Raw genomic sequence first — 60,948 nt, forward strand, 5'->3', positions numbered from 1 at the left:
ATATGATCTTCTCAATAGATGCAGAGAAAGCATTAGACAAAATACAGCCTCCTTTCTTGATAAAAACCCTCAAGAAAGTAAAGATAGATCACAAAAACCATATATCAAAGACGAACCACTAATATCATCCTCAGTGGGGAAAAACTCAGAGTTTTCTCCCTAAGGTCAGCAATATGACAGGGATGCTCACTCTCACCACTGTTATTCATCATAGTATTGGAAGTTCTAGCCTCAGCAATCACACAACACAAAGGAGTAAAAGGCATCCAAGTAGACAAGGAGGAAGTCAAACGTTTACTCTTCACAGACATGATACTCTATATGGAAAACCCAAAAGATTCCACCAAAAAACTGCTACAAGTGATCCATGAATTCAGCGGTCACAGGATATAAAATCAATGCACAGAAATCGGTTGCATTTCTATACCAATAATGAAGCAACAGAAAGAGAAATCAAGGAATCTATCCCATTTACAATTGCGCCAAAACCCATAAAATACCTAAGAATAAAAGTAACCAAAAAGGTGAAAAATCTATACAGTGAAAACTATAGAAGGCTTTATGAAAGAAATTGAAGAAGACACAAAAAAAAATGGAAAAATATTCCATGCTCATGGGATTGGAAGAACAAGTATTGTTAAAATGTCAATAGACCCAAAGCAATCTACATATTCAATGCAATTCCTATCAAAATAACACCAACATTCTTCAAAGAGCTAGAACAAACAATCCTAAAATTTGTATGGAGCCAGAAAAGACCCTGTATAGCCAGAGCAATCCTAAAAGAAAACCAAAGCTGGAGGCATCACAATCCTGGACTTCAAGATGTATTACAAAGCTGTAATCATCAAGACAGTACAGTACTGGCACAAAAACAGACACTTAGATCCATGCTACAGAAAAGAGAACCCAGAAATGGACCCACCAACATATGGCCAACTAGTCTTCGACAAGGCAGGAAAGAATATCCAATGGAATAAAGACATTCTCTTCAGCAAATGGTGTTGGGTGGACAGTGACATGCAGAAGAATGAACCTGGACCACTTTCTTACACCATACACAAAAATAAACTCAAAATGGATGAAAGACCTAAACACAAGACAGGAAGCCATCAGAATCCTCAAGGAGAAAGCAGGCAGAAACCTCTTTGACCTTGGCCACAGTAACTTCTTGCTCAACATGTCTCTGGGGGCAAGGGAAACAAAAGCAAAAATGAACTATTGGGATTTCATCAAGATAAAAACCTTCTGTACAGTGAAGGAAACAATCAGCAAAACTAAAAGGCAACCAACGGAATGGGAGAAGATATTTGCAAATGACATATCAGATAAAGGATTAGTATCCAAAATCTATAAAGAACTTACCAAACTCAACACCCAACAAACAAATAATCCAGTGAAGAAACGGGCAAAAGACATGAATAGACACTTCTCCAAAGAAGGCATCCAGATGGCTAACAGACACATGAAAATATGCTCAACATCACTCATCATCAGGGAAATACAACTCAAAACCACAATGAGATATCACCTCACACCAGTCAGAATGGCCAAAATTAACAACTCAGGCAACAACAGATATTGGTGAGGATGTGGAGAAAAGAAGATCTCTTTTGCACTGCTTGTGGGAATGCAAACTGGTGCAGCCACCCTGGAAAACAGTATGGATGTTCCTCAAAAAATTAAAAATAGAACTACCTTAAACCTAGCAATTGCACTACTAGGATTTATCCAAAGGATATAGGTATGCTGAAGAGGCATGTGCACCCCAATGTTTATAGCAATACTATCAACAATGGCCAAAGTATGGAAAGAGCCCAAATGTCCATTGACAGATGAAGGGATAAAGAAGATATGGTGTGTATATATATATATATATATATATATACACACATACCATGGTATATATGGTGTGTATATATATATATACACACACACACACATATATATAATGGGGTATTATTCAGCAATAAAAAAGAATGAAATCTTTCCATTTGCAACAACGTGGATGGAACCAGAGGGTATTATGCTAAGGGAAATTAGTCAGAGAAAGACAAATATAGTATGACTTCAATCATATGAGGACTTTAAGAGACAAAACAGATGAACATAAGGGAAGGGAAACAAAAATAATATAAAAACAGGGAGGAGGACAAAACATAAGAGACTCTTAAATATAGAGAACAAACTGAGGGTTGCTGGAGGCGTTGTGTGTGGGGGATGGGCTAAACGGGTAAGGGGCATTAAGAAAGACACTTGTTGGGAGGAGCACTGAATGTTATACATACGGATGAATCACTAGAATCTACTCCTGCTAACTACCTTGGATATAAATAAATAAATAAATAAATAGTTACCATGTAACCCACAATTCCACTAGGTATATACCCAAGAAAATTGAAAATGTATGCACATATATAAACTTGTACACAAATGTTCATAGCACCATTATTCATAGTAGCCAAAAAGTTGAAACAACCCAAGTGTTCATCAACTGATGAACTGATAATTAAAATGCGATCTATCCACACACTAGAATACTATTCAACAATAAAAAGGAAACAAGTGCTACAACATGGATGAACCTTGAAAACATTATCCTAGGTGAGAAATAACAAAAAATCACGTATTATATGATTCCGGTTATATTAAAAGTCCAGAACAGGCAAATCCATGGAGACAGAAAGTAAATTAGTGGCTGCCTGGGGGATGTGAAATGAGGAGTGACTGCTGATGGGTACAGGACTCCTCCTAGGGGGTGATGAAATGTTCTAAAATTATTCTTAAAATTTATGATGGCAATGGTTGCACAACTCTGTGAGTACACTAAAAACAATCTGAATGTAAACTTCAAACAGGAGAATTGTACAGTATGTGAATTAACAAGCCATTATAAAAACATATCAATATCAGCAAAACAAAAAGATGCACATACAAGGATATACATTTTTATAAGTTATTTATAAGATTTTAAAAGTCAAAAATACCTAAATACAAAGCAAAAGGGGTCATAAAATAAATTATGTTTGGGCATAATGAATAAGTATTAAGTAACAACTGTAAATCACCTTTTGAATACTTATTAACACAAGGAAATCTCATGTTCTAATCTTGAGAAAGAGGAATAGAAAATCTGCATTTAGACATATACATGTGCACGTGCACACACATACACACACACATACACATACAGAAAATTTATTTTAAAAATCCACAATCAGTGAACAATGGTTAATATTGGGTGGTGGGGTAAATGGTGATTTTTGTTTTCTTCTCTTTCTTCTATAGTTTCTATATTTCCTACACTACAAAAATGTTTATAATCAGGAATTTGTTTTTTAAAGATTGAGAAAGAAAAATTGTTTCCAAAACTGTCTTAAAATGTATAAACTATAAGAGCTGAATTATAGAACATGTGGCCAAGCCTTCTAATTTTACTGATGACATAACCAGAGCCCCAAGAGGCTCATTGTCAGCTATTTGTGTATGAACCTGAAATAGTCCTTTTCTCTTCTCTGGTCCTTTTCTTTCTCTCTTCATGAACCCCTACTCACCTACACACACACACACACACAAAGACAGCACAAAAAAAATTGAGAGATAAACCTTAAGGGCATTATGTTAAGACAAATAAGTCAAACAGAGAAAGACAAATACCATATGATCTCACCCATACATAAGATCTAAAAAAAAAAAGAAAGAAAAAAAGAAAAAAAAAACACCTGTGCTCATAGATACAGAGAACAGGGAGTGGGCAATATGCGTGAAAGTGGTCAAAAGTACAAATTTCCAGTTAGAAAATAAATAAGTCCTGAGGATGTAATATACAGCATGGTAACTGTAGTTAATGATACCATATCGCACATTTGAAAGTTGCTAAGAGAGTAGATCTTACTACAAGAAAAAAAAATTGTAAATATGTGTGATGATGGATGTTAACTAGATTTATTGTGATCATTTTGTAATATATACATATATCCAACCGTTATGCTGTACACCTGAAACTAATACAATGTTACATGTTAATTATATTTCAATTTTTTAAAAAACTAACAACAACAACAAAAAGATTTGAGGGATTTCTTTTCTCAAACTGGATCCTGTTCTAAAATTCCTACAGGATTAGATAGAAAGACCCAACAGTCTCCCTCCCACCCCATTAGAGGGCAGTAGCAAGTCAGGCCAGGCTAAGACCTCAGCACAGTGGATAAATGACAGAGAGAATAAACATCATTTCTTGGCATCAGAAGCAGACAAACTTGATTAAAATCATGCTGACCCTGGAATGACCGTCTTCAACTTTCTTTGGCAAGCGTTAGCTTAAGGAGTCTTTTTGAAGTGGGGCATTCTGGTTCCTATCCCACACAAGCAAGAAATGGATGATGCCCCAGGGAACTGCTCCAGTCACAGCTCCCAAGTTTTTTCAGAGCAGCAGCCCATAATCACCTCATTTTCCTGCTCCAAGTGTTGTCAGAGGGATTCTCCAGGCTTTGGCATCTTGGGAGGTAGCACAGATGGAAGGCTGGAAGAACACAGAGTGAATCCTTCCATCTAAATGACCAGCTGCCGATGCTGTTCTTTGGAGTTCCAAGCCCTCCAAACAAAAAGAAGAGAATCGGGCAAGAGACAAGAGCCTGGTACTGTTCAGCAGAAACAAAAGTTCAGAAAATTTGGCAAGCCTCCCTCTTCCCAAATGATTCCCAGGCAATGGTAAATTTGGAAAGTGGTCAGTGTTGAAATTGAGGCACATGGGCTTGGGTGCAAAGGCTGATGGCTCCTCTCTCTCCACAACGTGTGAAAGGAAAAACACATTGTTGGAGGGAATAGTGTCCACCCCTTGCTCTTAAGCTCAATTAAAGAACCTTATCCCAGGCAGGTAGGACTCTACTATAGTCTGGAAGATGACCCACATTCAAATCCCAGCCCTGCCACTCACTGGTCAGGTAAACCTGTGGGCATTTCTCAACTTTTTTGTTTCTTCATTTCCCCACGTGTAAAAGGAAAGTAATATTGATAGAAGATTATATTAATAGTTCCTACTTCCTAAGTATAAAGAGGATTTACATAGTCCTTGACTCATTATTAGTACTCAACAAATGACAGCTAGTTTCTAGTGTTAGTGGTTACAGGGATAAAATATAGAGCTTTTTCACTCCCATTTCAATCCAACATACTGAGGCCTCTGCTATGAAGAAATCTTCTCTTAAAGGCCCACAAAAAGCTTGTGAGACAATCAGTCATTCAAACCAACTCAGCACTAATACATTGGATAAACCCACATATTATAAAGCTAAAAACTATATCTAAAATCTGCCTCAGGTTGTATATACTGAAGTGCGTTTCTTTTCTCTCCTAAGCTGCCAGTTGTGGAAGTTCCTCCCCAAAGGCAAATTTGCTAGGATTTGATGTGAAGGCTTAGAAACAATGTCTACACTTTTAGAAGTTGCTGCATCAGTAGTTGAAATGCCAAGTAACTCCCCATCATTGATACATGCTAGGACAAACACTTACTGTAAGATTGATTAGTAAGGCTCATTGTATTTTCTAAAATGGTGACAACAATAGTTCCTGTTACACATGGTACTTCTCCCATCGGGAGGTAGGTTTGTGTTCCCTCCCACTGAATCTGGAAAGCGTTGGAATAATGTCATGTGACTCCAAGGCTAAGTCATATAAGACAGTATGGCTTTCTCTTAGTTTTCTTTTGAATGCTCATTCTTGGAGCCCAGTCACCATGCTGTGAGTAAAACCAAGCAGAACATAGAGGAGACACGTGTAGGTTTCCATCTAGCCGCCCAGCTGTGGTCCCAGATAATAACTCCCATCAATTGCCAGACAAACAAGTAAGCAACCATTCAGATGTTTCCAGCTTCAGAGGCTGACTCATTTCCAGCCTTTGAGTCTTCCCAGCTGAGCTCCTAGATATCATGGAGCAAACCAAACTATCCCATTGTGCCCTTTCTGACCCATGAAATCTGTGGCACAAGAAAATGGTGGTCATCTTATGCCACTAGGTTGGGGGATCACTTGTTATATAGCAATAATACCTAGAATAGCTAACAAGCATGGTTGTCTCACATTTAAGCAAGTGAGACTTTAATGTCTGTAAGATATCACCTACTTGGCTGAAATCTTGAATTCCACAATGAGATATTTATTCTTTGAGCTTAAAGTATTACCCCTTTTGAAACATAGAGTATAGGCAGTAGCCCCAATTCAGGAGCCACCAACTATTAATGGTATGACTTTGAGAAAATCACTTAATATGTGGGTCTTATGTTGCATCTCTTTCCTCCAAATCTAATCTCTGTTCTTCCCCCAACCCCTGATCTGGTGTCCCAGGAGATTAACCTCACAAAATACATCAGTGAACTAGCTTCCAGTTAGATGTGACCAATAGCAGGCACCAGCAGGAGACCCAGAGAACAGCAGGGAAGTGAAGTTGAGGTACTTATTCTTGCAAAGGAAAAACACTCCTGTTTCTCCTCTCAACACTCTACTCCCAGCAATTCTGGTCACCAAATATGTGGAGAGGTTCCCACCCCAAGCAATTCTCAGACACCCACTCGGTGTCCTGTAATTTAACTCAATTCTGACACTCTTTACCTGAAGAGAACATCAGATCCCATGGGTTAAAGGCTGTCCTATTACATTGCCCCCATTTTAGATGCCAATTGCAAATCCAGGTTATCACCTAAGCTTCTGACCAATTTAGTGGCTATAAAATGAAAGTGCCCATGACCCCTCCTCAGGTTCACTCATTTGCTGGAATGGCTCACAGAACTGAGGAAAGTAGTTTACTTACTAGATTGCCAGTTTATTATAAAAGAACACAACTCAGGAACAGCTGGATATAAGAGATACAGAGGGCAAGGTATATGGGAAAAGGCATGGAGCTTCCCTGCCCTCTCCAGGCATGCCACCTTCTTAGCACCTCCACATGTTCACCAACCTTAGAAGCTCTCCAAAACCCATAGTTTATAGAGCCTTCATTATGTAGGCACGATTGATTAAATCATTGGTCATTAGTGATTGAACTCAACCTCCACCCTCTCTCCCCTCCCCAAAGATTGTGGAGTAGGAATGAAAGTTCCAAGCTTCTAATCACATGGTCAGTTCCTCTGGCAACGAGCTCCATCCTTAGGGGCTTTCCAAAAGTCACCTCATTAATATAAACTCAAGCATGTTTGAAAAGCGGCTTGTTACGAATATAAATGGCACACTTATTGCTCTTATCACCTGGGAAATTCCAAGGAATGGAGATGAAGATAACATATATTTATTATTAGAAATCACAATATCACAATCCTCTCTCTCTCTCTATGGGGTGGCCACAACTTGGCAGCTTCTCTCAGCCGAGGGTCACAGCTCCTCTGAGACAGCGATCCTTACACTGTTCTTTCTCCAGCCCTCTCCTTCTTCCTCTCCCTTCCTCTGACCACCAGCCTCCTCTCTCTGTCTCTCTCATTGGGTCTGTAATTGCTCCCTTCCCAGCCCATTCAGGCTTTGGGGTAATAAAAGCACCACTCTACTAACTCCAATGACTTCTCTATGCCCTCCCCACACATTTGCAAATAATTCCTCAAATTGATCAATCATGCCTTCAGTTTCAGAACTCTGAGTTTCTGATTCTTCATTGTCAAAAAAAGATTCAACCCACTCAGCTTCCTAGATCAGTCAAGATAATCAACTGAAAGTCTCAGCCAGGGCCAATAACAAAAAGAGAAAGCACACTGAGCTTTCTCCCTCAAACAGAAGGGATTGAGTAGAAGGAATTGGTAACACTAAGTTCAGAAGGCTGAAAGGGCAAAAAGAGGATACTAGGTAACTCAGCTATTAGTGGCTGCAGGACTGGTAGAACCAGTGGAGGAGGTGGTGTTTCTAGGAACTGAGTGCTCCAAGGGGGAACCGTTGTCTGGTCAATGCCCAAAGGGGGCATTGTGAAGGGTGGTAGTACATCCTTGCAGGCTGCTTCCTGGTTGGTGTTGAGTGTGGCTAACACTGTCCCCTCTGCAGAAGGATGGTAATAAGAGTGTGAATAGGAAGGAGTTTCCCTGGCCCTCCTACCTCCTTTTCTCTCCCAAATTGGCCTCCCATGGGCAGAATCTAAATGCAAAACCAGCTGGCATAAGTGTCTTAAGACCAGAGTCTGAAACTTCCTAGCCCAGCATCATAGATCAGAGTATGAAAGGTGGGGCTTAGGACGGAAGACAACAAGTAAATAACCAATACATATGGGCACTGTAAAAACATTCTGTACTGTAGTTATTGTTACCCATAATTGAGAAAATTTAAGTAGATATCCACACCTCAGAATGAATAACTTTTCCCAGTCTTTTCCACAGAGCAGTCTTAATAAAAGCTATGATATTACAGCCCATGATTTCCAACCTTACCAAGGTTTTAAATGTTCTATCTACCCTGTGCTTCCCCCAGAATATCAAAATGTCCCATAAATTCCAACCAAATCTCCCAGACTCCTTTTATAAATAGAGCAGCAGTACATAAATTCTTTTTTCACACTACTAATGCCAATGATGGTCTCAGAAAAGATGAGTGCCACCAAGCGTCGGCAGCACCTACAGCACGGTGATGTCATGGGGGAAACACTCTTGACCAAGGCCAGCCAAAACAGGGTTGCCTGCTGCTGTGCTCCTCCTCCAACTCCCTCAAGAGCTGACGGCTAATAGTTCCCCAAAACACCATCCCCATGTGTTGACAAGTAAAGCCCTCAGCCCAGCACCCTTAAAGCTGGAGACTTACAAAAATTTCATTTCTGCAGGTATCAACTCCTACATTAGAGTAATGGTTTTTAAACTATTTTTATCAACATATGCTTTTCTGTTTTATCTTTGTGAGCACAGCCTGACATAGAACCCCAAATATAAATAAAATAGATAAAGCTGGTTATGCATTAGTTGAAATGGGAGGGTCCCAGAAACTGGCCTGATGCAGCTGTTGCCTGCACAACCTTCCCCTAGAGTTTTCTGGGTCTCTAAAGGGCTCAGGTTGAGTGCTCTAGGACTAGAGCAGTCTTGGTAAAGTTTAGTAACTTCAGACATTCTTTTTTTCCCCTAAGTTTATTTAATTTGAGAGAGACAGAGAGAGTATGAGCAAAGGAGGGATGGGGGGGAGGGGGAATCCAAGCAGACTCCACATGGTCAGTGCACAGAAGCTGACTTGGGGCTCAAACTCATAAAACTAAGAGATCATGACCCGAGCAGAAATCAAGAGTGGGACGTTTAACTGTCTGAGCCACCAAGGTGTCCCCTTCAGATTTTCTTTAACATAGCTATAAAGTAGCTTATAGGTATAATTGTTCTGAATATGCCAAGTATCAAAGGCTTTCTTCTCACCACATTTATGTTATAATCCCATGTAGAAATTCCTCTAGTTTCTCCTATAGACACTCCCATCTTCTCACACAGAAAGCCACAAAACCCCATTGCACAACACATTTTTACACTATAGCTTTCCCAAAGATCTCCAGACTCAAGTAAAATGGAAAAAAAAAAGTTGTATTTTCAGTACTGTATTCGTGACACAGCATCTCCAGCTTCAGAGGAGTGGCAGGTGCTGGTCTGCTCATAAGTTTTCTGCAGCCAACACGGAACTTGGAGAACAATGCTGGATGGAGCATCAGCCCACTTGGACTATATGGTGTTGGTATTGTGCTTGAGGTAGTCCATGTATTTCTTCTGGAATGTGCTGCTGTACAAAACCCAGGATGGGATCAGGTTCAGGAAGCTCCGCTTAAATAGACAAAAACATGAGTGTTTGGGGGGAAAAAAGAAGAGCAAACAAGTTACAACTAAACATCTCAGTTTATAGTCATTATCTTTAAAAATATTTTTCTTTTTTTTAAGTTTATTTATTTTGAGAGACAGAAAGCATGAGCAGGGAAGGGGTAGAGAGAGGGAGAGAGAGGATCCCAAGCAGGATCCAAGCAATCAGCATGGAGCCCGACACAGCACTCAAACTCACAAATCATGAGATTATGATCTGAGCCAAAATCAAGAGTCAGATACTTAACTGATTGGACCACCCAGGCACCCCTAAAAATATCTTTCTGACTACTGAACTTAAGTCTCAAAATCTTTTAAGCATTTGCTAAAATTTAAAAATTTTGTAGCACTTTCTCAGCAAGCAAGATTTTCTCAGAAACCAAAACAGTCACTTGTACAATCAGCCCAGAAGAAATTCTAAATTAAGAGAACTCTGTTCAGAACTCACCCCCACCCCTTTCTCCTTCTCTTAGTAAGCACTTCCTCTTCCTGGTGCCCAATCTCCCCAGTGTCTTCAGGTTCTTTTTACCAAGGTTCTACTAAAATGAGATGCCAGAAAACAGTCAGAAATGCTCTTATTACCTTACACAATGCCTGAGGCATAATAGGTGCTAAGCAAATACACAAATGCATAGATGAATTCACGAACAAAAGTCTGACACAGCTAGGTATAAATTACTAACACAGAGCATTTTCTTGGAAAAGGAGGAGGGTGCTTCAAGCCAAGGCATGAATGCTTAGTTGGCTGCATGTCAGGCATAGGCACAGGCATTGGAAGGCTTCTTGCCCTCAAATCATACCCATGTCCTATAAAACTGGTCCAGACCCCCAGAAGAAATCATTTTGTCTACATTGTAATCTTGGGCATCCAACATTCCTGCTCCCCACTAAACAACAGGCTTTCAACCAGAGGAAGATGTGAGCTTTTCAGGGAGTGTTCATATTCTTCAGACAGCTCAGATTCTCAGACCATTGCATTAATTGAGATATTTCTAAGCAGGGGACCAAAGACAGCTTCTGGGAACCAAAGTAGAACTCTTCTTCCACCAACCAAGTCAATGAGTGAACGCAACTTCCTCCTCAAGGACTTCATTTTTCTCCCCTTTAGAGCTTTTTAATCTTACAGCAAAATCAAGCCCTTTCATTAGCTCTGCCTTAAACTAAATATTTTGGCTTAGTGAAGTCATCCATAAAGAAAATAAATGATTCCAGGTCCCTAGAAAATGTTCTAAAAGGTCCCTTCTTCCATCTCCATTGCTGTCTACCCCATACCAACCTAGAAGGATGGTATAGATGAAACCAGGAAAAGCATGACATTGAGCTAAAGTGGACTTAAACCCTAGCTTCACCATTACCAGTCAAGTGGCCTTGGGCATCTGATCTAGCTCTGAACTTCAGTTTCTTAAACTGTAAAACAAGATCCAAATGACCTACCTTACTAAATGTTTAGGAGGATTAAGTGAGGTATCCTCAAGTACCACACAGACTACCTTAGAGATTTCATTCTAATGTCAGTTCCTGCCCTAAAACTCCTTGGGAGTAAAGAGCATGTTGTCTTTGCCTTGCCTTTTTGTAATGGAACGGTTTTTTGTTTACCAGTCGATTCTACTTGATTACTCATAACTTTAGATTCAACAATCTTTCCAAGTCCCGGCAAACACTAAATTGGCTTTAATGATTTGTGTGTTCTCCTTTGCTTTCTCTTTTGCTTTGACAGGCACAAGGACTCTTTTGCCGAGTCTGTACTTGGCATCTGTTTGCCAGAAGAGATCTGATCTGTTACATAAGAAATCAAAAGAGAGGAGCTCCTGTGTGGCTTAGGTAAACATCCAACTCTTGATGTCAGCTCAGGTCATGATCTCAGTTTGTGAGATCAAGCCCTTCATTGAGCTCTATGCTGAGAGTGCAGAGCCTGCTTGAGATTCTCTCTCTACCTCTCTCTCTCTCTCTCTCTCTCATCTCAAAACAAACAAACAAACAAGCAAACATTACCAAAAAAAGAAATCAAAAAAGAAAAGCCAAACATTTTTTTCAAGTTTTGACATCTAGAATTGCATTATATAGCAAAACAACATCCCTGCAAGCCAGGCTATTGGCTCAAGAAAACATTTTCTAAATGCTGATGGATTCCATTAAAGACATCAACATCCCAGAGGATGTGTGTCCTTTGATATGTGTGTCCTCTGGGCTTAGGCTAGGTAGAGGGCTGGGGAACCAGGGGATTCAGATAAAGAATATGAAACTGTGTTAAATAAGTAAGGGTGGCACTGAAGGCAAAGGGGGGATACGGAACATTATCTCAGCATGGTGAGGGAGGTGCTGACATTCGTTTATCCAGCATGAGTCAAGTCCATGTTGATGGTGATGTGGAAGTGAGAGCCAGAGCAGTTTATGAACAAAAGCTGCAGAAGGACTGCAGGGCTATGGCTAGATGATGGAAGTAGCAGAGATTCAGAGGTCTGCAGTTATCAGCTGGCAGTTTACTGGCCAAGCCAAATGGACAGAAAGGGTCATCAAGCACCAGGTAGATGTGGGACATCAGCCACACACACTTAAGGACCAGCAGGAAATAGTGGAGATTTTTCTTCCCAATATCATCTCAGTGAGAGAGTCAGGAGAAAGGGATGCTCCCAGAAAGACTGAAAACTTTAAATAATAGACAAAAGCACATTTTCTAGATATGTAGTTTAAATTAACAGATCAAACTAAATTTAAACTCATTGTACATTTGTTTATCGACCACACAGCAAGTGGTAATCTGGAGAAAGACCAGATCAGCAATAGGCAAAATAAATATCTAACGGTCTTTCTGCATGTCCACTTTGTAAAAATGTGTGTTAAATTGGTGATTCTGCACACTGTTGGGGTTCTACAGTAAAAGTAGCAAGTAGTTCTCTAAGTCAATTCAGTATCTCTTGTAGAGTCTCTGTAAGTCCCAAGAGGTAATTGAATGCTTTGGGAAGATTTAGTGTATTCACCCATGAATCCTTCTAGCACCTGAGAGAGAAAGAGACAGTGGGGAGAAACCGATTTCCCATGGTAGAAAAGCACATGAGGCAGAGGAGAAAGTTGAAATATGAAGGGAAAGTAAAGATCTGTCTAAAAAGTGTTGGTGATACCGGAAACAGAACTGCCCTGACACTGTGTGTGTTTGTTTTCAGTATCAGCATGCAACAGTCAAATCTACCTGTGTTTCATGTTTGTGGTTGCTCCTAAAAGCAGCCTAGGGACAGTAGGAACTCCTCATACCGTATGCCACTGAATTTTATTCCCACATTTGGTGGAGTCCATGCTGTGCAAGAGCCAGCTTGTTCTTGCCCAAAAGACCCAATCATGCACACTCTTAAATTCAACACATGACAACACAATGGTAGCTATAAACTCAGCCATGGGGGAGTTCTTAAACCATGGAAATCAGCAAACACTATAAATCAAAGGTTTTGGGTTTTTTTTTCCTGGAAAGCCAGTTAGCTAAACATTTCCTAACACAGGGGGCCAGAGAAGACATTAGCAACCCCTTTCACCCCCACCCAGGGAAGCTCCCTGTGTCTTGGTCTGCCCTTCCCAAGCACTCAGGAAGCCACCTTACTTTTTGAGGAAAGAAGTGAGGCAGCCAAGGGTGATATTTGCCAATTTTGGGATTATCTATGGTCTGAGCACCCAGGCCTCCAGCTTCTCCTCTTTGCCACATATGTTCTTTAACTGGCTATATTACTACTTAGTAGCATACCCTCTGGCAGCACTAGAGGAAACGGTTGACTGTTCCAATAGCAAGGAAGAGCTCTGCTGGGGTTGCCTGCACACCTGCCTCTCTTGCTTTGAGAAAGAATTTATCAGTTACCAAGATTTCGTGGATGAGGCAGCCACAGGTTTCGTCTCCAATCATGACATAATTCAGTGATTCTTTAACAAACTCATCAGCAGTCTTGGTTACCATGTTGGTGTTTAGATACTTTGTCATTGGGGTCGAAACAGCATAGGGGGTCAGCACCTACGATGGGAAATAGAGGCCATAACACAGGAGCAATCTGTCCACACCTGAGCAATTAACACTTATTTTAACCACCTCTTCATTTTCCAATTCTGTTCTTCCTGTAAAAAGTCTCGGGATCTTAACTGATAATGGAGCACTGACAAGGCATAAACTGGCACAGAGCTGTGAATCAGAAAGGCTGGTTTCTGGTTTAACTTTATCACTAACTCAAGCTGAGGCCTTAGCCACAACCATGTCAGGTGGTTCAAATGCACATGGGGTGACTGAGGACGTGAGTTATCTCTTAGACACGGTGGCCAGATTTCAACAATAAAAATGTAGGACACTCAGTAAAATTTGAAATCCAGACAAACAAGGAAAAAGATTAAAGTATAATATGTCCCAAGTATTACATGACCTACACCTATACCAAAAAAGAAATTACTATTATCTGAAATTCACACTAAACTGGATGTCCTATATTTTATCTGGCAACATTATCTGAGAAGTTTATTTCTAACACATACAGCCAAAGCTGGAGCAATGCAAAGCTGTCTGGATTCACACTTTCACGCTTCAGTTAGGAGCCAGGAGTGGCACATACCTGATGATCTTTCCTGTTGTGGTAAGAAAAATAAACAATCATACATTGTGCCTTGCAAACTCAACACCGTGTTTCCACCTGGGATCTCACCACACTGTGTCCTAGCATGAGATTTCATAATGGGGTTTCTTACTTTATGCCCAGACAGAGACCTCGGCATCTTTAGAAAGAAAAAAAAGATCCATGCTTGTTTTCTTGGCTTTATTTTTCCTCACATCACATTTTCTTCACATTGATGAGGAAGCATAAGGCATGTTGAGGGCAAAATACAAGCTAGCGCATGCATGCACGCGCACACACACACACACACACACACACACTGTGGGATATGTGTGATATTCCTCAGGGATGCCAGGCTGCCCAAGAACAAAGGAAAGGAAAGAAAACAAATGGTTAACTGTAGAGATCACAGTTGTACAGGGCATGGGTCTCCATCAGTTTATAAATATCTTAGTAAAGTACAAGAAAAAGGCAATCTTATCAATAGCCTAATCTCCAGAAACCTATAGACTCAGTTTCCTGGAGCCCCAACATCATGCCTCCATAGTGATGTGGGGAACAAAGGCAAGAAGGAAATGGCAGGTAAAATTAAATTTCCTTATAACCTGCAGCCAATTGACAAATACTTGAGACAAATACAGAGTATAACATTTCTCCAGAAACTCCCAACTGTCCTATGCTAATGCCTTACCACAGGAAAACAACCTTAATTTGACAATAGCCAGGCCTCCAGTATCTTTGAGTCCTCTTTAGCATATCAAAGTCCCTCTGGAGGCCTCCTTTTTGATTTACCTCCCTCAACTCCATAGTATATAACCAGCCACTCTTCACAACCTCAGTGCAGCTCTTCCTGCCCATGGGTCCCGTCCCCATGCTTTAATAAAATCACCTTTTTGCACCAAAGATGTCTTCAAGAATTTTTTCTTGGCCATCGGCTCCAAACCCCCCACCCCCACCCCAAAACTTAATCAATATCACACTTGAAATTGTGTTGTTTCATAACTGAATCTAATTATAAGTCGATCAATCCAATTGAATTGGTTTTCATGGAAATTAACAGTCATTAATTTGTATAACAGTTTTCTTCTAAAGATCTCAAAGTGTTACTCTTAGAGAAATATAAGAAGCGTGCATTCTTAAACCCAGTTTCCAGATAGAGAAATAACTGGGTTTGAGAACGCATGCTTCTTATATTTTTTGACCCAGAACCCTTAATTATCAAAGCAAGATCTTCAAGAACTCCTCCCACTTTTTCTCTGGCATGTCAACTGACAATATCCAAGATGGCAGCTGCTCCACCTGCCTGGGTCCCTGCATGGCTACAATGAGTTAATCCTCTCTGCCAGCTTATAGTGAATGAGAAATAAATCTTTGCAGTTTGAGGCCAATGAGATTTTACGAGTTATTTTTTACTGCAGGAAACTTAGCCTATATGGGGCAGCACTGTTGCAAAAAGAATCTATCTTCAGCTGGGAGTTGGAGAATGGATAGGAGGGGGAAGTATCTCATAGGTGACAATTGAGACCATCAGGGCAGAGAACAGAACTATGGTCTAGTGACAGGGTTGTTATAATCATTCACCATGAAAGACAGTGCTATTTGCAAAGTTCCTACCATTAACTCATATCTGCCTATTGAATATGGCATATTGATATGCCTTTATCCTATAAGTGATTAATTTATAGAAACAGCCATCTGAGATGTTCTCACCTGAGTATTTTAATTGAAAATCAGTATGTACAGCAATGATTTTACAGATTTAACTGTGAGTGTACCTTTTCATTTCTAATAGTATGTCTTAAAGCTTCTTCCCAAACAATAACAAAAAACCTCTGTAAACTGTTTATTCCAAGTTCCAGAAAGCAGTTAACTCTATTTTGCTGAGCCAAGCACATATATGTCACTGACACCTCAAGAATCATACTGCACACTCTGCTGATGGCTGTGACAACCCTCCTCTGTTTAAGGTTGGGACAAGGTCATCTCCACGATGGTTCTACTGTTGTAGGTGAAAGAGGAAGCCAAGCACTTCTACTCTAACCGCTCAAGAACCAGGGTGGGGATCTTTGTGACCCATCACAGGTGAACAGCTCCCAGAGTACCCGCCACCCCTGCTACTCCCTTACCTCCACTGCTCACCCCAACCGTTGCTACCCCCCCCCACTGCCACTAGCCACCCTCCGACCGCGGTTACCCCCCACCACTACCCCCCCACACTGCCACTACCCACTCTCCGACCGCCACTACACCCCTCGACGGCCACTACCCCCCAACAAATACTACCCCCTTCACAAATGCTACTCACTGCCCAACCGCCGCTACCCCCAACCACCGCCTCTTTTCAATACAGATCTCTTGCCCGGTTTTCTTTTGCTTCTTCTCCACAATTCCTCCTGCCTAAACCTATCTCCTGCACCTGAGTCAGAGAGTAAAGGCTGGTCAGACAAGACCAAGACACTATCATGATGCAGTGCTCACTCACCCTGCCCCATTTCCTCCTCCAGCACCTAGGGCAACTACGGTGGCAGCTACCACTGTGAGGGTCACAGGAACTCACGTGGTGTCATCCAGACCCTCCCACCTGGCCATGCATGTGCCACCTGCCCTGCAGGAAGCAGTACCCCAGCTCCATGGGAATCCACACTTCCTAGCCTCAGTCCCACAGACTCAGAGCTGTTGACCTCACCTGGATAATGATTCCTTTCCTTTTATATTCCGCTTGCAGGGCTTTGGAAAATGTACACACAAAAGCCTGGAGCAAAAAGGAGAAAACACTTAAGGGGAGAGCTAGCTTTGTCCTCAGAGCCAACTTATTCAGATCTTAAAGAGACTGCAGGGAGCTGACCTGCTTTACCTTAAAATGCAGCAGTTTGTCTAATGGGAGTTAGGACTTCTTGGCCTGGGAAGAACTCCCTCAATGAGCAGGAACATATATTTTGGGATTAATACATGCCTAGGGCCACTGCATATAGATGACCTTACCCAGAGAAGGCTCTCCCTTGTCTCAGTGCCAGGGAACACCCCCTCCTCTGAGGGTTTGGTTTTATGACTAAGGCATGGGCCACCTGGCTAGGCCTCCAGGACAGAAGAAAGACACAGTGCTACTTGCTGGAAGCAAAGGAGCAGGGCTATCAAGCAAGAGGCTGAGTGGGGCCTGGAGTCTCATGGGGACTCCGCTTGTCCAGCTGTGCTGTCTCAGGGCTTCATCAACCCATGGGCATCTGCTGACATGGTTCACAGATGTCTGCTGATGAGCCCTGTACACAGAAGCCCCCTGTACATTTGCTTTCCAGGCAAATCTGTCCATCAGCTTGCCAGATGATCCAAAGTCCAAAGGAAAATGCCAGCTAGGAGAAACAAGAGCAGAAGGAGAAGGAAACTTGGACTGCATGCTGCTGCTCACCTTGGAAGCCGAATACGTGGAGTAGAGTGGCCAGGGAAAGAGGGCCACCCCAGAAGAAATGTTCAAGATGAGACCTTTCTGCCTAAAAATCAAAGAAGTAAAGTTCTGAATGTTTTGCTGCCTGGTCACACACAGCTTGAGAAGAAAGAAAACAAAGGGGCTCCTGTGACCACTGGAAAAGTCCACCCTCTCTAGGCTGCTGTGTGCACTAAGTGTTCTCCCCAGAACCATAAGTGGCCCTTTCCTATGGTGTAGACCCCAACACCATACAGTGATGTTACCCAACAGTCGTGACATCAAGGGCTTGTGACTCAAAACAGTGGCTCTGCTATGACAAACATCCCCATCAAAATGCAGAGAACCAACTCCACTCAGACAAGACTCAGGAGAAAGGGGTCCTTCTTTCTCAAATGTGACCACATAAGTTCAAGGTCCCTTCTGATTCATAGAGATGACCCAGGATAGGACAGATGTCAAATGCAGAATCCTTTCTTGGGTGGAATTTGACAGTCCATCATCTGTTCACACAGGAACCCATGCACAAGTCTCCAGGGTCCTTAATCCGTTTGAAATTCAGTAACTTTAATCCTTCCCAGTTAGATGGATTCAATTCAGAAAAAAAAAGAAACTGCAAATTAGAATACAAGGCTAAGCCCCTTCTTCTAGGGAAGATAAAACTATCAACCATTTGTGTCTAATGAATACCACCTGAGAAAAGCCAGTTCCCAAAGGGGTGTTGTAATAGGGTAATAAAACTATGGACTAAGTAGAGACACCGACAGGTGGTGATTTTTACTACAAAATTTGAGAAATAACAAAAGATAGCTTTGATCTCAGGCCAACCTCTGAAGTTTCTTTTATGTTCAACATGAGTTAATCTTTTTAAAAAAATTTTTTCAACATTTATTTATTTTTGAGAGACAGAATGTGAGCAGGGGAGGGGCAGAGAGAAAGGGAGAACACAGAATCCAAAGCAGCCTGTCAGCACAGAGCCCATCGTGGGGCTTGAACTCACAAACCATGAGATCATGACCTGAGCCGAAGTTGGAAGCTCAACCGACTGAGCCACCCAGGCACCCCGAGTTAATCTTTTTAATACAATGTGTGGTGAAACCACTGTTCTCTTCCTCCCTCCAGTAGATGCCACATTTGACCTTCAAATAGGCTTATCTGTTTGCAAAGCTGGCCTGGCCCAGAATGCTACATTTCCTGCTGCAATCACCATGTCCTTTCATCACAGTTTTTCTGTTGGTTAAAGCTGCAGCCAGATGAACCCTATCCCCCCACCCTCCCTACCCTGTCCCTAGTCCCCAGGCCAGTTAACTGTCAGGCCAGGGAGGCCATGTTGTTCTGCGCTTTTTCAAAAAAAGACTTTACCTTGATTCCATGCGTTTCAGAATTAGCTGTGTCATCTGTAAGAGGAAGGGTAGAATTAAGCCCTCTAACAAAGGAAGTTAGTAGCCAGTGGGTGGGGGCTTAGGGAAGCAGGTGCCAGAGGAAGTAGGAAAAAAAGAGCTTTATCTCTCAGGTGGCCTTGAAAATCTGCTGACACTCGTTGGAGATGATTCTGGCAACACTAGAGTATGAATAAAACCCACAAGAGGCAACCTAGACTAATGGCAAACTGTTAGAGGCTTCTGGTTTCTTCCCCATAAAGCTAGTCTTCCTGAAAAATGAGGGCAGTGAAAAATTATGGAAATTGGCTTCCAGCCATGGGATCAACACTGAAGTTCCCCAGATACTTTTCATTCTGGGAGACAGGCATAAGTAGGTGAGCCATCACAAACTTCACCCATGAGTTAGAAGTAGGAAGGACGTCAGGAAATCTAACAAGTGTCCATGAACGTCTCACATAAAAGGAATGAGATAGAGAAGTACATCTCTTCAATCCCACAGCAGCCAAGTAAGCAGCTCACAGGCGGAGTGTGAAATAGCTCCATATACAGATCATGTCTATCTGTCCATTGGAATTACAGCAGTGTGAAGGAATCTGTTCCCTGTCCCAACTTGCCTGGCCCTGGAAGGGGTTTTTCCTACCAGTTCTGCAGCTTAAATGCCCCATTAAAAGAGCTTTTCACGTCATAATTATAAGGCACTCATTTTAAGAGTTAAGGAAGAGGCAGAGGCACCTGGGTGGCTCAGTTGAGTAGGTATCTAACTCTTTATTTCAGTTCAGGTCATAATCTCGTCATTGTGAGAGCAAGCCCTGTGTCCAGCTTTCCACTGGTCATGGAGCCTACTTAAGATTCTCTCCCTCCCCCTCTGCTTCTCTCTCTCTCTCTCAGGAAAGAAAGAAAGAAAGAAAGAAAGAAAGAAAGAAAGAAAGAAAGAAAGAAAAAGAGAGAGAGAGAGAGAGAGAAAGAAAGAAAGAAAGAGGAAGGAAGGAAGGAAGGAAGGAAAGAAGGAAGGAAAAGGAGGGAGGCAGGGGCAAACCCGCAGACTGAAATGTTCTCAAAAGTACAACTGAGTGGAATCAAGCATGTCTCTAGAAGAGGCTTGAGAAGAGAGGATCCAAACAGAAGGGGAGGGGCAGAGAAATAAAGGAGACTGAAGACCAGAAGACAAATTTTGCCTATTTTTCCGTGTTGTCTGGGGCCCTACAGGAGCTTCTCAGTAGGCTCTATGCCTGCCATCATCCCTATGTCATAGGTCAGGACTTCAATCCCAACCCTGAGGGCCTCCAGATAATGTTTTCACTACTCTGGGGCAGCAGTGGGGGTGGAGTGGCAGTAGACTACTTCCTGAAAGACTGGGTTTTGAGGGAGACAGGAGAAGCATGAGGACTAGATGATGCCCTCATCTTCCCCTTGGCTCTCTCTCCCCTCCCCCTAAAGGGCACTATGGGAGCGTGTTGGACAGCACCAGCATTTCTTCAAAACCTCCCTACTGAAATCACTGGCCTTATTGGATGAATGATCCCAACAGAGAGATAACATTAGACTTTCTGCGTCTGTCTCTGTCTCAAAGCTCCTAATATTTACTCTCTTACCCCACCTTCCCTTTGCCTTCAGACTCATTCCCACATCCCTGCCCTTGACAGAGAATGCTACTATTTCCAGGTGGCTCCTTTGGGATAACTAAGTGATGCTAGTCATGCTTCCAACCAGTGTGACCAACTGAGGCATGGTGTTCTCAAAAAGCTAATATGCAATTTGCTTTCTTTGCTATTTAAGGAAGTTAGTGTCTACCAATATATAAAAAAATGTTTTAGCAAATCAAAGCATTTGTCTGCTAAAGGAGCCAGAAGGTTGTCAGATATATTTGGGAAACCCTGTGACCAAATGGACCAAGACTGCAAGATCAACGTGTAAAATAACATGAAAGATTTTAGTGGTAAGGCTGCAGACAACGGTTGGACATTATAAAACTTACAATTACATCAGCTGGGGTTTTAAAACAACTATTGATTGCTCAGCTTACAAAGAATGTATGTACCAATAAAAACTGAGCACAACTACAAAACTTTTTACAGAAGAACCACCAATGGTGAACATAACTTTTGTCCATTTTACATTGGTTTGCTCAGCCTCCATCTCCCTCCTTATATTGATAGCAACTTATTTTTCTTTGGGAAAGCAACCCTTCTCTGCCAGGCCATGCTATAAAAATGAGACTGGGCCCTCCTATCCCTAATGGGGCTCCCCATGCCATGAAACCATGGGTCATACTGATTCACTGCTACAGTTCTACTGGACCTTCCAGAGCAGTCAGAAGGACTGTAATGTGCAGTTGTGAATGTTGTGTACTGGGCAAGGTGCCCAGCTGTGGGGGTCAGCTGAAAGCCCAGGGTTCACTCACAAGCCATTAGGAGGGCTCTCCCCATTCAGAGGAAAGGGAAACATTGTATTCACACAAAAGCATCATCTATCCATGCTTAAGCAGCACCTTTTCCCAAATCATCTGCTCTGAGGGGGTGCCTTTTTCTTATTCACACAAAGGCACAAGATAGGACAGCTTTGTGATAGTCATGCCTGCAAATGCTTATGCAGTTGACTCTAATCAAAGAAAATGAGTGCTGAATGGCACCTGACACATCCCTTAGTCCAACATTCTTTCAAGAACAGATGAAGAATCTGAAGTTCAAGGGAGTTAAACCACATGGCCAACACTGTCCAACTAACTAGTAGATGAGATAGGATCAGAATAAAGAAATCTAGAATTTCAATTCAACAAATATTTGTTGAATGTCAAAAGTCCAGAAAAATCCAAGCCAGGCCTGCTGTCATTTTTCAAACCAAGTGAGCTTTCCTCCATTAACAAAGATGAAAATTAGAGGAAGGCACCATTTTTTTTCAAGTTACTCTGGAATCCTGAGAAACTTTCAATGTCTAATATGTTGAAGCCTAATATATCCTGACATGTGACAAAACTTGATGAAAAATGAGATTCAGACACTCTGGAGAATAAATTCATTACTGTATTTTCCTGATGAAAAGAGAACCAGACAATTAAAAAAAAACACTGCCTGGTTTCTCAATCAAGTGCAGTTCAGCTTCACAGAATTCTGCTTCTGCAGAAGAAAGCAATTCTCCTGAGTTGCCAGATTCCAACAGCTACTACATTTTAAGCATTTAGCACAGATATTGACTACATACCTTCACTACTGAGGTGATGTTACAGTGGATGAGATTCTGTAATAAATAATCACAACCATGAATTAGCTGGATGATTTGAGAAAATCTCTTGAGAGGCAGTCAGTGCTAAAGAACCATAAAATGGGCAAAAGGGTGGGTGTGAGCACTGCCCCTCACTCACTCAGCCTGGAAATGAGGTTCTTGATTGATGGTCACCAAGTATGCTCTAGAACTGGGAAGCACCTGACGTCCACTACGATTCTATAAGAATTGATCTTGAGTAAAAGTTAATTAAGAATTTCCTTCAAAATTTAGAGATTTTCCTTCAAAATATAGTTTTTCAAAGGAAGGTGGTTATTTTCCAGCTAAAGGAAGAGAGTTAGCATATGTGGGTTTAGAAGACAACAGCATAGCAAATAGAAAGGTAAATGATAATATAAGGTAGAGGTTCTGGGCTACAGATGCCGGATAAAGAAACTACTAGAATCACACAAGACAGACAGAAAGGAAAGGAGGGACATACAGAAGCAAGCACAAATGCAGACATAAATAGAGAAACAAAAACAATAATGGATCATGGTTAATAGAGAGACACAGACTTGTGCCAAAAATAGGGATTTAGATGGGGTTAGATATGTGGCTAAGAGGGGAATTTTGCAAGGACATGCAGCAAAGTCCAAGCAATCTGGCATTATTTTTCCATGCAGTAGACTTGGGGATTAAATAGGACCACAGGCACACAATGACAGCCTGTTCAGAATGGGTATAACTACATGATTTTGAAAGTCAGGACCTGGAGAAGAGTCAGCAAATCATGTCTTCAAGGACTATTAAATGTGTAACAAATTCACTGATGACGTGCAATGGCAGCCATGGGTCTGGGTCAAGGTTGCTGGATGTACAACAACCCCAACCACAGAGTTTTGTGTCACAGACTTTCCTCATGCTGAAAGTTGAAAAAAAATCTTATTGCCTGGAAAGACAATGAAAGCCAAAGAGCTGGCCTTCTCCCACTTATAACCACAGCTGTAAATGTGTTAGCCAACACAAAGCCCTCAAAGATTATAAAGAAGAACACAGAGCCCCAAGAGAATGGGACAGTGGGCAGGTAAGTTTTGGTGTGCAGAGGAGGAAGATGTCTATATCCTAGAGATGGTCATGAAAAGTGGTGCCCTTGCCTGTGTGGCAAGTACTTAGGTGAAGAAAAAGGAAGAGCTACAGACATCCACCTGGAATACAGAATTTTGGCCAGACAGTCTCCCTTTTCCAGGCCCTAGTGACTACCAAGCCAGGAGGCCCAGTCCCCAGTGAGAGGAAACCATCCACAGAAAGAGACCAGGCCTACCTGGATTTCATCTGGTGTATCAAGGAAGTGGCTCGGGAGAAGGTTTGGAAGCATTCCGACATTGTTGACTGACAAAGGCAAAACAAAATGATGTCAGAGGAGCTGGTAGCAAATGTTTATTAAAAGCCTTAAAAATGCTTATATTCAACCCCAGAAGTTTCTTCTCTTGGGAAGTTTCCCTGAGGAAACACATACAGAAAAAAAATTATGTTCAAGGCTGTTCTTTGCAACATAATTTGATAACAGTGAGGAAATTGAAGGGGAAAACAATTGTCCAATAGTAGGAAGCACATCATATGGATCATGAGGCAGCCGTATGGCAGAATGCAATGCAGCCATTCAAAACTATGACTGCTTAGAAGTTTAAAGACATGGGGAAGCATTTGTGGTGTATGGTTTTTAAAATTGTTACAAAAGAGTATGTAAATTTAATCCCAGCTTTGGAAATATGTGTGTATATGTCTGGAAGGACATGTACCAGAACATTATCTCAGGCTGTGGAGATATTAACCAATTTATGTGCTCATAGATTCTTTCTGGTTTTTCTGCAATAATGTGGTTTACATTTTTTATTAGTAAAAAATGTCATTATTTTTAAAATTCAGCAGGAAGTTTAGAAATCAAATCTTCCTTCCGTGTACAATATAGAGACTGTGCTCTGCATCAGGTCATAAAATATCTTGTCTATAAGTCACCACAGAAAAAAAATAGTATCTTGTTTTCTGAATAAGAAAGTCAATTCTCAAATAAACATGCTCACTTGCTATTTCATGAATCAATCACAGCAATGTTTGTTTGCTAAACTAATTCTTTAGGCCAACTGTTTGTTTGTTTGTTTGTTTGTTTGTTTGTTTTTGAGAGACAGAGAGAGTGAGAGAGAGACAGCATGAAGGGTGAGGGGAGGAGGGGCAGGGAGAGAGGAAGAGAGAGAATCCCAAGCAGGCTCTGAGCTGTCAGTGCAGAACCTGACACAGGGCTCGATCCCATGAACAGTGAGATCATGACCTGAACAGAAATCAAGAGCTGACACTTAACCAACTGAGCCACCCAGGTGCCCCAAGGCCAATGTGTCTGAGATTCTGTCTTTCTGTCTAATATCAGTTATCAGTGGGGGAAAAATATCATTTTCATATTATAAAATATGGTTGGGAAGGTTGAAGTATCTTAGTTTCATACATTCCAAAGCCATACATAAATGTGTTAATCCAATATGCCTCTTGAAAAATTGAACTGTATGGGGCGCCTGGGTGGCACAGTCGGTTAAGCATCCGACTTCAGCCAGGTCACGATCTCGCGGTCCGGGAGTTCGAGCCCCGCATCAGGCTCTGGGCTGATGGCTCAGAGCCTGGAGCCTGTTTCCAATTCTGTGTCTCCCTCTCTCTCTGCCCCTCCCCCGTTCATGCTCTGTCTCTCTCTGTCCCAAAAATAAATAAACGTTGAAAAAAAAAAAAAAAGAAAAATTGAACTGTAATATTTTGTTTAATGCTACAACTTAAAAGACAGTCATGGGTTAAGTTCAAGTTTACCACAGAATAATCAAGCGTCACTAAGATAATTGTTTTACTAATGTATTATAATATGCTTTACATTTTGCAATTTACTTACCTAAAATTCCAATTTCTAAGCCTTCAAGTTTTTCTCTAATATGCTCATAGATGTTGTCTTTGGTAAAATCTGCTTGTATAATCTTCACGCTACTCCCTGTGGTACACTCTGCATTAGAGACAACAGTTATTCTTTAATGAACAGGAGTTCGAATCCCTCCCTTGCTCATGGACTTCTCCAATGCTCCTGGCACTACCTGAGCAGACCTTTAAGAGGATAAAACCATTATCCCAATTAGAAACACGAAAAAGTCCCCAATAAATGCTGGAACGTGCTAAAAGATTTGTGAGTGATGGTTTCTGGTGTTTCTGAGAGTTACTCTGATGACAAGTATATGCTCTAAAATAAATTTAATGCAATGGTTCTCAAAGTGGAGTTAGAAATTCTCAGGCTCCACCCTGCATGCCCTCCCAGTGACCCTGTTCATGCTCAAGGATGAGAACCCTGGTCTATAGGCCATAAGAGGATAGTGATATGTTGCCTCTCCTCCGTGTCAGGTCCCCGTGGCATAGACAGAGCAATCCTCTGCATTTGTCCAACATGGTAGTATTCATAAAGCTTTTACACATATAATATCTTATTTTAAACCTTTCTACAACCTTGTAAAGTAGATATTACACCCATTGCTAAGAGGAGAAAACTAGGGCTCAGAGAAGCTAACTCGCCCCAAGACACCCACACTCTGCTCCCTCCAAGTCCATGCTCGCTCTGCTATTCCATGTGGACTTCGCTTTGTGCAGGAGCCTTCAATGGATATAAAAGCAACAGGAAGAGTTCACCAATGCTTCCTGCTCAGCTTTGGAGTTAAACCCAATATTTCTGGGACAAGTGATCTTGAGGCATAGTTTGGCAGGTGGGGGATGTTTTCAGGCCAAAGACACTTCTTGCTTTTCAAGGACAATAAAAAGCACTATGAGAGAAACATTATGAGAGAAACACTGAAGAATATCGTAGTTTTGGACAAAGTTACTTTTGATATCCAAACATGGAACAAAAGCAGAATTCATTGGTTGAAGGGCACTGAGCCTCCATGGTGTGATTGCCCAGCCCCACACTTCCCACCATCCCACACTATTCCAAATCTCCCCCAGAGACACAAGGCCATCCCCTGACAGCCTGTCACAGTCTTCACAAGTCTTCATAATTGAAGACTCATTCTTTTGAGGTAAGGATTTTACAAATTACTAAATTAATAATTAATTATTAAAATAAAATACCTAAAAAGGGATATGATTACTATTAACTAACAACACCTTGCAGTGGATCATAATGATCAATTATTATAGTATAAATGCTGCCTCATAGAGTTGTACAGTGTACAACTTTTACAACCATACATGGCAGCCCTGGATCAAATATTTTTTAAAAATCTGATAACCACCAGCAAGGACTGTCCCTCAACTCCCTGCAAGGAGCAGGGCACAGATACAGGGAAATGCCCAAACATAGATTCTGCTTTTGAAGGAAGTAGCAGAAGCAATAAAATAGCTGGGACCTCTGGATGAGCAGAACTAATTCTAGAGATGAAGACACTCCACCAAGGAGAGAGTAGATCTATGTGTGTATGTGTCTGTTCCTACTTCACCCAGCCCACAGAACCCCTGCTGAACTAATGCCACTGATGTCCTGCCCTTAACTTCGTAAAGTCAGCTGCCTGCAGAAGGACCAGTGCATCAGGCTCCAGGAGCAGCCTTAGGAATGCTGACGGGGCCTCTACAGGTACAGACTTGGTTGGTGGGCTCCACAAACATCTCCCTTATTTCTTTGGGTCACTCACCAATCTCCGCAGCAATGGCCTGTAGTTTTTTCAGTGTCCGGCTGATAAGCACAACATTGAGTCCTTGTCTTGCTAGCTGGGAATGGGGGTGGGAAAACCGAAAATGAGAACGATGATAAGCAGATAGGGAAGTCGTGTTTTAAAGGTGAATTGGAACATCACCCACTTGGTCACGAGGTGATGTGCTTGCTTCTCCTGGGTTTAAACGTGCAGAATGTGACAAAGATTTCTGGACTATGAGCAAAACAGCCACACTGGGCCAAGCTGTATGTGACATAATAATAGTAGTTTATTTTTAGGTGTTTATTATGTGCCAAAAACTATTCTAAGAGCTTTTTTATTTAAAAAAATAAAAGACCCACAGACCCTTTTTTATTAAAAAAAAAAAAAAAAAAAAAAAAAAAAAAAAAAAAACCTCTGAATGCGCTCTCATCAGAAATGCCTGGGGCCAAATGTGTTTTGGATCAGAATTTAGAAGATTTTATAGTATAATTTATATAACAAGTCTAGGGCCGTACCCCCTGTTTAAAAACTGTATTTCTGCAGCAACTTTTGAGCTGATTCCTATTCATAAGGACATTTTTCTCGTGGTTCACTTCACTCGGGCAATCACTGCACTTGGGCATGGGCATGGCCTGAGCCCTCTCTCTGGCTCCCAGCAGGACAAAAAATAGAATAAGGTACCAGAGGGTAAATAGACGCTTCTCTGAGAACAGGGAAGAACTCTTCTTCAGAGTGGATAGTGCCTCAACTCCTGGGCTGAGTGGCAGTGCACAGAAGAGGTCCGCATTAACGTGGCACAGGGGACAGGCAAACTCAGCATGCTGGGCGGTCCCAGGCAGGTCGCGACGCCTCACACCTAAAACTGCTACTGTGAGAAAAGCTAGAGCTTTCCCTGAAGACAAAGGGAAAAACTAACATTTGTTTAAATCGAGACTGATAACATTTGAGTTAGTGACAAAAGGGCCTGTTAGTTGAAACCTTTCTCTATGGTTTTAATTAAGTTATTTATACCTTTATCTTTTTAATTGTGGTAAAATGCATATAACATAAAATTTATCATCTTAACAAATATATGGAATGTTTCATGAATTTATGTGTCACCCTTGTGCGGGGCCATGCTAATCTTCTCTGTGTCGTTCTAGATTTAGTGTATGTCCTGCAGAAGTAAGCACTGTGCCTTTATTTTCATAAGGAATTACAGATTATAGAAAATACATAAGAAGCTGAATTAAAGACTATAATATGTGATCTCCAATAGCCAACAACTCAATCTTCAAGCCAATGATCTCAAAATCACCCAGAGAGATGTCAAACACACACACACACACCCACACACACACACACACACACACACACAACCAATTCCCACCAAAACCATCCAAATAAAAATTTCTGGAGTTGAAGCATCAGTGTTTACATCTTTTTCTATTTTAATTTATTAAATTATCTATGCAATACACAAATACAATCTTATTGTAAAAGATGTCTCCAAAACCCCTATACACCCCTAGGCTCCTGCTGCTTACCTTTTTCTCTGCATCTACATACATATATAAGCACAAACAGAAATAAACATTCATTTTATGGTTTTCTTTCCTTTCACACTTTATAAATGGCATTATAAAGATTGTGTTTTTAACTTGATGATGTGTCTTATCTCTAAGTATCCTATCTATCTCCACATCACTCCAATTTCATAGTGTCCTGTAGTTCACTTTAGGGCGAACACTGGAGTTATTTTTAAGTTTTCCCATTACCTATATTACCACAATGAATACCCTTCTATATAACTCTTCATATATACAAGTGAATCAATTCCTAGATTCACTCTAGATTCCTAGAGTAGTCAAGAAGCGGAATTGTATCAAAGGGTGCATGCTTCTAAAATTTTAACAGTGTTGCCAAAATATGGTGCCTTAAAACCATACCACCAAAAATACAACTATAGCTATTTCTTCACACTCTGTCCAGGATTTTATATTAGCAACCTTTTCAACTTTTCCCAATCTAATGGTCAAGAAATTATATCCTTATATTATTTTAATTTGCATTTTTCTAGTTATCAGTGGAGCTGAGCATTTTTTTTTTTTTTTTTTTTTTTTTTTGGACATTTGTGTGAATTACTGGTGTGTACTCTTTTGCCCATTCTTCCACTGGGTTGTCATTTTTAAATAAATTTTTAGGTGTTTTGTGGGGTTTTTTTTCACATATTCTGATTATTAATTATTTGCTTGCTATATATTTAGTAAGTATTTTCTCCTTTATTTATGGCACCTTTACCATACATTATATATTAATTTTCATGTTATCGTTCGTAAATATTTTCTATGGCTTTTTAAAAACTTCCTTTATGAACTTCCATAACTCCAAGGATATATTTTCCTATAACCTTTTACACTATTTTTATATTTCCTATTTGTTTATTTTTGAGAATAATCTGAGTGTGAAATCACCTAACATTATTTTTTGCAAGATGGGTGGCAATTTTCTTTACAAAAGTTTTGTATTTCTCCATTCTTTATACTTTTTTAGAGAGAGAGCAAATGGGGGAGAGTGCAAAGGGAGAGAGAGATAGAGAGAGAGAATCTTAACCAGGCTCCACAGTCAACACGGAGCCCAACACAGGGCTCAATCCCATGACCCTAGTATCGTGACTTGAGCCAAAATCAACCGACTGAGCCAGCCCAGGCATCCCTCCATTCTTTCTTGATTTAAGATGCCAACTTAGGAGCGCCTGGGTGGCTCAGTCGGTTGAGCGTCCGACTTCAGTTCATGATCATGGTCATGATCTCAGGTCATGATCTCGCAGTCTGTGAGTTCGAGCCCCGTGTCAGGCTCTGTGCCGACAGCTCAGAGCCTGGAGCCTGCTTCTGATTCTGTGTCTCCCTCTCTCTGCCCCTCCCCCACTCATGCTCCATCTCTCACTCTCTGTCAAAAATAAACATTAAAAAAAATTTTTTTTAATGCCAAGTTAGTCACATGCCAAATTCTTACATGTCCGTGGGTCTATTCGTGATCTACCTGTTCTGTTTCACCAATTTGTTAGTCAATTTCTGTGCCAGTGCCATTTATGATTTAATCACAATCTTCTTCTTTTTTTTTTTTTTTTTTTTTTAATTTTTTTTTTTTCAACGTTTATTTATTTTTGGGACAGAGAGAGACAGAGCATGAACGGGGGAGGGGCAGAGAGAGAGGGAGACACAGAATCGGAAACAGGCTCCAGGCTCTGAGCCATCAGCCCAGAGCCTGACGCGGGGCTCGAACTCCCGGACCGCGAGATCGTGAGCTGGCTGAAGTCGGACGCTTAACCGACTGCGCCACCCAGGCGCCCCATTAATCACAATCTTCTAATAGGCTTTGATATTTGATGTGTGAAAGAGCAAGTTCCTACCATTTATTGTTCTCTTTCAAAATGTTTTTATCTTCTTAGTTTAACTTTCCAAATAAATGATAAAATTGTCTAGTCAAGTATTATATTTAAACTAGAGAAATTTAGGGTAAATAATATTTTGAAATATTATGATATTTGCAGTAATCAGTTGTCTCATCCAGACATTTGGTATCCATTTGTCCTAATCCTGTGTGTTCTTCTCAAAAATTTTAGAAGTGTCTTCACATAAATCTTGGACATTTTGTATTAGTTAACATAACATTAGCTCACATAACAGAGAACTCCAAAATTTCAGTGGTTTCACACAACGAAGTTTGGTTTTTGCCTTATAAACTCTTTTTCACATAGTCATTCAGGTCCCATGCTGAGAAAGTCTTTGCCATCTTCAACACTAGGTTTCTAAGATTGCCCTGGGTGTTGACACCCAGCCATGCAAGGATTAAGACAGAGAAGATACATCCCCTCCTTTAACCACATTGACCAAGAAGTGACACACATCATTCTGCCTGATTTCATTGGCCAAATTAGTCACATGGCCCCACTTTGGTGGAAAGGAGTCTGGGAAATGCCCTGGCTGAGCAGCCGCTTCTGGCTGTAAGTCTACACCATGGGGGAAAAAAAGTAAGGATCTGGGAGGACATTTAACTGTACCTGTCACCAGTATCTTACATTTATTTGTTGTCATCATGAATTAAGTTATTATGGAAAGCAGAGGAAACTCTAGAATGAAATACCTAGGTTCAGTTCTTGTTTCTACCACTTAAACCTGTGCACACAAGTTACTCAGACCAAAAAGTTTCCGCATTGGCAAATCATGGACACCAATAGATATACTTCATTAAGTTGTTCTGAGAATCAAATAAAAAACCATACCACAAGTGCATGGTGCAGAATCAGCTACATAGGAAAGCACCCAATAGTATCAGTTATTTTTCTATGTATTCTACTTTGTTACTCTTAGTGATTAGGAACTCTGCCCAGCCACCTAGCTGAATTCTTTTATTCATTGTAATAGTTTCTTCATCAATGGTTGGCTTTTCATCATAGACAGTAATATTATCTACAAATTACAGTTTTGTTCCTTCCTCTCCAATGTTTGCATACTTTTGGCCTCGTTATCTTGGATAATATCTCCTGTGCTATGTCAAGCAAATATACTGTCTGTTCTCTACCATACTGAGAACACTTTTATTTTTTTGTTTATTTGAGAGAGAGAGCGAGCGCGCGCACTCGTGCACACACAAGTGGGGAGGAGCAGAGAGAGAGGGAGAGAGAGAATCCCAAGCAGGCTCCATGCTTGGTGTAGAGGCTGATTCAGGGATCAAACTCACGAACCGTGAGATCATGACCTGAGCCAAAATCAAGAGTCGGATGCATAACAGACTGAGCCACCCAGACTTCCTTAATGTTTTTCAGTACAAAGCGTGAGGTTTCCTGTTATTTCTGGAAGTTATTTTTTATCAATTTCAGAACACTTTCATCTATTCCTTTTTGCCAAATTACTTTATTTTTAAAACAGCTGGATTCAGTTTGCTAATACTTAACTTGGATCCCAATTTTCTTCTTACCTTTGTCCCATTTTGATATCAGAGTCATGCCAATCTGTCTACACAATTCCTGAAATTGTCCCAGGATTTTCTCAATTTTAAAGCCAAAAGTCCCACACCCCAGGATCTGCCCCAGTCCCAGGCAAATCAAGGTTGGTCATCCTAGAAACATTTTGGTTTTTTGGTATTTCTTTCTTATTCCTTGAATATTTAGTAATATTTACTCACAAGTAACATCTGGGTGTTTTGTAGATATTCATAAATGCCTTTTCCATCTCATGCATGGGTTGAGCCAACTTTGATTATGTTTCCATAGGAAATGTCTTTCATCTAAGTTTTCACTTTATTGATACTAAGATAGTCTTTTCTTCCTTTCTTTTTCTTCTTCCTCTACTTTTTTTTTAAATATTCTTGTCTGTAGCTAGGTTCCCAACATTGTTCCTTCTCTTTCTTTTTCTTTTTTTTTTTTTTTTTTTTGAGGTTTTCAAATATTTGTTCCCTTTTCTGTTTTTTTTTTTTTTAAGAATCAATCTTGAATGATCAGTTCAGTTTATTCCTATTGCCTCTGTCACCCATTTTTGTTCTTCTCTTTATTAATTTCCTCCTTCTATTTCTTTTGGATTTATTTTGTTTCCTTTCTAGAATTTCTTGAAAGCTAAGACTATCTACAATCTTCCTTATTTTCTAATAGATGCATTTAAAGCCAAAAATCTGCACTTCGAAATGCATAGCATTTCGACCATAATTCACAGGAATGTCCATTTTTATTTTTTGGAGTTACACTGAGGTATAATTTTTCAATATAGATGACAGGGTGGATATCATTTTCTTTTTTCTTATTTTTTCTTTTTTCTTTTTTATGTTTATTTGTTTATTTTCAGAGAGAGAGGGCACAAATTGGGGATGGGCTGAGAGAAGGAGAAATAGAATCCCAAGCAGGCTTTGCACCATCAGCACAGAGCCCGATGCAGGGCTCAAACACATGAACCGTGAGATCATGACCTGAGCCAAGATCAAGAGTCTGACCCTCTAACGACTGAGCCACCCAGGTGTTCTGGATGTCATTTTCTAAGATTAGTTTTAATTTTATTGCATAGTAGTCAGTGAACATAATGGTATGTTTTTTGCCATTGGTAACTTATCACAATTTTCTTTCCAATAAGTGCACTTTTATGAATGTTCCATGTGTATCCTTAAAGAATGTGTGTTAGCTCTTCATTGGCTAGGTTTTATAAATTTTCGTCTCTTAAATTAAAAGTGAGGTTTACCAAATGGCTTACCAAGTATTAGTTAAACCTGTATGAGAGGGTATTCAAATTCCTTATAAACTTATTTGTATTTATGTAGTAAGATGTTAAATTAGAAGTTTCAACAGAAGTGCAAAGACCCAATAGAAATCGGATCACAAAATCATTTCAGAGAGCAAACCAAGAAAAAAAATTTACAAAATAATATCTAAGTAACCTGACAATGTGATTCTTGAGCCCATCCACAGGGCACCCTTCACTCATATAAAAAATATGTCAAGATAAGGAGCATAGCAAATCAGAGGGCCTCGTGAAGAGGATTTCTTTGGTTTTGTCTGCTACCAAGCTACGATTCCCATCCCCAAGGGCAGGGTGAGGGAGGAGCCTCATGTCAAAAGGGGTGGGGGTACCATTCCATCTTATTTCATGTTTTCTATGCATCTTGCTATCCAGCTTATCACCCCCTACCCTCCCTGGTTTCTGCTGAATCAGTTAGTGGAACATAGGCGATTCTGTGGTCACAAGTTACAGCAATTTAACATGACAAAGGATTATCTCTTACTCATTATGCTCAAACTGTAGACCCATCTGACCAACGCTCCCCAAAATCTAAAGAGCAAGAATCATGGCTTATTGATGCTCTGACATTGGAGCTTTCTGCTGCCATGAGCTAGGCCACCATTCAAACTTGTTTGACTGTTTCTCCTGGACCAGATGTGGGAAAGAATAGGTATGGGGTTAGATTCTAGACAAAACATCCACCCCAAGGCAAAGAGACCTCAGCAGAAGCAGAGCTGGAGGAAGATTTCAAGGGCTAAGGAGGTCAGGATGCAAGATGACAGCACATTCACCAGAGCCATGTGAGGTGTGGAGAACCCAGGAAAGTGCCCCATAAGTCACATGAATGTCAGTCACCAGGCCCAGACAGCCAGTCTCCTTCTTAGGACGGTACCAGGCCTATCCTATCATTCCTTCTCTTCTCTGCCGACCATCTCCAAACTCCTGCTCCTCACCCCTGGCAGATTCAGACATCTCAGTTGGCAACTGGGAAAGAGAAGCAGACCACAGCACTACGTCATGTCCCCAGAGCATGGTCTCCAAAGCACATCCCAGCTGCAGTAGGGGAGATTTAATTTTATTTCATGTTCAATATTTTCATTATTGCAGGTAACTGGACACTGGGACTGTGGAGTTGAAACCTGTTTGCATCTGGAAGTGACCAGAGGGAATCAGTGAAGTAACGGGACCAGAGGTAGAGAAAGAACCAGAACTATGGAACAGGTTCAAAAAGACAAAGAGAAACAGTCACAAGTGTGCCCAGTGAGTCCTGCAAAGCCTGTTTATCGGTTCTGTTTCTGAAAGAGTCGTGGAAATCTCCTACAGTGGTTCCAAATTCATCAAACACTTCTATTCTAGATCGGTTTCTACTTTCAATATTTCAAAGTTATATTGTCAGAAATAGAATTGGCTCAATATTAATCATATGAATCTTATAAATACGAACATTTCTATTATCCTTTTTTAATTTTTTAATGTTTTATTTTTGAGAGAGAGAGAGAGAGACAGCATGGGTAAGGGAGGGGCAGAGCGAGAGAGGGACACAGAATCTGAAGCAGGTTCCAGGCTCTGAGCTGTCTGTGCAGAGCCTGACGTAGGCTCGAACTCACAAACTATGAGAACATGACCTGAGCCGAAGTTGGACACTTAACCGACTGAGTGACCCAGGTGCCTCTTTTATAATCTTGAATTACATTTTGTCTAATACTGATATTGGGAGCAATATCCTTTCCTGTCTTTTTGCATTTTCCTAGGATATGTTTTTCCATCCCTTTACTTTCAACTTTACTTTCCTGTATTTAACATTGGATTTTTTTTTTTTTTTTAGTTCTTTCTAGGTTATCTCATATCTATCAGGAAATATAACCAAGTCATATTTACTGTGATTGCAAATATACTGCACCAACTGTCTATCTTGTTTTAGTTTTCTATTCACTGTGTTTCCTTTGTTACTGTACTCAGTCTGTAGTAGGCAAGACGGGACAGACAAAGTTACAGTAACAAAATAGCCCCAAATCTCAGTGGCATAATACAAGAGAAATTTGTTTTTCCTTACACAATGTCCTCTGCAGATAACCCAACAGTCCGGGCCATGCCTCCCTACCCATGCAACCACTCAGGGTCTAGGTTTTTTCCCAGGGCTCAAATTGACATGAGGCAAGCAAATGACCTAGGGTGCTCCATGGTCATTACACAGCGCCTCCATGGCTTTGCCTGGTATTGAGCAATGAGAACTGAACTTGATGATTCTATAGCAAAGACAAATTCATATCTTTTTGAAAAATAAGTTACAAAAACAAGAACACCCCTTTTTTTCCCCCAAACTAAATACAGAAAGACCAGTTCTGTACCTGGATTAGTAAAATATTTTCATAGACGAAAAGATGTTCACAAAACAGTAAACATTTTATAAAAATACATATGAACAAAAGAATACAAATCAAACATATTAGCAAGGTTGCATGTGAGAGGAAGATAAATAGGGGATGGGAATGAAAGAAAAGAAATTGAGAGAGGGAAATGCAAATACATGTCCACACAGAGACTTGAACAAGAATTAGTAACAGCTTCATCTGTAATAGCTCCAAACTGAAAACAACCCAAATGTCCATCAACAGGTGAACAGATAAATTATTGTACAGCCGGGGCGCCTGGGTGGCGCAGTCGGTTAAGCGTCCGACTTCAGCCAGGTCACGATCTCGCGGTCCGAGAGTTCGAGCCCCGCGTCAGGCTCTGGGCTGATGGCTCAGAGCCTGGAGCCTGTTTCCGATTCTGTGTCTCCCTCTCTCTGACCCTCCCCCGTTCATGCTCTGTCTCTCTCTGTCCCAAAAATAAATAAACGTTGGGAAAAAAAATTAAAAAAAAAAAATTATTGTACAGCCGATCCATGGAATACTACTCAGCGTAAAAAGGAATGATTTATATACCCAGCAACATGAATGAATTTGAAAATAATTATGCTGAGTGGAAGAACCAAACCAAAAAAGAGTACATACTATATGATTCCATTTATGTAAATTTGGGGGTGCCTGGCTGTCTCAGTCAGTAGAGCATGTGACTCTTGATCTTGGGGCTGTGAGTTCAAGCCCCACGTTGGGCACAGAGATTACTTTAAAAAAAAAAAAAAAAAGTCTTCCAGCGGCGCCTTATGGCTCAGTAGGTTAAGTGTCTGACTTTGGCTCAGGTCATGATCTCACAATTGTGAGTTCAAGCCCGCATCGGGCTCTGCACTGACACCTCAGAGCCTGAAGCCTGCTTCAGATTCTGTGTCTCCCTCTCTCTCTGTCCCTCCCCACTCTCTGTGTCTGAAAATAAATAAACATTCAAAAAAAACCCCACTTCATCCCAAACTTAAATACAGGCAAAATGATGATTGTTTGATTTTTTTTTTTTTTTTTAATATCATCCCAGAATGTTTTCTAAGAAGCCTGCTTGACCTCATTGGACATTTTGGAGCATGTAACTTTGCTGGGTTTTTGTGTTTTTTTTTTTAATATTTTTTAACATTTTATTTTATTTTTGAGACAGGGAGAGACAGAGCATAAACAGGGGAGGGTCAGAGAGAGGGAGACACAGAATTTGAAACAGGCTCCAGGCTCTGAACTGGCAGCACAGAGCCCGACGTGGGGCTCGAACTCACGGACCGTGAGATCATGACCTGAGCCGAAGTCGGCCACTTAACCGACTGAGCCACCCAGGCGCCCCAGCTGGGTTTTTTTTTTTTAAGTTTAAGTTTATTTATTTATTTTGAGAGAGAGAGAGAGAGAGAGAACACTAGCAGAGAAGGGACAGAGAGAGAGGGAGAGAGAGAGAATCCCAAGCAGGTTCTTCACTGTCAACCCACGTGGGGCTCAAACTCACAGTGACATCATGACCTAAGCCGCAATCAAGAGTCAGACACTTAACCAACTGAGACTCCCAGGCGCCCCTGCTGCTACAGAATTTTTAACAGTCCTCAGCCCTTGGAGGTATGGACAGCTCACAGCCAGCCAGGTGAGGGACAGAGGGTTGTCAGGACTTTATTGTCTAGCAGAGAAGCTAACCCAGAGGTGACACGGTTATACCCCATAGAAAGTTGGCCCATCTGGTACGTAACTTGGCAATATTATTGCACATTCCTTTCCAACTGACTATATAAATCCTTATTCCTCAGACACTCTCACACAATCAGCAATTTGGCTTCCTTCTGGATCCTTCCTTACTACATTGAATAAAATTTTAACAAATGCTAGCATGTATCTTCGTTTGAGAATTGTGTTTTTACAACCCTGAAGATAAAATATTGGCCACTCCTTTGAATTATTTGCCTAAACGGACACAACTGTTATACTGTAACCCTAATGTCTACAAGATTTTAGAAATGACTGTACTAGCATGTTCTAGTGAAGACAAAGAATATCAGAGAGGGACTTTTAATCTCCCTTTATGTTAGTTTCAAGAAGTACACACAGGAAGGTTGAAACTAAAAAGAGAAAAAAATTATACACAAGATGAATAACAACCAAAAGGAAAAAAATGCATGACTTTCTTAATATCAATCAAAACAGGCTCTAAAGCATTAAGTATTCCTAGAACTACAGACTAGTAAAAAGTTCAGTTCCTCAAAGTTCAGAATTACCTAATAAAGTAGCTTTACATAAAACTGCAAGAAGAACTGAAAAATACATCACCAGAATAGAAGATTTTAATTTCCCACTTTGGTAATTGTTGGATGACACACACAAACATTTGGTTAGAATACTGACTACAGAATCCACAGATATAATACACTTGATCCAATGGGCACATACAAACACTACACAATTGCAGGTAACATTCTTTTGAAAGTCAAGTCTTTGCCCCAAATAGTCAAAGTAATATTGAAGAAAACCAAGGCAGGAGGCATCACAATCCCAGACTTTAGCCTCTACTACAAAGCTGTAATCAGCAAGACAGTATGGTATCAGCACAAAAACAGACACATAGACCAATGGAATAGAATAGAGAACCCAGAATTGGACCCACAAATGTATAGCCAACTAATCTTTGACAAAGCAGGAAAGAGTATCCAATGGAAAAAAGGCAGTCTGTTTAGCAAACGGTACTGGGAGAATGGGACAGCAACATGCAGAAGAATGAAACTAGACCACTTTCTTACACCATACACAAAAATAAACTCAAAATGGATGAAAGACCTAAATGTGAGACAGGAAACCATCAAAACCCTAAAGGAGAAAGCAGACAACAACCTTTTTGACCTCAGCTGCAGCAATTTTTTACTCAACACATCTCCAAAGGCAAGGGAATTAAAAGTAAAAGTGAACCTCACCAAGATAAAAAGCTTCTGCACTGCAAAGGAAACAATCAACAAAACTAAAAGGCAACTGACAGAATGGAAAAAGATATTTGCAAATGACATATAGGATAAAGGGTTAGTATCCAAACTCTATAAAGAACTTACCAAACTCAACACCTGCAAAACAAATAATCCAGTGAAGAAATGGGCAGAAGACATGAATAGACACTTTTCCAAAGAAGACCTCCATGTTGGGATGAGCACTGGGTGTTGTATGGAAACTAATTTGACAATAAATTATATTTAATACAAAAAATAAAATAAAATAAATTTTTTGAAAGACCTCCAGATGGCCAACAGATACATGAAAAGATGCTCAATGTCACTCATCATCATGGAAGTACAGTTCAAACCCCACTGAGATACCACCTCACACCAGTCAGAGTGGCTAAAATTAACAACTCAAGATACTATAGATGCTGGCAAGGATGTGGAGAAACAGGAACCCTCTTGCACTGTTGGTGGGAATGCAAACTTGTGCAGCCGCTCTGGAAAACAGTGTGGAGTTTCCTCAAAAAATTAAAAACAGACCTACCCTATGACCCAGCAATAGCACTACTAGGAATTTATCCAACAGATACAGGAGTGCTGGGTCATAGGGGCACATGTACCCCCAATGTTTATAGCAGCACTTTCAACAATAGCCAAATTATGGAAAGAGCCTAAATGTCCATCAACTGATGAATGGATAAAGAAGATGTGGTTTATATATACAATGGAATACTACTTGGCAATGAGAAAGAATGAAATCATGCCATTTGCAGCAATGTGGATGGAACTGGAAGATATTATGCTGAATGAAATAAGTCAGTCAGAGAAAGACATATATCATATGTTTCCACTCATATGTGGATCTTGAGACACTTAATAGAAGACCATGGGGGAAGGGAAGGGGGCAAAAATAGTTACAAACAGAGAGGGAGGAAGGCAAACCCTAAGAGACTCTTAAATACAGGGAACAAACTGAAGGTGGAGGGGGGGTGGGGGAGAGGGTAAAATGAGTGATGGGCATTAAGGAGGGCACTTGTTGGGATGAGCACTGGGTGTTGTACATAAGCGATGAACCATGGGAATCTACCCCAAAAACCAAGAGCACACTTTACACACTGTATGTTAGCCAATTTGACAATAAATTGTGTTAAAAAAAAAAAAAAAAAAAAAAGTTGAGTCTTTGAAAAAAACTGATAAAACTGACAAATCTCCAGCAAAATTAATCAAGAAAAAAGAGAGAATGCACAAATAAACCATAAGTAATATTAGGAATGAAAATGTGGGCATAATTAGAGATCCAGCTTAGATTTAAAATATAGAGAAGGGTATGGCCACCTGGATGGCTCAATTAGTTGAGCATTGGACTCCTGATTTCAGTTCAGATCATGATCAAGCCGCGAGTTGAGCTCCACGCTAAGCGGTGAGCCTGCTTGAGACAATCTCTCTCTCTCCCTCTCTCGTTCTCTCTCCCTCTGCCTTTCCCCCACTCATGCAGCGAACATGCACTCTCTCTCTCTAAAATAAAAAAAAAATTTAAATACAGAAAAGGGGTTAAGAGGGGAAACTAAACACATGTAGTTAATTATGCTCCTCCTGAAATCCCATTAAATGGGAAGCAATTTTTTTTTCAAAAAAACCATAAATCCACAGAGATAGTACCAAAAGACAAGAGCAATCCCAAATTTTGGGTTCCTAGAAAGTAGATGGGCAGGATCCCAAGTCTTACACCAGCCATGGGATAAACTGAGAACTGACCAAATTTGTACCACTAAAATCCTCAAAATTCTCAGGCACTGCCAGCACCAAACCTGGAGTAAAGGGGGTGCCAAATGAGGGGGGATTGGGTAAGAGCTGTTGGAGAAGAGGTAGTGCCCGAATGCCCACCTCCATTCCATGTTCCACACGTTGAAGACAGGGGTCCTCTCTGGGAGCAAGGAGTTGCACAAATTATGTCCATACCAGGTCTGACTCCAGAAAGATGGCAGTCAGGCCTTTGCTATATGGGCAGGAGGCTACCTCTTCTCTGGGGAGTCTCACCCACATCAAGACACTGGCCTGGGGGCTCCCCAAGCAGGAGCCAATCACCCTCAGCTCCGAGCTCCATCCGGCTCAGACACTCCAGGCAGAGTCCTCATTCTCCTAATCCAGCTCTCAGACATGGACAGACCAAGGATTATCTGTGGAAAGCTATTAACATGAAAGACAGAGAGCCAAACAGGAAAAAAAGCAACTTGGAAAGGGAACGCAATTTTTTTGAAAGAAGAAAAAAAATCGATATATCCCCAAAGGGTAAGAGAGGCTGCTGCTCTATGCAAAGAACAGGCAAACAAAACACAAAAGATCTCTCAGAAATGCGAATGATTCTTAATTTATTTTAAAAGTTTTCATTCTTAATTTTTTATAAATTTGAAATTAAAGAATTTTTTAATATTTATTTTTGAGAAAGAGGGAGAGTGAGAAACAGAGACAGAGCGCTAGAGGGGGAGGGGCAGAGAGAGAGGGAGACACAGACCCTGAGGCAGGCTCCAGGCTCCCAGCTGTCAACACAGAGTCTGACGCAGGGCCCAAACCCACAAAGGAGGAGATCATGACCTGAGCTGAAGCCGGATGCTTAACCAACTGAGCCACCCAGGTGCCCCCTAGAAATTTGAAATTTAAAAAAAAACAGCAAATAATGAAAAATTCAATAAAACAGAGGATAAAATTGATGAAATCTTTTTGCAGAGAAGAAAGCAGAGATAAAATGAAAATTATGAGAAAAAAGAGACAAATAGAGAGTGATTTCAGGATCTGAATAATAGGAGTTCCAGAAATAATACAAACAACATCTGAGTAACTGGAATTCCAGAAAGAAGAGAGAAAGTGGGAAGAGACTAAACACCCTGGCACAACTTATTTTATGGAGTGACCTGGCTGTGTCCCCCCACTGCCTAACCTCTCAATATTTCTGCTCATTTTCTGAACATTCAGTTGTTTGGTTAACTAGATGACAGTCTTAGACTAAATTCATTTCCTGCTTTTGTTTTTTAAACTTAGTAAGAGAATGCTACCAAAAAAAAAAATGCCGATAAATTTTATTTATTTTTTTTGACAGAGAGAGAGGGGGCACAAGTGAGCAAGGGGCAGAGAGAGAGAATCCCACAAGGGGCAGAGAGAGAGAGAGAGAAGCAGGGCTCACCCAGTGCTCATATTTTACCTGAAGTGGGGCCAATAAAGTTTAAAACTTAAGTGAAATTGGGGCACCTGGGTGGCTCAGTCAGTTAAGTGTCAACTTCAGCCTAGGTCAGATCTTGCCAGTGTCATGATCATGCCATTGTCATGATCTTGACAGCTCAGAGCCTGGAGCCTGTTTCAGATTCTGTGCCTCCATCTCTCTCTCTGTGCCTTCCCATTCACTCTCTCTCTCTCTCAAAAATAAATGAACATTAAAAAATTTTTATTTTAAAAACTTAGGTGAAATGGATATATATTTCTAGAAAAATTCAAATTTCCAAAACTTATTCAAGAAAAAATTAAAATCCAAATAGCTCTATAATCACTAAACATAATAACAATAAGGTGATGATGATATAAATGAATAGCTTAAATTGTCCCACGAAGAAAACTCCAGTGACAGATGGTTTTACAGATAAGTTCTATCAAACATTCAAACAAAAAAGATCATGGCTAAATTGCACAATCATTCTCAAATATTAAAAAGAGGTAAAATTCCCCTGTTCGGTTTATAAGTTCAGTGTAACTTTGACACCAAAACTTTGGAAACTAGTTGGCATTACCTAGTAATGTTGACAATGCATAACCTGTGAGCCAGCAATTCTGCTCCTGGGAGTGTTCTCAACTCTTGCATAAGACCTTCAGGAGGCCTGGACAAAGTGTTCATACCAGCAAAAGCAGAAACTACTGAAATGTCTCTCAACAAAGAAAAGGGTAACTAAACTGAGATGTATTTATATCACAGAGTGTTATACAATACTGAAAATGTTGTACATGTTGTACATGGATGAACTTCAAAAGCATAATACTGATCAATAAGAAGCAGGTTGCTGAAGACCTGAATCAATCCATGTTAGGTTCAAAACTAACAATGCAACCAATATATTGTTTAGGGATACATGCACATGTGATAGAACTTTTATTTTTTACTGTTTTTTTTTAATGTTTATTCATTTTTGAGAGACAGAGTGCGAGTGGGGGAGGGGCAGAGAGAGCCGGAGACAGAATCTGAAGCAGGCTCCAGGCTCTGAGCTGTCAGCACAGCCCCGACACGGGGCTCGAACTCATGACAAGAGATCATGACTTGAGCCGAAGTCGGATGCTTAACTGACTGAGCCACCCAAGCACCCCTGGAACTTTTTTTGAGTAAGGAAATTGTTTACACAATGTTCATGATCATGTTTATACATATGGGAGTGAGAGAGGGGAAAACACAAAGGCAGGATGTATGTGACTGTATGGTAAGTTTCAAGGACACTGGTGATGTTCTAATTCTTAAGCTGGGTGATAAGGGATACATTACTCATTTTATTACTTTTTGTAATCACATCTATGGATTATATACACTCTTGTTTGATGCATCTCTGTCTCTCTGTCTCTGTCTCACTCTCAACACACACACACACACACACACGCACATACAACCATGACATACTACAATGAACCTAGGATATTCAAAGCCTGCATCAGAAATTACAGGGTTGAAGTCAAGCCACACAGTAACAAGGCAGTGAGTCCAGGGGAACATAAAAATAATTCAAAGTTGCTATTTTCACTTAAGGCAAGATGAAAGAGAACAAGCTGGGAGTGCCACTGAGGTACTTTAGATGAGAGGAATTTAGACATTGGGAAGAAATTTCCTTGCTGAAATGACAAAACATCACCATAAATTGCCAAGTAAATGTGTAATGATATTCAAAACAGGGCCAAGCAGTTATTTTTCTTGGGTTGGTCTGAGGCAGAGCTAGTCAAGCGATTTTAATCCAAGGGCCAACTCTGTGCCACTACCTGGAGCTGCCAGGAATACTGACGTGAGAAGAATTCTGACTGACCTGATCTGTCACGCTGGATCCAGGAACCGTGCCTGCACCCGTGTGGCCCCAGATGTTGGGGGGTGCCCAGAGGTGAAGGAATGAAACCACACAATCTTGAGTCTTACATTTTGGTTCTAGTATTCTCTGGGCATTAACGGTCAAGAATATGTGCATCAGAGAAACAAACTGTAAAATTCATAATATTTAAATATGTATTATATATTACATTAAATCTATACTTTGTATAAATATTAAACCTTATAATCAGGCACCTGGGTGGCTCAGTCCATTAAGCATCCAACTTCGGCTCAGGTCATGATCTCACAATTGTGAGTTCAAGCCCCGCATCAGGCTCTGTGCTGACAGCTCAGAGCCTGGAGCCTGCTTCAGATTCTGTGTCTCCCTCTCTCTCTGCCCCTCCCCTACTCACGCTCTGGCTCTCTCTGTCTCTCAAAAAATGAATAAACATTAAAAAAAAATTTTAAACCTTATAATAATATGAGATGGGTTATAATTGGTTCAGTCATTTGGGGAACTATTTAGTAAGGGTATCCAACATTTTTTTATAATTTTAAGTTTTTTATTTTAATTCCAGTCTAGTTAACATACAGTGTTCTATTAGTTTCAGGTGTGAAGGGTATCCAACATTTAAATGCAAATCCCCATTGAGCCAGTAATCTCACTGATAGGGTTGTATACTTGCATGTGTGTAAGTATATATTCAAAAGTATGCCTTGAAACATTATTTGTGAAAACGAAAATAAAAACCAGCCTGAGTGTCTATCCCTCAGAAGCTGACATAAGACATGGTACACCACTGGGATAGGCTAACCCTGAAGTCATTTACAAGAGTGCACTCCATCTATATGCCCTTGCTGCAGGAAGATCCCCATGCTGCTATCAAATGAACAAAGAAAAGTTTAGAACAGGATTTGTGCTTGTCCCATTTGTGCCTACATGGGCAAAAACTAAATATACAGGTGTAAATTCTGATGGAGACTGCTAGTGGGCCACTAAAACCTGTTACTCCTTCTTCCTGGGCATGTGACTAGACCACACTCCCAACCTCCCTTGCAGAGGTGGCTTGCAGGACACAAACATGCTGGTGACTCAGCTCCAACCTTGAAGATAAAAGGAACCTGGCAGAACCACCTGCCAATCAGGAAAACTCCCATTTTCTTTGCAGTCTCTAGATTACAGTTAGGTCTCTGTTCTGCAGCCAATCTTTACCATAGTATTGGCATGTAAGTATGAATACAGCTATGATTTGTCTATATTTTCTGGAAGGAATCTCAAGACATTTTAATTTTCTTTTAAACATTTATTTTTGAAAAACAGAGACAGAGCACTACTTGGGGAGGGGCAGAGAGAGAGGGACACACAGAATCTGAAGCAGGTTCCAGGCTCTGAGCTATCAGCACAGATCTCAATGCAGGGCTCGAATTTGTGAACTGTGAGATCATGACCTGAACTGAAGTCGAACACTTAACTGACTGAGCCACCCATGTGCCCCTCAAGACATTTTTAATACTGGTGACCTTCACAGAGCAGCATAAAGTAGGGGCAGGGCTGGGAAGAGGACATTATTTTATGTGTGTGCCTTTCTGTACTGCTTGAGTTTTCTAATTTTATGCCTGCATTACTTTTATCTTTAACAGGAATTATCTGGACAAAGAAATGATGGACTTTTGCTGTTTTCTTCTTTATATCTCTTTAAATTGAAAAAATACACTTAAACAACATTAGCCATCAAAGAAATGTAAATTAAAGCCAGAATGAGACATCACCAACCAGCTATTAGAATAGCTATAATAAAAAATAGTGACTCCACCAAATGCTGGAGAGCATATGAAGAAAATGAATTAACTTCTCTATTGCTGGTGGGCAAGGTACAGTCACTGGGAAATAGTTCAGCAGTTTCTTCAAAACAAAACAAAACAGAACAGAACAAAACCAGAGGCTCCTGGGTGGCTCAGTTGGTTAAGTATCTGACTTTGGCTCAGATCTGACTTTGGCTCAGTAACTGGAGGTAGATGAAGACTACAGCTCTCCTCCCCCACAACCCAGCCAGCAGATGATGAGTTACAAAATGCAAGCAAGCCTCCAACCAAATTCCACCACACAGAAACATTTACTAGGAAGCCAGCATCAAAACAGTCATGAACCTGTTCTTATAGATCAGTGGATCCCAGCTCTCTGTTCCTTAGGCATTCTGTGAATACCTTGCATGAAGTTCTTCCCAGGGGAACATGACAATGTGCTGGAACAGAATACAGTCAGCCTTCTAGTGGAGTCAGGAATCCTCCACTAAGTGGTAGGACAAGGGACCAAATCAGTTCAAGGCCTAGGGCCTACTCTGCCTCACTCATGGATACAACATCTCTGTTCCTACAAAAGTGGAAGTGCCTGTACAATATTTCTAGCCAATTCACCTATCTTCAACTGTATTTCTTCAGGAAGCTCTTTGTAACATCTGTTAGGCTAAGGGGAAAACCATCTAATGAACTTAACATCTGTTAACTTAAGCATAGATGTAGATGAACTTTGATTTAGCATCTTTAAAAATTAACTAAAGACTGGATTTAGCCACAGTCCTGGCCAGAAACAGCACTGTCAAATTGGATAACTTGAAGAGAGTTTAATTAAAGAATGTTTTACAAAGTATAGGTATGGCATAGAGAAACCACAATACTCTGAGGCTAATAACAGCAGAGCCTCTTTCCCCTGTGTGCCCCAAAGAGTTAGGGAATGAAGAGTCACCAGAATGGGAGAAGACAGCTGTGTGGAACAGATCACCTGACAGAGCTACACCTGCAGCAGAGGGACATAGACCTCTAGACCCACAGGGATACAGCTGGCAAAGAACTCCACCTGACTCTCCTCTCCCTGTCTTATCTGTTGCCAGTGTCTCCCACTGGCCAAACCCACCTGAAACCAGAGGCCAACTGAGCCCGTTGGTGCTGGTCAGCCTCCTGGGGCACAGAACAGGGTGAGAAAATGCAGAGGGTAGGTCTGGAGGGGCAGAAAGTAACCCAACACACACCACCTTTAGTTTTAACTGATAACCAACCACTGCAGAAATATGGACTAAAACTCACCTAACTTAAACATAAATTTACCATATGACCCAGCAATTCCACTCCTAGATAATCTACCCAAGAAAAAGGGAAACCTGTATTCACACAAAAACTTGCATATGAATACTCACAGCAGCATTATTATACAGACCATCCCTGACTGTTCAACTTAGGATTTAACAACTTTATAATGGTGCAAGAGCAATACACATTCAGTAGAAACGATACTTTGAATTTTGAATTTTGATCCTTTCCCAGGTGAGTGATATGCCATCCAATCCTCTCCCATGATGCTGGGCAGAGGCAGCTCCCAGTCAGCCAGAGATCATGAGGGTGAATGACCCCTACACTAACAACCACTCCGTATCCACACAACCATTCTGTTTTTCACTTTCAGTCCAGCACTCCATAAATTACATAAGATGGTCAATACTTTATCATAAAATACGCTTTGCTTTAGATGATTTTGCCCAACCACAGGCTAACGTAAATGTTCTGAGCTCGTTTAAGGTAGCCCAGGCTAAGCTATGATGTTTAGTAGGTTAGGGTTATTAAATGCATTTACTACTTATTGTATTTTCAACTTACAATGGGTTTGTAGGGATTTAATCCCATTGTAAGTTAAGAAAGATCAATATAACCAAACAATGGGAATCCAAGCATTCATCAACTGGTAAGTGAGTAAACAATGGTGGTATATCCATACAATAGAATATTATCCTGCAGTAAAAATGAAAACACAACCAACACATAACAACACTGATAAATCTCAAAAACATAACGCTAAGTGAAAGAAGCCAGTCATATTGTGTGGTAGCATTTGTACAAAATGTTCAAAAAGATCAGTAGCAGCCCAGAGCTGGGATGGAAATAGGGGATTAAGTGTAACAAGGCAGGAGGGATTTTATTAGAATCTTACTAGGGTGATGGAAATGTTCTACAACTGGATGGCAATGATAGTGAACAACTTGGTTAATTCACGAAAAATCATTCAATTGTACACTTAAAACAGGTGGGTTTTATGGTGTGTGAATTAAATCTTAAGAAGCTGTTTAAAATAAAAAACTGACCCACATGCCTATCATATTATCAATTCTAAAGTATTTTATTTTTTAAATGTTTATTTATTAGTTTTGAGAGAGAGAGAGAATGAGAGGGGTAGGGGAGGAAAGGGCAGTAAGAGAGAGAGACAGAGTGAGAGAATCCCAAGGCTCCACACTATCAGTGCAGAGCCCAACACAGGGCTCAAACCCATGAACTGTGACATCATGACTTGAGCCAAAACCAAGAGAGTCAGATGTTTAACTAACTGGGCCACCCAGGCACCCCTATGCTAAAGTACTTTAAAGTAAATTTACATTCACTTTAACCTGTGATCTTCAGCCATAAAGTATCATCACAAGTCCTACCCCTGGCCTGGAATCTGTACAATGAGGAGTCACTTTATAAAAAGATAATCAAGATCCAGACATATAAAAAAAGATAATGAAGGGTGATCCTCTGCATCTAGTGTTCACTTTAAATAGTCAATTTCTTTATACATTTAAACATGACGTACAAAAAAAGTATATTTACTGATGGTTTGGAACACAGCTATTATTTAAAAGGAAAAGACACAGAAAATCTCTCAAAGACATTGATGTCAATTTTGGCTGACTCTAGATAAAGCTCCATTCTGGCCAGACTGAGCAAAGGAGGGGAAAGTGGAAATGAGGTTCTCTAAAACAAAACATCTTCAGCTGTGCATGTCTCATGCTTTCCTCAAAAAATAAGAAACAACCACCACAGTAAAAACAATTTAAGAAGGTGACCCCTAAGGTAAACTATGGGCTCTGGGTGGTAATGAAGTCGTCAGGGTGGGTTCATCCATTGTAACAATGTCCCACTCTGGTGGAGTGTATGTCAACAGTGTGGCGGCTGCACATGTTTGGGGTTAGGAGATATATAGGAACTCTCTGTACCTTCCACTCAATTTTGTGGTCAGCCTTAAACTGTCCTTAAAAAATAAGTCTTTAAAATTTTTTAAATAAATGGAAAATAAAAAGATTGAAAAATAAAAACCAAGGACTGTCCCATTTCAAGACTGACTCTGCTAGAAAACAATAGATGTTGACAAGGAAGTAGAGAAAGGGGAAGCCTCTTACCCTATTGGTGAGAATACAAACTGGTGCAGCCACTCTGGAAAACAGTATGCAAGTTCCTCAAAAAAGTTAAAAATAGAACTACCTTATGATCCAGCAATTGCACTACTACTATTTACCCAAAGGATACAAAATACATATTCAAAGGGATACATGCACCCCAATGTTTATAGCAGCACTATCAACAATAGCCAAACTATAGAAAGATCCCAAATCTCCATTGTCTGATGAATGGGTAAAGAAGATGTGTATATATATATATATATATATATATATATATATATATATACACACACACACACACAATGAACTCTTACCATTTGCAACAATGTAGATGGAACTAGAATGTATTATGCTAAGTGAAATAGGTCAGAGAAAGACAAATATCATATGACTTCACTCATATATGGAATTTAGGAAACAAAACAGGTGAACATATGGGAAGAGGGGAAGGAAAGAGAGAGGAAAGTAAACCATAAGAGACTCTTAAATATAGAGAACAAACTGAGGATGATGGAGGGAGGTGGGTGGGGGATGGGCCAAATGGGTGATGGGAATTAAGGAGGGCACTTGTTGCAATGAGCACTGGGTGTTATATGTAAGTAATGAGCCACTGGGTTCTACTCCTGAAACCAATATTACACTGTATGTAAACTGACTGGAATTTGAATAAAAAATTGGGAGAAAAAAGAGAGAGAGAGGGAGGGGGAGGGAGATTTGAAAGTGCTCTGAAAGAAAGAAAGAAAGAAAGAAAGAAAGAAAGAAAGAAAAAAAGAAAGAAGAAAGAAAGGCCGGCTTTGTCAGTGATATCCCAGAGTTTTCTCTCTTCCTGTGGAAAACAACCCCCTCCCCCCCCCCCCCACCTCCAACCCTCATTTTGAGCCTTGGAATCCATCAGAATGGTGGCCAAAGAATTAAGCACCTTTGTCTCACAATTCATTTCATCAGCCTCCTGAAGAGAAGATTGTCCATTAAATGGAAAACAATTTGCATTTTTAGCACAAAAGATGCTTGCTTCCTGGTGGGCTTCCAGCCTCTCCAGAATTGTGCCATTTCTCTCAAGAGCCATAGACATTTTAAAGGTTCTATGTGAAGTGGTGTGGGCCAGGAGAGGGAGGGAGAGGGCAGAAAACACATATTTGTCTGGGACAGCATTGTTCCCTTTGTCCACTCGAGCAGGGCTCAATTTTATTTCCAGAATGTCCAGGCTGACAGGCTCCATATGTGGGTTTTGCCTCTTTCCCTTCAGGGAGGTAAGCCACAGAAGCCCTCCCTTTCCCAGAATGCACTGTGGCACCGTGCTAAAGAAGAAGGGCTGCTGCTGAGAAGAATGTGCCCCTTTCCTTCTTTATGTTAGGGCCTGCCTCAGGGAAGGTACTTGTTGCTGCTAATCTCTAACAGGTGGTGGGAACACAGAGAAAACAAGGCTTCCTCTGTATGGCAATGAATAAAAGAAATTCAGGTGCTTAAGGAGCAAAAATGGTGTGAAGACAGGGTGAAGCAGTGGCCTCAGAAGGGTGGAAGAGTGGACCCTCTCCTGCTTCCTCCCCCTGCCCATCCCTCACCACAATTGTTTTCCATCTTGTTCCAGTACTGCTCAAGATTCCTTTAGCAGGAGGCAAAGCTTCTCTTGCCACACTAAATATAAATACAGATTAGGTTAAAATGTGATATAGAATAGGCTTCCAGGAAAATGGAGAAGTACTTTTCCCCACTCCTACCATGATATGCAATTAAATTATGCAACCTGGACATAATACATAAAATAAACATAAAAAGATTCCAAAAGATAGGGAGAAGATCAGCTAGGGGCCTCAAGACCCAAGAAATAAAACAGTGGTGAGTTCCTGGGTTTTCTTTTTGCCTCACATATTCCAAACTTATTGGTGGAAAAATTGGCCATTCAGAAACACCACAGGTGCAGACCTAAAAAGTCCCAACAAAAGCCTGCTCTCTCTAACCAAAGGACCAGAAAAGGACCTGCCTTAGTAAGGCAGAAAACTTTAAAAAGAATAGCTTTACTCAAGTCAAACAGCTCAAAAAAAAAAAATCTGTGGTCCCACCCCCACCCCCAAAGGCTGAGTCAGGAGCTGAGACTTCCACCCTGGTGAGACTGCTGGAACAAGTGTCCCCACCCCCTACCAGGCCAGCATCAGAGAAGGCTGAGTAGGGAGACAGGACATTCATCCCAGCCACCCCTTCCCATGTCAGCAGACCTGAACTCTACTTCCACCTGGCAGTGCCAAGGCCCTCCATCCCTTCTCTCCTCTCCCTTCCCGGGATAGTAAGAGAGGAAGCCTAGCAGAGGGCCAGGACTTTCATTACCACCCCAGTGGTATTGAGGCCATCTCCTCCAATTACCATTGGCAGCCTCTTGGGGAGCAGGAAGGAGGCATTCTTGCCTCTCCCACCCAGAGTGGCCTAGTGGGGAGCCAGCACCCCCACCCCCACCCAGCAGTAACAAGGAGGCAGCACCCTCTAATGGAGGCCAAGTGCAAAGCCTGTGTGGCTTCTACCTTACCTGGTAGGAACATGTTGGCACCTCTCCTCCCCCTGCTGAAGCAGTGTTGGTATAGACCCCAAACAGATTTAAACAAGATTCAGAGTCTCATAACAAAATACCAAAAATGTCCACAATTCAAAAGTCAGTCATCATACCAAGAACCAGGAAGATCTCAACTTGATGAAATAAAAACAATCAACAGATACTCACATCATGATGACACAGACATTAGAATTGTGACTAGGATTTTAAAGCAGCTATCATAAGAATGCTTTGACAAGCAATTACAAATACTTTTAAAACAAATGAGAAAAGAGAAAGTTTTCATAAAGATATAGAGGATATAAAGAAAAGCCAAATGGAAATTTTAAGGCTGAAAAATAAAATAAATGAAATTAAGAACTTGATAGATGGGCTCAGTAGCTGAATGGAAGGAACCAAGGAAAGAATCATGAACTTAAAGATAAAATAATAGAAATTACCCACTCTAAGCAACAGAGAAAAAAGTACAGTGAAGAAAAATGAACAGCATCTCAGAAACCCATTGGACTATAAGAATCTAACATCCATGTGATTGAAGTCCCAGAAAAAGAGAAGAAACCTGGGCAGAAAAAAAATATTCAAAGAAATAGTGAGTAAATTCAAGAGTCTGAGTGAACCTCAAGCAAAATAAATGCAAAGAAATCCACTCCAAGAAACATCATAACTAAACTTCTGAAAACTAAAGACAAGGGAAAAAATCTTGAGAACAGTGAGTTAGAAAACCTTACTTATGGGGAAAAAACAATTCAAATTACATTCATTCACCAGAAACCAGATAGGCAAGAAGGAAGTGGCACAATATTTTTCGAGTGCTGAAAGCAAAGGACTATCAATCCTAAATCCTATACCCAGCAAAATTATCCTTCAGGAATGAAGGGGAAATCAAGACATTCTCTGATAAAGGAAAACAAAGAGACCTACCCTAAAAGAATAGCTAAATGTAGTTCTCTAAACAGAAAGGAAATGACTAAAGAAAGAATCTTGGAACACCAAGGGGAATGAAAGGACAATGGAAAGAGTAAAGCTATGGATAAGTACAATACAGTTTTCTTTTCAAAAAAAAGAAAAAAGTAATACATGGGAAAGGAGTAACAGTTTAAACATCTAATAATATAATGGCTAACATTAGAGAGCTTACTCTGGGCAAAGCATTTTGTTCACCTTATCCCATTAAACCTTTCCAAAAGCCCCAGTGGAATTACCACCACCTCCAGTTTATTAATGTGGAAATTCTGCAGTAAGCATATGGAGTAGCATTTGAACACATAAATGTCTTGGGCTCTTAACCCTTGTGGTCAATCTGCAGCATCTCAGACTCTGAACTGCTTTCCTTGGAGAATTTTAGCAGGAAGACATGAACAGGCTCTCTGGAAGGCAAAAAGCCTGAATGAAGGAGAAGTAGGGATCCCAGAAAGTTGTTTATCACAGACTTAGGAAAAGAACAAAAGGAAACAAAGAAAAAGATTCTACAAGAAAGAGAAAAGCAAGAATTAGTATGGAACAGAAACGATTTAGAACTTCAGAGGTATCTTTTGTGCTAGTAAAGACACAAAAGCCCAGAAAGGATGGGCAACTTGTCCAAAATCTCCAGACAGTTAGTGCCACATTGAAGACAGGAACCCACAGCTCCCGACCTCCAGGCCATTGTTTTTGGAAACAGTAAAGAAACAAATGGCTAAGGAGGACATGGTCTCCTCTAAGTCGAAAGAAAGGTATCTGAGTCTTAAGACATCAAGGAGACCATTAGGTCAGCATGAATTTGAGGAAAGAATCTGGAAAATCATGAAGAAAGCACCAGGATTTCAAAGCAATCCAGAAAACTGAAAGGTAAGGCCATGGATCTTTTGGATGAGGGATTAGGCCCTTTCCAGAAACCTGGTTGAAGGTAGGCAGTAGTTACATAACAGGTGATATAGTTCTAATGCAAATAGCTAGAAAAGCTTTCCTTCTGATTTTTGGGTAAGGAAGACACAAGGCTTTGGAAAGTGGTGGCTGATCAGTCTCCCCAAACTCCATACTCAAATATGACCACCCACCTACTGAGTGTTGGGCACTACCGGTCATCAGAAAGTTGCTATGTACAAATTAGGATAAGAGCAAAGAACCCTTTAGCTCAAAAAAACAGAGTTGAAGCAGAATGTCAGTACCAAAGAGATGATCATTGGAGGATAGGGGACAGACCTGAAAGAGTGCTAGAAGCTTTTTCAACTGGCATGATTTAGGTTTGTTGACATTTTAAAAGTTTCTATCAAGTGCCTCCGATACACGTTATGCTGTCCCTTTCACACAAGATGGTTAGGCGTCTATCAGGACACAGGCCTTTGGGGGCCGGAAGACACATGTGTACTGCACTGTTGTTGAATGTGGTTTTTGTAACTGAGTGCTTTTTATTATATTTTTAAGATGTTTTTGGTTTTTCTTCATCCTCATAATTTCCAGGATTCTTTCTGTTTCTTCCGTTGTATTTTACATTGTTCTAGGGGTCGGTGTAATAGTCATGATGAAGAAATGAAATAATAGGAATTCCAGAAAACAATATTTCATTAATACAAATGTGGAATTTGTAAGAATAATAATCATAACAACAATGACAACATATGCTGTAAGTACATTTTTTAAAAGTATAACTACCCCTATATCTGTCTATCTGCAGATAAACAAGAAGCCTGAAAGGAAATACTCAAAGACACTAATCATATTCCAGTGACTCTCAGCCCTAACAGATCCTCTCTTTGTATAATATTTTATAATGCCCATTAATCTTCTGGAAATGAAAGTTATAGATAATATGTCCTTCCTACACAAATAATTTTTTAAAAATCAATACATGCCCCAGCTACAACATAAGGATAAGTAGTGGGAAAGTAGTTCATAGTTTTAATTGTATTTGGGTATATAAATTCTTATGGTACAATTACACTAGAAAACAACAATGCCCCCATGAATTCCTAAAACAACTCCTAAGGGGTGATACTGGCACCACTGAGTATCATAGTGTTTTTAAAAAAGGTATCCAGAGGGTGAGATTATGATTTTTAAATTTTCTTTTTTATCAAAAATATTTTCCTTCATAAATGAATGTCTATTGCTTTTGTAAGCAGAAAACTAGAGTTTGGGGTGAGGGAATCACGTGATCATGATATGTTCAACTCAAGGGAAGGGGAAATTCTCCAGGAACACAACTTACCTCAAAGGAATAAGCTTTCCCAATCCCATCTCCCGCTCCAGTGATCACTGCAAAAAGAAGAAATGGTTTTAAAGGACAGAATTAATCTTTAAAATGCTCTCTCTCACTGGTTACTTTTTTTTGCAGGCTTACTGCCTAAGGCACAGTATTTCAAAGCAGTGCCCTTTCACTCTACAGCACTACTCCACTCAACTCTGGAGCTTCCAGCCCCGACTCCCCTCACTTAACGTTCAAAATGAAGCTTTTTTTTTCTTGGAGGGGTTGGTGAGGCTGTGGAAGACACCCTCCAAAACGAAACAAAGAACCTCAGCCAGGGAACACTTCGCTCAGACCCCGAACAGTGTGCCCTATTATCTCTCTACCCACACACCCAACTATCACTGTAAGACATTTCAAGTTTCTTCCTAAAAATGGAGTTCTTCCCTCTTCCCATCCCACCCCCCACAGGAGAACAGTACTCAAAGCCCATGGGAGATAAGGAACTGAACAAAGAGGAAAACACAGAAATGCAAAAAGAGGATGCGATGACATAAAGAGACCTGAAGACTCTGTATTCCCTGTATCTATTGATTAACATATAACAATCAGATGGACCTTCTAGTCCTTTTATGTCCAACATTACACACTTATTTCATGACTAAGCTCTAGGGTAAACCTCAGTTGAGTGCATGTCACGATTTCAAACTGTTCAGTATATGCATATCTGCAATTCACCTTTGCACAACAATCGAAGGGTATGCTTTCCAAAAGTATGAAGAAAAGATACATTTAGTTTATTGAAAAGTAAGGACCAGCCAAGCTGTACAAGCTTCCAGAAACACATTGGCAGTGCATGCTCTTTTTCATAACTGCTAATGGTTTAATCTGCTCACTTGGGTACTTTAAGGTGAATCCATGCATATTACCTGCTCCTCTTGGTACAGGTGCTATGCTCAGGGTGAACTTCTGCTTCCCCTTCCTCACCGTTTTGGGAATCTTCAAAATCACCCAATACAAGGTCTGTACTATAGTTAAGATAATCACATCAATAAGTGGCTGGTCTCTAGTGAGGGCTTACTTTCTGCCATGCACTGTTGCAAGTGTTTTAGATCCATCATCTCATTTAATATTCAAAACAAACTCATAATGCAGGGACCATTATTTTCCTTAGTTGATAGAGGAGAAAGCTGAGAGAAAGTAACTCAGTCAAGGTCACGTTGCTAAAAATGATGACAACAGGGTGTGAAACCTGCCTATCTGAATTTGGGGCCACAAGTCTATAAAGATAAACCAGAGACATAATTTTCTAATCAGTCACAGAGTTCTGAAGAGTTGAAATTTTTGGTCTTTAGTCATTGGATTTTCTTCTCATTCCCCTTCTTGCTCTTGTTCTGTCTTCTCTCCCAGATATCTGCCTATGCCCAAGGACATTTCACTCTTGCTAGTGATAACTCTATTCAATATTGACTCAAAGGACAGATTAAGATTATGAGTTTTTTAAGTTTATTTATTTTGAGAGAGACAGAGAGAGTGCAAGTGGCAGAGGCAGAGAGAGAGAGAGGGTCAGTGAGCAGAGGGTCACTGACAGGGTCAGTGAGCAGAGCCCGATGTGGGGCTCGAACTCACGAAATCATAAGATCATGACCTGAGGGACGCATAACTGACTGAGCCATCCAGGCACCCCAAGATTATGGTTTTTTTAAATGTGAACCAATAACTACTCTGGTTTCTGACCCCATGTGTACTTTTTTTGGAGTGTGTATTCTCAGAAGGGCTTGGCCCTGCATTGACGGGCAGCCATTGTGCAGAGTTCTAAGCACCACCCTTGCCCCATCCACCTGCCAAGTGCGTGGGCTTTGGGATCTGTGTGAAGTAGGACGTTTGGATCCAGAACATTCAAGTTCAAGCTATTTAGCAAGTTCTCTGGAGATAGCATACTGCCCCAAGAGCGAAGGAGTGTTCACCGACACACACACACACACACACACACACACACACACACACACACACATTTCAAATATAACATGCAACAGTTAAAAACCCATTTTCATTCCAAACAATTTTCATATGGTAATTTTTTTATCTGTGTTGCTTAGGTTGTATGGTTGTCAGCTTTAGCAAATAAAGATACAGCATGCCCAGCTAAATTTAAATTTCAGGTAAACAAAAAGTAATTTTTTAGTATACGTATGTCCCACATAATATTTGCGATGTCATATACTAAAAAATTATTCCTTGTTTATCTGAAATTCAAATTTAACTCAGTATCCTATATTTTATCTGGCAGCCCTATAAGGTTGTTTGTAATCTCTCCTATTTAGCCTAGCATGGTACTTTTAAAGCTGCTTAAATTCTTTTTTTTTTTTTTTAAGTCACTAGATTTCTTGGATTTCTTCATGTAACCTTAGCACTTCATTCAAGGAGATGCTGAAACCACGCCTCCTGCTTTTCACCTTAAGCCCAGTCATGGGGCTGAAAGTCTGCGTGGTAGTTCCAGGAGGCAAATCCCAATAGTAGGCAGTGATTAATCTATTTGGGACACAAACCAGACCCAGATTCCATATCTAACCATCTCAAAAATGTGTCCCTATAGGGATCTTTGTTACTTTCATTTTGTAATACCTTCACTTCATGAAAAGGTTCAGAGAAATGTTTTTAAATAAAGTGAATTAAAATTATTTGTATTTCCGATTTTGAAACACCCTTCCACAAAGTGGCAGTACCCCAGGCCTTCAAAAATCTGTAGAAAAGGATGCAGAAATTTCTGTCAAATTTGTTATTTATATCACCAGAAACTCCAAAAAAGCAGCCAACCAACTAGTAAGGTTGAGAGGGCAAGCACAGAGGCAAGAATTGAGTGGCATTCTTCCAGCTAATTCTCCTCATGCCCCACATCTGGTTTTTTAAGGAATTCCAATTTCACTCCTGCTTTCCAGGCACCCAAATAAAAGTCACCCAAAGGCAGTATATCTTTGCTCTCAAAAGCAAAAGATGCAGTTTATGTTTTGAGACGTAGATAATAATAAGCAGGAACAACAAGAAACAAGAGATGGAAAGCTGTTTTTACCTGCCCATTGTCCCATTGACTTCAAGAAAGACCTTGGCAAAACTTTCCAGAAGTGCAGAAAAATACATTTGGAGAATCTCACACACTTCACCAGGTACACCAGGCACACCAGCAGCCCTACAAAAATGAAGAACTGCTCCAGAGCTACCCCCATGACTGCACTGGACCAGCTTCAGACCTGACCTGGCCCCTCCACAGCCCTCCAAGGGCGTGGCTGCTCCGGAGGCGTGTCAGTCACCCTTTGGAGTTACCAGCTGCATTCCACTGTGTGGAGACATTGAGATTAGAGTAACTTCTTTACACAATCCTCTGATTCACAGGCTTTGGAATAAAGTATTCTTTCTAATATTTTTGACAGCATTGTTGGGCTTTTGTGACCATGGGGGAGCTGGTGAAAAAGCAAAAGGACATGAAGAAAGATAAAGCCCAAAGAAAAATGGCCGCCCAGGTTCTCTCCCGGAATTTGGAAGCTAAAAAAGCATGCTAAGAAGGATACAGAATCCCGGAAGTTATGCATTTATTTATTCAACAAATATTTACTGACTGCCGCCAGGTAGCATTGCTGTTCAAGGTATTGGGAATACATAATAATAAACAAGACCATGTCACTGTCGTGGGGGAGCTGAGATTCTAGTAAGGGAGACAGACAATATGCAAATAAGTAAGATAATGTCAGATATCAGTGTCATGAATAAGTGCTATTGAGTGACCTGTTCAAGTGACTAGTGGACAATTACTTTAGAGAGTGTGTTCAGGAAGGGATCCTATGGAGAAGCAGCATTTAGAGCTGAAATTTGAATTAAGAGACAGAGCTAGCCCTATGAAGATGAGGTTCCCCATCCAGGCTGAAGGAACAGCTAGCACAAATGCCCTGAGAGAGATCCATGTATTTGAGGAATAAATAACACTACATAGCAGAAGGAATGGTCTGTAGAGAGCAGAGAAAGAGTCAAGTAAGGTGGAGGCCTGGGGAGGAGCCAGATCCTCTAGGTGAGGAGTTTGGACTTTAGTCTATAAGCAACAGGAAGCCAACTGAAGAGGCTCAGGCAATAGAGTCATATAACTTGAATCATGCTTTTGGAAGGTCAGTCTGGATGCTAACAGATCATGACCTTTTGAGGGTGGGAATGGAGGGTGAGAAAGACAACCAAAGCAGGGGGAGTGAGGAGACAATGGCAGCCATCCAAGAAGACTGTCCCAAAGCTAGACCTTGACCCTCTTCTCTTTCCTATCCATGCTCACTCATTTGGTGACATTACCTGACTTTTAAGTCAGCACTTTAAGTCAATTGCTTGACTTTAAGGACTTTAAGAACTCTATGTTGAGGACCTCCAAATGTATAATTTCAATGGTAACCCAGGCTGGTCATCCAGACTTGCATATCTAACTGCCTACTTAACACCTTCATTTGAATGCCTAAAAGGCATCTCAAATTTAATGTATATAAAACTGGCTTCTAAGATTATCTCCAAATGTGAAAACTGCTCCTTTTTCAGACTTTCCTATCTCAGAGAATGGTAATTCTCGTCTTCCAGCTATTCAGATTAGAAATCTTGGAGATATCCTTGACTCCTCTTTCTCTCACATACTGCAGCCAGTCTGTCTCCTATTGACGAAGACTGGATTTGTTTTCAGTTTTAGATTATGCTGAACAACACTGCTGTGGATATTCTTGTGTATCTATGTTATTATACATGTGGAAGTTCCTCCCTGTCACTGTCTCTGTCTCTCTTTGTCATATGCACACACGCACACTCACACACATGATTTCTGGGTCCCACATGTTATATATATGTACAACTTCAATTCTACAAGTATATTGGTCAGAACCACTCAGAAGACACAAACCACACAGCAGTTTGAACAGGGACTATTAAATTATTAACTATTTATAGAGAATTAGCTACTAAAAGGTCACATAAAAGAACTCAAAGGAGTCTAGGCCTAAAGGAAAGTATCTAAGAAACAAACAAATGTGAACCCAAGGCTGGGTTTCAGACCTCACCGGAAAGAGTGTGATTGCAGCCAACTGGATGGTGAAGAAGTTCTCTGGGTTGCCTGAGACAGAGCCCTTCACAGTCAGGAGGATAAGATTGGTTGGCAGGGAATTGCTGCCTGGGACTGGAAATCCCCATGGAGATATTGACAAATGTGAGGGTGCTGTAGAACTCACTGAAGTGAGCCCTACTGTGACTCAATTTAGGAATAATTGACATTTTTGCAATATTGAGTCTTTCAACTATAAACATGGTCTATGTCTCCTTTTAGGTCTTCTTATTGTCCTTCTTAATGTTGCTCAATAATTTTTTATAATTGTTCCTAAAATTCTTGCAATCGTAAAAGTTTATATTAAGACAAACATCAAAAACATACAAAAATAGGAGACTAACTTAATGAACTCCCATTTACCCATACTTTATGAGTAACTATAATGTAACATAAGTAACTATAGCATATTAAATAAATGCCCTTTATTTACTGTGCTTTGTGTACCAGAAATTAACTGTCATTTCATTGGCCATTGTTACTTTGTATATACCCACTTTCCTTACTCTCCCCACTCCATGACAGCAAGGACTCTTTAAAAGAATAACATAAAAGCTGGGGTGCCTGGGTGGCTCAGTCGGTTAAGCATCTGACTTCAGCTCAGGTCATGATCTTGTGGTTTGTGAGTTTGAGCCCTGCGTCAGGCTCTGTGCTGACAGCTCAGAGTCTGAAGCTTGCTTCGAATTCTGTGTCTGCCCCTGTCTCTGCCCCTCCCATGCTCATGCTCTGTCTCTCTCTGTCTCTCAATAATAAATAAATTTTAAAAAAATTTAAAAAGAATAACATAAAAGCAATATTGTTGTTACAACTGAACAATTAATAGTAATTCTCTGGCACTATCAAATATTCAGTCAATACTTAGACATCTCTGATTGTTCATTCATATTTTTAAGTTGACTTTTGAATCAGGATTTTTCTTAAAGGCCTACACTTTACATTAAGTTGATGTGTTTCCTACAGGTAGTCTCTCCCACTCTTCTTAAAAAGTTCTTGGGGTGGGGCGCCTGGGAGGCTCAGTTGGTTAAGCGTCCGACTTTGGCTCGGGTCATGATCTCACGGTGTGTGGGTTCGAGCCCCGCGTCAGGCTCTGTGCTGACAGCTCGGAGCCTGGAGCCTGTTTCAGATTCTGTATCTCCCTCTTTCTCTGACCTTCCCCTGTTCATGCTCTCTCTCTCTCTGTCTCAAAAATAAATAAATGTTAAAAAAAATTTTTTTTTTTAATTCTTGGGGCACCTGGTGGCT

The 60,948-nt window shown here is 40.6% G+C and overlaps 1 protein-coding gene and 1 non-coding gene across 3 annotated transcripts; both read right to left on the minus strand.

The window, feature by feature from the left end:
• Positions 1-9,497: 9,497 nt before the first annotated feature.
• On the minus strand, positions 9,498-57,842 carry HSD17B3 (hydroxysteroid 17-beta dehydrogenase 3). 2 transcript variants are annotated; one of them, XR_006709871.1, is made up of 12 exons: positions 57,661-57,842; positions 54,615-54,661; positions 27,067-27,142; positions 25,290-25,397; positions 23,685-23,752; positions 22,361-22,396; positions 19,143-19,177; positions 17,766-17,847; positions 17,049-17,114; positions 13,627-13,776; positions 10,234-10,324; positions 9,662-9,752 (listed from the first exon to the last, which is right to left on the minus strand). XR_006709871.1 is itself a non-coding variant. In XM_045467849.1 (11 exons), the coding sequence occupies exons 1-11, from the start codon at positions 57,812-57,814 to the stop codon at positions 9,654-9,656; spliced, it is 921 nt and encodes a 306-aa protein (XP_045323805.1). In that variant the 5' UTR covers positions 57,815-57,842; the 3' UTR covers positions 9,498-9,653. The 2 variants fall into 2 exon arrangements, 1 of the variants encoding a protein (XP_045323805.1); XM_045467849.1 differs by lacking the exon at positions 10,234-10,324 and having other exon boundaries at positions 9,498-9,752.
• On the minus strand, positions 28,136-28,241 carry LOC123593951. The gene has a single exon (XR_006710625.1). It is a non-coding gene; the product is annotated as a U6 spliceosomal RNA (small nuclear RNA).
• Positions 57,843-60,948: the final 3,106 nt, after the last annotated feature.

The sequence above is a fragment of the Leopardus geoffroyi genome, chromosome D4 (genome assembly GCF_018350155.1).
Source record: "Leopardus geoffroyi isolate Oge1 chromosome D4, O.geoffroyi_Oge1_pat1.0, whole genome shotgun sequence".
In the NCBI taxonomy this organism is placed as follows: Eukaryota; Metazoa; Chordata; class Mammalia; order Carnivora; family Felidae; genus Leopardus; species Leopardus geoffroyi.

What these genes read in the sequence shown, in the direction of transcription:
- HSD17B3 (XM_045467849.1), bottom strand. Translation starts at nt 57,814, where the DNA reads ATGGGGGTAGCTCTGGAGCAGTTCTTCATTTTTGTAGGGCTGCTGGTG. An exon ending in GGAAAGCTTATTCCTTTGAG is followed by an intron (nt 27,143 to 54,614) that starts GTAAGTTGTGTT and finishes CCCCATTCCCAG; the next exon opens with CTAGCAAGACAAGGACTCAA. An exon ending in GGCCATTGCTGCGGAGATTG is followed by an intron (nt 25,398 to 27,066) that starts GTGAGTGACCCA and finishes TCTCTAATGCAG; the next exon opens with AGTGTACCACAGGGAGTAGC.